This window comes from Polypterus senegalus, chromosome 17 (assembly GCF_016835505.1).
Source record: "Polypterus senegalus isolate Bchr_013 chromosome 17, ASM1683550v1, whole genome shotgun sequence".
Lineage (NCBI taxonomy): Eukaryota > Metazoa > Chordata > Cladistia > Polypteriformes > Polypteridae > Polypterus > Polypterus senegalus.
In genome coordinates this window covers 89,317,484-89,378,431 of record NC_053170.1, presented here as the reverse complement: position 1 = coordinate 89,378,431, position 60,948 = coordinate 89,317,484, and the positions used below count along the sequence as shown (strand labels likewise).

Here is a 60,948-nt window from a genome sequence, read left to right as displayed (position 1 = left end):
CCTGGGGAAGGTATTGCTCCTCTCCCGGTCCCTCCAGGCATCCCGTCCGCCACACAGGTTTAGAAAATTAATGGCTGGAGAACAACCATGTTCCAGTTTTCCGTGTCTATTTACTACAAATCAAGCTCATGGAGTTTGAAGCCCATCTAATCAGGTGGCTGTATTGTCACACTATCCCCACACAGTACTGCAGCATGCAGTCGCACAAAATAACACTCGCAAGGACTGTGGTGAAGCATATACATAAATACAGAACAAGTGCAAGACAGGTTAAAGAACCATACTATGAATAGATAATTTAATAAACAATAGGTAAGCGAATAGACAGAAATAATTTGAAGTATATAGTAATAAATAAATAATAACTAATAATAAACAACAGTAGTAATAAATGCAACAAATTTACACCATATAAATTAGCTGCAATGAGCAGAGCTGATCACTGGAAGCCAGCACAGAGTTCAGAGTCCAGATAGCCAAGGGGTAACAGCTGTTGCAAAACTGGTTCAAGTACTACAGTACCTTCTGCCAGATGGAAGTGGGACAAAGAAACCATGGTAGGTTATGGGAGCTGTGCTCCCACAATGCTATAGGCTTTGTGGATATAATGCTTTATAATGGCGGATCATGGAAGCATCAGGCACAAGGCAGGACACACTATGCCTCCCAGGACAAGACAAGGATTTTATCCACCCATACTCTGGAAGGACCTGCTTAATCCAATTATAGGGCCACAGCTTACCCCTGGCCATATAACGTGCAAGCTATGAACCAACTCTGAATGCCAGCGTACAAGAGTACCATCAAACACATCCAAGCTCAGTTATACAGGGTTAATTTATATTTTTTAAATCATCCTAACTTGTATGCTTTTGGGAAGCAGGAAGAAAATTGGAGTATGCAAAGGAAATCTCATGCAGACAGTTGAAGAATGTGCTCCATATACAGGAAGTGACTGGGTTAGGTTATGAACAGAGAAGTTCGGAGCTGTGGTGCAGCAGAAGTTAAAACTTAATAAACAACCTCTTTGTCTTTCAGAAAACAATACTTGTACTTATTTCTCCAAATAAAATAAAGCCTACAATGCTTGGTATTTCAAACAATAGACCAGGGGTGCCCAGCTCCAATTCAGGACAGCTAACGTGGTTGTAGGTTTTCCTTCCTTCCACTCTCTTCATCAGTGACCAATTTTCCTCTGTTAATTAATTGATTTTCACTTTTTGTTTTACCTGCCTTGTTTTTAGAAGACTTGTTCTCCTGTACTGCTTCTTTTTCTTTAAATGGCATACAAATGAAAATGAGCCAACATGACCAGCCTCAAACTCCAACCACTTTCTAATTAGACACCGATTCATGTTAACTAAACCAGTTAAAACATTCCAGAACCTTTTGCTGCTTTCATTCTGCCACACCAGACATTTCCAAAGCAGTTATTTTTTTTTTTTCTAAGAACACAGTCACAATGTTTTGTGAACCTGAGCAGATCAACATTACTGAGACCGTCACCTTTCTTAATTTTCAGATATTATATGAAAAATAATGGATAGCTGTTCACGCGTTGGCTCCTTTTGTATGTCATTATTGTTTGGCTGATAATTAAGGAATAAAGAAAAAGGTCTGAGTCATGAATAGCAGCTCAACTAAAATTTAGGCAAAAAGCTAATTAGCAGCAAAAATTGGTCACTAATTAAGAACATGGTTAGAATGATAATCTTCAGCCAACTGTTGCCCCCCAGGATCAGAGTTGGACACCACTGCAATACACTGAACACAAACAAAAAAGTCCAATTAACTAAGGTAGCAAACCAGCTGGAGCAAAAACCAGTAGCTATGAGGGTTTCTATTAAACAGTTCTGAAAACTATTGGAGTAAATGAATTAAAGAATGGAAGAAGAGGAGAGAAAGATTGCATAAAGAGGTGAGACATGCAGACAAAAAGGATGAAAGGAGCATAGCAAATCGGGCAACTCATGCGAACATAAAGAGTGAAAGCCGCAAAAAAAAAAAAAAAAAAAAATGGAGACCAAAATAAGATCAAGAACGAATGACTGCGACTGGGTTAGGTTATGCAAAAATAGATTATAAACAGGGACTCAAGTTAGACAACTTAAGAAAACCTGAAGGATTCCAATCAGAAATTACCAAAAGCAGAGAGAGAAAGTGAGTGGAGGATAGCTATAAAGAATCCAGGGCAGAGAGACGGCGATTAAAAAGGAGAAATAAGATCTAAAAAGAAAGGAGAAAAAGGACAAAGGAAAATTGGTTTTATGGACAGGGATTGCTGCATATAGAGAATTCTGAAAGATTGGAGTGAAGGTGCCAATTAGGATTAAGCAATTAGCGGCACACAGGCACAGGGATATGGTGACCCTGTAGAGGACCAGTCAAGAGCAGTCGACTGTTCTTTGTAACAACAGCTGTCAAGCTGAACTCCACCACCACCCCCAACAAAACAAACCCCATATCCTTTACCTTTAATTTCTTTACCGGCGTCCTTGATGTGTTATGAACCATAACACGTGTTGTTGCGCCCTTGTACTTATTAGGCTCCACTTTACTGACCATTTCAGATACTTTCCTTTTATGCAAGAATATAAGCACCAATTTCTAGTGAATTTAAATGGCTTAAACGCATATGTATAAGGTAATTCATTGATAAACAATGTCCATGACCAGTCGCCAAGAGGTCACTGGTGATGAATTAAAAGAATGCATATATGTTGCACAAAAGGGGGCTCGGAGATGGTCTTTGTTGCCTCCTGCTGGCAGTGAACACACACTGCAGGCAAGCAATCACAGACAATCAGAGTACTTGGTGTTTTCATTTCAGGGGACTGCTTGTTTTGTGATTCATCAGAGTATGAATTATTACCATAAAAAGGAAAATGGCCAAACTGTTACAAGTTAGCAGATTTAAAGAAGTACAAGCCAGAATTAAGTTCTTTTTTTTTCTTCCTCAAACCTGCACTTGCCTGTTTAGTGTTATAGTGATACAGCATTTAGCAATGCTGCTTTGCTGCTTCTGGGAACAGGTTTTCCTAAGTCTTTGTTTAAGTGTAGTTTGTCCATTCTTCCATCATGTAGGTTTTCTACACTGTGGGCAAAAATATAAATAATTTTATGTTATAAATATTTCATTCTTGTGGCATAAAGGCATAGTACTTTGCATTGCTATAGGTTCAGTCATTCTCGCTATGTTCAAGTACATTTCCTATGGGTATTCTGATTACCACCCACAACCTAAAAGATGTGCAGGATTCATTCACTGACAATTTCAAATTGCTCCCGAGTGAGTGAGGGTCTGTGCAGATTCTATTCTGCATTGTTCTGGCATCCCATCTATGTTCAACATCATGATGAAGCAATAGCAAAAAGCAAAACATTCAAAGTCGTCATTCATGGCTACCAGTCTTTTACTGGGCACACATACACACACCGAAACAGAATTGCTTTAGATTGGTAGTGAAAAACACACTGAACATATGGAATATACGCAAAACCAAATGCACATAAAAGAGAATGAAGAAAGAGGTTGAACATTTGGGTGATGCAGCTGCTTACTATAAATTAGTTTTTAAACCTAGATTGATGTATTAAAAAAAGGGCTTTATTTCAATATTTGGGTAAGACTGTGTATGGATTTGAAAAGAGAATATGGAATTAGATATGATTTGAGCATAAAAATTTTCACAGTGTTGTTAACTGGTCTAATAAGATATCAAATGTATTTTGATCTGGGTGATGGAAATGACAAAGACCATTACACGTGAATGTTTCTGTATTCTGTACTGTGTAAATAAAAATTCTGTATTACCAAATATACACATTTAAAAAAAAAAAAGGATATATAATTTGGGAAAAAGTTATTTTGCTGTACAATAAAATGAGATCAAATATGGAATTAATTTAATGCTGTTTATGATCAAAATGAAAAGGTCTGGAAATGTGAATGTTTTGTACTTTGAAATTAATAAATGAGATATTTACTGTATCATGCACATTGAATTACAGCAAGTTCAAGGTTTTATACCAGAAGTACAAGTTAACTGTACAAGAGGGTTCTCTCTGTTGTTTCATTATATATTTTAAAACTCCTTATTCCAAATCTCCCCATGCCTATCCCAGTAGCATTTGGCACAAGACAGGATACTACATTAAATTGTTTAATCATATTTTAAAGTAAAAAAATTATTAAAGATCAATTCTATTCATTTCTAGGTCAATCTCTACCACCGCCACACTGACTTCCTATGAAATACCTGATTGTATTCAACATTCTGTTACTAACTTGTAAAGGTGTTTGCTTGCTTTTTATGTTGCTGTCACATTATAGTCTTATGACACCGGAGACCATCTTATATTGGTCTCCTCAATGACCCCAAAACCTGTTTTTTTGCAACTTCTGTCAAATGCTCACTCAGCTTTGTGTTTGTGGAGCTCTGGAATATCAGGCTGTGTGCACGAGGATCCCTCAGTCTCAATATTCAAATCTAAACCGAAGACCCATCTGTTCTCGGAGGTTTTTTAATTGGTTTCCTCTCATTTTCACATTTCTACAGTCACTGCTATTCAATGCGATTGTATTGTCACCTTTCACTGTATGATATTAACTTTGTCTGCTAGCCTTAAGCTTTACCGAGTTTTTCAATTTTCCCACTTCTATTACTTTTTCAATTTTGTTTTATGGTTTTGTCTTATCTGTATTGCTTTTCATATTACCTCGTCTAGCACTATTATGTACTCTGTTGTGTTTTACACCAGAGCCATCCTGGATTTGTGCAGCTTATTCATTTTCGTGATATGTAAAATCTGACATGTATTCTTCCAAGTCCTCCAGGTGTCTACCTTTGGTACGTTTCTTGTATCTACTATACGTGTGTGATTATCCAGATTATGGGACTGTTCAATTAAATTTAGATGGCATTGTAATTGTTAGCCTTGTAAAACCTATGTATAAAATAAAGAATGAATGGCTGTAATACTTAGAATAATCTTACATATTATATAGAAATAAGTACTTATGCATTTATTTTAGTCAATATATACAAAAAAGAAAAAGGTATAGATTATTCCTAAGCTGAAAAGAGAGAAGGCAGGCAATATATTAATATTTGGCTATGTAGTCTGACAACTTGAAATCTCGTGAGGTTAATTTTATTTACAATAAGCGATTTAGTTTCTGTTTTTTGCCTGAACCATATTACAAAGTAATTCTAACCTTGCAAGCTTGTTTACTTCCTCAGTAACAAAAATAGAAGTAAAAATTTAAATTATAACCATACAATGTGCTAGGCAGCACAGAATAGAAAGGCAACCAACTACACATTAGTGTAAATAATCAGGCATTATGCATGAGATCTGGGAGGCTCTTTGTTAAAGACTTAAAGTCATTCAGTGTACCCTGGTTATTCATGGCACATGCCTCTTGGGAATAACAACTGTCTTTAAACCGGCTGGTCTGAGTTTTGATGCTTTTGAACCATCTGCCTAAACACAGAGGTGTGAACGGTTTGCATCTGGGGTGGTTTGAATTCTGCAAGATAGCCCAAGCATTAGTAAGGCACTATTTCAAAAATCGTTCAACATTCAGAAGCAATGATTTTCTATGTAGATGCCACAGATCCTGGGTAGTTATTTGGCCCATGTATTTTTGTTATTATAAGAGTTAATTAGGTTGCCATTAGTCAGCACACATTCTGTAGTGATGTTATTAAACTTTGGAGCATCTTAGTTTTCTCACATTTTCTAAAGGCGACCAGAATTAAAACACCTTTCTTCTGTATGTCCTCACTGCTGCGAGTCAAGCCTGCTCATCAGATAGCTGCAAACCAAGAAACCTGGCGCAGCTCAGTGTCTGCTTTTGTTCTATCAATTCTATCCAGGAGGGGTCTCTCTCTCTCCCAATGTCTTCAGAAGTAAACATTTTTTATCTTGGTAATGCTGAAGCACAAGCTGTTATGACTACTTTTTTTTTTTTTTAAGATTACCGTCCCAACCTCATTCTGTCCACTGCTCCTGATCAACAAGAGTTCAGCAAATCTAATCATGTGTTACTGCATCTGGCAGTACAGACATAAGTTAAAAAAAATAAAAAGCACTGTGCTAAGGGAGTGCCCTCCATGATTTCTGAGGCTTAAAATCAGCATAAGTGATGTTTGGGTGCTTAGGTTTACCACTTGTGATGTGCCCTATAAGAAATTCATTATTGAGTAGCTGATGAGAGCTGCACAGGCCCCAATTTCTTAAGTTACAAGGCTAGCTTTATAGAGAATTGGACTGAACGTCACTATGTAATCAATAAATGGGCTTACTATTTGCTTCTAATAGCACCACCTGTCAAGGTGTCTAAGTGCAATGTGTAAGGCAAGACAGACAACATTTTAAAGTGACTTACTAACACAAATTAGACTTAGATTACAGAGTACTACATACAAGAGAGCTGCTGATGTCAGGAAATACCAGCCTTTACAAACATTTCATAGCCACAGAGGTTGGACAATAATGATTTAAAAATTTAGTCTCCTGTCTATTTCTATGAAACACATGACTTGTGCCAAAACAACTCCTCTGTCCTGCTACTTTGCTAAAAGATCATCATGTTCATCTACACAAAATCCCCTTGTTCAGAGAAAGATTTGATAGAAAGCTCTTTTTGAGCTTCAAAGTAGATTTGAAATGTATTCAACTAATCTGGAAATTAGGAGGACATGGTGAATTTTTTACTGTAATTCCCTTTACAGATGGTTACAGTTTGTAGACCAACATTGTGCTGCCAATTTCTGCTTCAAACATTATTAAACTTTCTTTATAGAAACACAATATGTGTTCCTAAGATGTGAAACAAAGTATAGCCAAAGCATTACCATAGACCTTTAATATTTAGGCTTATGTTTCATTTATATGTGTAACTGTGTAGCAACAATATTTCAGAAAAAGAAAAAAAAAAAACATTCAGCTACTGTAATGCAATTGTTCACCATTTATAAAATTTCAGCACTGGAACGTTAGACAAAATCAAGGGTCAGTCACACAACACAAACACAATGAACTTGGAATAAGATCGGCATGAGTCAACAGGAACATCTTTTTTATATTGAGCAAATTCAACAGACATAATCAAATAGGAAAATCTTAGTACAGTACCAGAAGGCCTACACAAGAAATTCCAGTTAAATTCTTTGATACTAAGTTATTCCTTTTTCTTTCACACAAATACAGAGTGTTAGCTTATCTAATCATCCAAATAACATGGAATATGATACTTTAACTTCTGACAAAATGACCGGTGACCACATTGCAACAGAAATGTGTCCCTAGAAGAAAGGCCTATGAAAACAGAGAGATAAAGCGACTGAAACAAGGAAAACACACAAGACATGGAAAAATTATTCTACAATGAACTTGCAACCAGTTAGGAAGGAATTAAGGCATTATACTGCCCTCAGAGAAAGTAAAAATTAAAGTAATTGATGTAGGAAAATTATGTTAAGGGGTCGCAGGTTATGAAGAAGTTAAACTTTCCAAATTAATATTACTCATATGCACCTTACAATTGACTGATTCATCTCATTACTACATCACTTGCAGACAGATTATAGTTGTAGGAAGACCGAATATAAATGTTTCAAGTTATGGACAAAATAATCACTTTTAAAAAGCATTTTCTCAAAAACTAACCAACATTTTAATACAACTGGCAAAACAAACAAAAATTCCAGTCCAATTGCTTTAAATACTTCAAGACACATCATGTGGAGTATTTTAAGAAAAAAATCGAAGACTTTCGTCTCAAACAATGCAGCAAACAGATTAATTTTTACCTATGTAAAAACCGAGGAAAAATGATTCCCAAAATAAATATATCCTTAAAAAAACATGGTGAAGTCCTCACTCTTTTTGGGGTGCAATGCCTAGGAGAACTCACCTTTTGGAATGCCAGACACTAAAAGAAGGATCCAAATAATTCCAAATGGTCATTTCCGATGACTTCACAGAATCTGACATCAAAGAATGAGACAGACGAACACTGTGTCTGGTTACAAAGAATGACCTGTTTTAAAGAAAAGTTTTCCCTAGATGATGTGAAGTTAACATTAAGTCGAGATGGAAATTGTGGCCTAATGTTTTGTCCAAAGAAACACTTCCTAGCGCTTTAATATATTTTTTCACCAAGATGAGAAATCCATGTAATGGCTAACGTTTCATTTAGGGTTAGGGTTTTCATTTATTCTCTGAATTTATTAATCAAAACTGTCCGAAGATTTCTTTTAAATGAAAATGTTCTGAGAAAAAAAAAATATATTGTAAACATTTATGGCAATTAACTACATTAAAGATATAGCCGAAAGGTTTATGCTTTTCTGCTTTAAGGACGATTCTTATACAAAATATGAATGCCTTACATGATCACCTGCTATATTCTTCACAAGTAAATCCATCAGTGGGATTCACCAGGATTACCCAAGATGGATTTAGGGGGTACACATAAGTGAAAGCACTGAAGGACACAGTTTCTAGGCACTTCTACAGGATAACCAGCTCCATGCTCCTCAACTGCTGGTATGCAGACAGCAACTTTTCTGTGGCTTCTGAGGATATTTTCAAACCAAGGCAGAGATGATCCCGAACTTCCTGCACTTTCTTTGCAAGAACCTATTACAACAGAGTATTTGTCTTAAAAACCGAGAAGATTTGGCCTTAATAAATCAGGAAAATGAATTACTAACAAAAGTGTTAATTATAAAGGATTAATTAAAAACCGTCACAAACAGTCACTTCAACTTACACTGTAAAATGTTACAACTAAAATTCAAATGTTTGTTTGCTTACTATGTGTTAAACAAATTCATTTAACATATTGTAAATGTGTTCTAGCTGTAGGTATGTTTTTGTTGTAATAGACATTAAACTCTATTCTGCAATAAATAAAATTGTGATTTGTTTCAGCAGTTTAACTCACTTCAGATTGGTGCAGCAGGCCCCATAGGAATTGCATTTGTACAGCTGGTTGGGCTCCACCTCCAGAATCCTTGAGGTTCATAAGTAACTGAGACAAGAACAGACAAATATTTGCCAAGGTCAAGAAACAGATATTATAAATGTTTTGCATTTATCATAACAAAAAAAAACAAAACAAAAAAAAAAAAAAGCATACTACTGCTAATTGACTAAACATGAGCTGGAGACTAGTTTATTCTCGGAGGTCCTTTTTTTAATTAACATTCATTTTTCTTAATTATTACTGCTACTCTTTTTAACAAGATCAGGTTACAATTTAAAATTCCTGTTTTATCATAATTCATAAAGCTGGGCATTTTAATTTAAAATACAATAAAAATAATGGCTGCAAACTTGTATACGCTGCAGAATTGCCCAGTGTAAACTGCAGAAGTCAATGAGTGATGAGCTTTCGATCTGGATTTCCACAGCACTGACGGGGAGGTCAGCAGACAAGTCATTTAGCGAAATCTGAAACCCAAGCACAAGAAACACTACCATCACATTCTTCTATCAAACTTAAGAGTTTATGTTCAAGAAACATGTTCAGGTACTGTCAGTCCACAATGCAGTATTCTCCAAATTGTTTTACTATTTTATGAAAATTCAGATTTCAGGCAAAGAAAATTAACTCCTTACAACTAAGTTCAGCCAGCTTATCATGTGTGTGTGTGTCTCTCAGGTATATATTAGTGATTCCATGTTATTTTTCACAATTTATTTAACTGTGGCGTCTCCTATTATGGGTACACTTACGTATTGTTTTTATTGAATTTTTGTGATGTAAATTACAGTGCTTTCTTTTCCTGTTTATTTAACATTACAGATGGGTCTGCTTACATGTAAGGGACTACTGCTGTATGTGTTGTGTGCTAAACAGCCTCAATTAAAAACAATTAATGAAAAGAAAATGTTTTATCAGAGTTTGTTTTAATGACTAATATTATTGAACTGTGTGTGTGTGTGTGTATTTTGGCCTTATTTAAGCAAAACATGGATAATTTCTGGGGCAGGAAATGCAGTTTTGTGTTTCCCCATTTATTTTAATTATAATTACAGGTTTACATTCCAAATATTCACCTAATGAAAAAGGGTTTTTTTTTAGGAAAGGATTAGCTTTGCAAGTTGGTTGTTGTCTGTATAACGTTCTAAACCACTGACAGAATACAATACAAATATGATAAATCATAGCAGATGCTTTGGTTATAGATGATGCCTTGTTTTTTAGGTAATCCTGATAGGAGTGCATTAAGATAATCTAGTCAGCTAAAGACAAAAGCATGTATTAACCTTTCAGCATCTTACAGTGACATAAAAAACATTATGCAAATAAGATTTTATTTAAGTGAAAGAATGCAATATTAGTAATATGTCAGCTGGATTCTTTACTTCTGGCCATATTTGTAAAGCCTGATGATCCAATTTATTTCTTTTTGCTACCAATGATTTTATTTTCACCTTATTCAGTTTAAGGAAATTGCCACTCATCCATTCTGTGATACTAGTAAAACACTAATCAGAGGAACAAGAGCCTCAGTGTCATCTGCCATTGTGGAAAAATAAATCAAAAACAAAGTCTCAAAAAAAAGTCTAGAGATTATTAAAATAAATGTGCAAAAATTGTATATACATACATTTACTGTATGTATATACAAAAGGTTGTCTGAACTTGAAGTGAACACACCTCATACGTCCATTTACTGAAGAAGAGGAGAAGAACTGTAGTGCAACTGATCTATCATTTTCAACTGAGCAAACAGACTTCTTTGATCTTTCAAGCCACTTAACGACTGAAATACTAGTGTGCTTGGGAAACCATTAAACGGTCATATTCTGAAAATCTGAACATTCTAATCAAATTACATGAACACCTGTACCTGATACCTTAAACTCATTCTGTTGAGGATTAGGTAACCAGGAATCTTGTAAGTGCTGAAAATCCCTCAACATTAAATGAAATCTTTAACCAGGCAATCTCTAAAGCCATGAGATTGCTTTGTGATAAGCTGGACATTTAACTGCTTTACTTGGTTAATGCTTAGGCTTCACTGAACTCAACCATACATTATTATTTAATATGTTTTGTCTTTTTTCTCTTTCTTCATCGTGTAAAGCACTTTGAGCTACATCATTTGTATGAAAATGTGCTATAGAAATAAATATTATTGTTAAGAAAAATAGATTTCTATCTATGCCTTGTTGCCAACTGGCTGGACACGTGTTGTCAAAACAGAAAGGCACAGCAAACTAGAATACAAGTTTTAGTGTAAGTATATTGCAGCTCAGTTGTAGAATACAGCTTTTAGAACCACTGTTGTAACACTTGAATTAGAAAAGAGGATGGAATGCCTTAGTTTCAAAGCAAATGTTTTAAAAATAAACTCAAATGAGATACTTCAGACTAAGACACACAAGGCTAGTTGGTCTTTACAGTGACACAGACAAACATATTCTTGTTATAAGAATGTGCTGCACATACCTCTTTAGCATGAATCTTTATTGATTTGCCCGTTGGTGTAGTAGCAGTGACGACAGGGTGAGATGGTAAACTTAACAGGTCTGCCTCAGAGTTGGACGACAGCAGCCAAGCCACAGTAGATGCTGCAAAGGTGACCCCTAAGAGTACCATGGTTTTGGTAATTTAAAAAAATTAGACATCAACATGAATTCTTAACATTAAAACTACACTTAGTTTAAACTGCTTATAATTTAATTCTGTTTTCACATATTGAAAGATGTTTTTACCATTGCTATCCCTTACTACTATATAGCAAAAGTTCTTTGAAAAAGAGTAGAATGATCTATTTACAATATCAAGTTTATTAAATTACATATTCATTAAGTATATAGATCAGTTGAAATCTAAGTATCTAAGTATGCAGTATATATAAGTATATATACATACACAGAAACAAGAAGTGATCAAAATGTTTTGACCTTAAGCCTATTTTAAAACTAACCAAACAAATTTTACTTTTCAACACAGTTCTCAAAGATCATTAACACTTGTTATAACATTCACAGAGCTTTTCTACGCTGCGCAAAACAAAAAAAAACAAAACAGTTTATTTTTCTTGTACAAACACTCTTGTGTAACTAATTGAATGCCGTCATCATTGGCACAGTGCACCTCACAGAGGTGTCTCCTCGGTTTGTGAGACAAGTATTAGCTAAACAGGGCAGTCATGGAGAACAGAGAGCACGAGCCATCTCTTCAGATCAAGAGTTTTGTAGAGCAGCTCTTTCAACCTATTCAGTGCGAGTGGAGGCCCCATTGTGAAGCAGAACAATGATGCTCAAAGGCTATCTTCAGTGCCTTTTCCTGATCGATTGCTGGAAACAGCAAAGAAAATCAATGTACTGCTGATCAGGTAATGTGGGGGTTTTGAGCCAATTACTTCATAATGACAATAAACAGCATATGTGGCAATATTGGCATGGTGCTGGAAATCTTTAGTTTTCTTCAGTGTTGAACAATCACTATGCTTCCATTACTTCAGCTGGTGTTTAGACTCAAGTTTCATCCCCAGTTTTGAAACACTTCTTATATTTCTCCAAGTCTTCATTTGAGATTAAATGCACTGATGCTTTATTTCAAAGGTAAACATTCTGGACACTCGTGTACAGACAAACATTGCTCATACTTAATTATTGATGAAGAATGGATTCACTGGACCCATTACTATTCCTTATAGTGTTAGCGTTCTCACACTTTATTACTCTTTACATTAATATTTACTCTACAGTGTCAAAATGTTCTTCTGTCATTGATATTAAAAGTCAGTTAGGCCTTGGGTAAAAGAGACCTCCTGCCATGATAGAATTATGCAACTCCTAAGTGTGAAGAGTTGTCTAATGTTACAAGTTCAGTGATAACATTACTACTTGATTTTACAGATTCCATCATCAACTTGGAGTTGGTTCCGCAATAAAAGTGCATACTACAAAACTGCAAATCCAAGAAACTTGTATATCACAAACTTTGCTATACAGTAAGTAATCTTTGGCCCCTTTACAAAATGAACATTGCAAAATACCCCTATTGGGTCCAGAACATTTTGATGACACTTCGCGGGTGTACATACAGTGCATCCGGAAAGTATTGACAGCGCATCACTTTTTCCACATTTTGTTATGTTACAGCCTTATTCCAAAATGGATTAAATTCATTTTTTTCCTCAGAATTCTACACACAACACCCCATAATGACAACGTGAAAAAAGTTTACTTGAGGTTTTTGCAAATTTATTAAAAATCAAAAAACTGAGAAATCACATGTACATAAGTGTTCACAGCCTTTGCTTAGTCGATGCACCTTTGGCAGCAATTACATCCTCAAGTCTTTTTGAATATGATGCCACAAGCTTGGCACACCTATCCTTGGCCAGTTTCGCCCATTCCATTTTGCAGCACCTCTCAAGCTCCATCGGGTTGGATGGGAAGCGTCGGTGCACAGCCATTTTAAGATCTCTCCAGAGATGTTCAATCGGATTCAAGTCTGGGCTCTGGCTGGGCCACTTAAGGACATTCACAGAGTTGTCCTGAAACCACTCCTTTGATATCTTGGCTGTGTGCTTAGGGTCGTTGTCCTACTGAAAGATGAACCATCGCCCCAGTCTGAGGTCAAGAGCGCTCTGAGCAGGTTTTCATCCAGGATGTCTCTGTACATTGCTGCAGTCATCTTTCCCTTTATCCTGACTAGTCTCCCAGTTCCCGACGCTGAAAAACATCCCCACAGCATGATGCTGCCACCACCATGCTTCACTGTAGAGATGGTATTGACCTGGTGATGAGCGATGCCTGGTTTCCTCCAAACGTGATGCCTGGCATTCACACCAAAGAGTTCAATCTGTGTCTCATCAGACCAGAGAATTTTGATCTCATGGTCCGAGTCTCCTTCAGGTGACTTTTGGCAAACTCCAGGCAGGCTGCCATGTGCCTTTTACTAAGGAGTGGCTTCCGTCTGGCCACTCTACTATACAGGCCTGATTGGTGGATTGCTGCAGAGATGGTTGTCCTTCTGGAAGGTTCTCCTCTCTCCACAGTGGACCTCTGGAGCTCTGACAGAGTGACCATCAGGTTCTTGGTCACCTCCCTGACTAAGGCCCTTCTCCCCCGATCGCTCAGTTTAGATGGCCGGTCAGCTCTAGGAAGAGTCCTGGTGGTTTCGAATTTCTTCTGCTTACGGATGATGGAGACCACTGTGCTCATCGGGACCTTCGAAGCAGCAGAAATTTTTCTGTAACCTTCCCCAGATTTGTGCCTCGAGACAATCCTGTCTCGGAGGTCTACAGACAATTCATTTGACTTCATGCTTGGTTTGTGCTCTGACATGAACTGTCAACTGTGAGACCTTCTATAGACAGGTGTGTGCCTTTCCAAATCATCTCCAGTCAACTGAATTTACCACAGGTGGACTCCAATGAAGCTGCAGAAACATCTCAAGGATGATCAGGGGAAACAGGATGAACCTGAGCTCAATTTGGAGCTTCATGGCAAAGGCTGTGAATACTTATGTACATGTGCTTTCTCAATTTTTTTATTTTTAATAAATTTTCAAAAATTTCAAGTAAACTTTTTTCATGTCATTATGGGGTGTCGTGTGTAGAATGCTGAGGAAAAAAAATGAATTTAATCCATTTTGGAATAAGGCTGTAACATAACAAAATGTGGAAAAAGTGATGCGCTGTAAATACCTTCCGGATGCAATGTTTGTATGTATATATAAATGGTTGAAAACTGAGGCAGTGCTCTAGCTGGAGGCTAGTAGATTTACAATCAGACTAGTAACTTTGACAGTTTAGTACTCGGATGGGCTTCTAAAAAAAATCTATCTTTATAAAAACGTTTGTTAAAAGATCTGTGAAAAATCTCTGCACTATTACTAGTACTGTATAGACACTTTACACAATTACCCATGGAAGGGCTGATCAATAGCATATTATGGATGGAAAAAGGTCCAGAGCATCTAAAATGAGGTTTAAGGTTTGTGCTTATTTTATTTTTTTGCTTGCAGGTGTGCATGTCAGCACTTAAGTGATCTTCAATTAAATGCAATGCACACATTCAATGGTTGTGCCAAAATATAAAAAAAGCACACTTTCAAGTGATATATTCTTATACAGTAACACACACGTAGTAAAGCAAATGCACACTCAATATTTTTATCAGGCATTTAACATTTTAAGACAGCACTAAAACTTTGAAAGTGTGGTCTATTTCAATCAATTCTTTTTCTGAACCTACTTTTTCCAGTATTGGATTCTTGGAAGCCATTGCCAATCCCAGAAATTTCAGGTTTAAAAAAAAAAAAATCAGGAAGCACTGCTGGAGAAGACACCAGTTCATTACAGAGTACACACTCACACTGTAAACCAACGTATGAATACTCAATCCACATAACTACAATGACATTTTCAGAAGATATCAATATGAACAAGAGAACAGAACACAGGATGCATCATCCAGAAATGGAATGTGGGTTCATATACTTGTAGACAAAAAAACACTGTAAAATATCCATCCATCCATCCATTTTCTAACCCGCTGAATCCGAATAGGGTCACGGGGGCCTGCTGGAGCCAATCCCAGCCAACACAGGGCACAAGGCAGGAACCAATCCTGGGCAGGGTGCCAACCCACCGCAGGACACACACAAACGCACCCACACACCAAGCACACACTAGGGCCAATTTAGAATCGCCAATCCACCTAACCTGCATGTCTTTGGATTGTGGGAGGAAACCGGAGTAAAATATTCAGAAAAAAAAAACAATTGTAATATATAAACTTCTAAGATAGCACCACTGAATTTGCTTATGAAGCAGCTATTCAAAACCACATCTACACACAGTGTATAGCCAGTTGATCCCATAAAAAAAAAATCTGAGATACTACAAAACAAGTAAATACTTTTTCCACTTTTAAAACATATAAACTTCAAACTGTGTAAACCTACAAAACCTTTTCATAGATTTTTACTGGTGAACTACTTGGCTGTGAAGATCCCACATTGAGACGCTATTCCAATAACAGTGTCCGGACTACAGACCGTAACAAATGGTGAAAATAATTATTAATAAACTATTAGTAAACTGCTGTGCTTGATGCTTTAAATTGTTTAACTGACTTTTAAGTTGTACTTTTTTTTTTTTTACATTACAAAACACACCTGATATCAGAAGACACTATAATCATGAGGATGAGGAAAGTAGGAAAGCAAAACGGAGATAAGGACAACTACACTGCACGTTTATATAATAGTCCCTGGTAAAAGATTTCAATGAGAAAAAAGGAGTAATACTGTAAGAGATGACTTAACCCAGAAATCTGAAAATTGTGTGTGAAATGTGATCAGATTCAATTGGAATAACATTTTTAAGAATTAGACCAACATATACTGCACTCAGTGAAGAGTGTTATATAAAAAGCAAGTTTATATATACAGTATATTATATATACATACACATACACACATATACACACAGCCACAACACCCTGGTCTTTGGCTAGACAGCTGCCCCACTCTCACCACCTTTGTTATCATACCTATTCAGCTCTCTAACAAATTTTAGAATTTACCCAAATAGCTTGCAAAATTCAGTATGCAGGTAACAAGAAGTCCTGATTTTTACAACAAACCCAAACTTTTGTGCTAATGATTTGCTGCTTTATGTGCCTTCTTCACCGATCTGAATTTTACAAGTTAAGCCAGGCCTCAAAGGCAAGCTAAATGCAATTTCTTTATCTAATGTTTTGGCGTTTTTTTTTGTTTGTCCCAAAATCAAGGTTGAATGGTTTGGTTTTATATCCAAGCACATGAAAAAGAGCCATTTGTTAGGGGGCATGGGCTCCCTGAATAATGCATATATTTATAAGCTCGAGTCTCATGTGTAAATAATGAAAAAAGTAAAACAAAAAAACATTTGTATGCAAATTTCTACCCTAATGATGAAGTACAATTGTTTGTATGTGACTACCGTAGTTTAAGCAGACTGTGTTCGTCAGTTATTGCAACTTGGACCAAGGATCGGGTCACATTTTTATGAATTAAGGCAGAAATCCAGGTAATTCCAAAGGGTTCACAGAATTTTTCTAGCAAGTTAAAATGAAGAATGACAAATAAAATCAAAGGTAGTAAAAGAGACAAAACTCTGAAGCCAGACATACAGGTGAAAACCTTCCTGATAAGCTCAAATGCTACTGTGTTGACACAGGGACTCAAGCAAAAGTGATTGCAGGTGTTCATGACAATGCACAAAAACATTATGGCCACTAATTCACCAACCTCCGTGGCCCACCATCTGGCAGCATGTTTCACTTGTATACTGCAAGCTGCAGTCAGTGATGGATTTAACAGTATTTTAACCCTGGCAAGGGCATCCGAGGACAACAAAAAATATCAGTGCAAACAAAACAGTTGTTCTTGGCAGTCATCCCAAGAGTTAATAAGCTACAAATACAACTAACCCTTGAACAGGTTGATGTGTTCTTACTACTAAAAGAAAAGAAAGAAAAACACACACACACACACACACAAAAAGTAGTGCAAAAATACTTAGAGGCTGTTTGTGACATTTTCCTTAGATGTAGGAATAAATTCTTTTATGCATAAATAAAACAGTTTCTGAGAATTTTTTTCTGTAATTTTTTGTTTGTCATTAAACAGAAGGTCTCTGTAAATATTAACTGATACAAATCAAACATGGGAGGTCAAGTGTTAATTATGAAATAAATATTTGCAACCCTAATAAATATTATACCTACACAAACATATATACTGTATATACTTACAAAATCATATATTATTGTACCTAATATCTAAATAATGGAATTGAATACAGAAATTCCAATTTAGTACTCAAATGTATCTTTCTCCTAAATGCTAATCTATCTACTCTCTATATATGAAATTCTAAGCCTAAAAGTGCAAAGATTTTTATGTGACTTTTAATGTCACTTTTTTGTCACACTTTAAATCAGGCTTATTTTAAAACCTACATATATATATATATATGTCTGGTATCATTCTTTTCAGAATTTAATCGAACTTTAATTTGATGTTGTTAGATTTTCAGATTCTTGTTCCGTTTTTAAAATTATAAACTAAAAAATATCAAAAAGTCACGTCCCGCAAGACGAGACTTTATGCTAAAAGATTTAACGATGCCCGGGGCTGGAAATAAAAGACAAAGAGTAGGAGAGCTGCTGTACAGGCTTTTAAACGTTCAAAGCATTGTGTGGGATGCAGATCACACCGCACGGCAGCAGCAGTAAGCCAGCGGCCGATCGAGCAAAGTGTTTAAAAAAAAAAACTATTTGTTTCTCATTTTATCACCGTTTAAGGGGGGGTTTCGGAGGAGCAACCGTGCCCCCTTGGGGTGCATTCAGCACCCCTCTTCATAACGCCAGCAGCAGAGATGCATAGCGCAGGCCAGGGAGGTAACCCCCTAGTATAATTATACAAGGTTAGAAGTTTAAGTTAAAACTGCATTATGCATTCTTTAACTTCAATATTAAGTACACATTTAAGACGTATTAACAAATAAAAAAGTTCGGGCTGCCATTAACAGAATAGCTTACCTTGAAATTTTGACTAACAAAACGCCCTTGACTGTTGAATTAACATCAGTTAGAAGTTCTTTCAAGGAAATAGTCACATGTGTTATGACGATTCAGCTAATAATTTTATCAAATGTTTCAGCACAAATTCATAGTACTATATACACAAGGTATGTAAAGTGGCTTTTTTTCATACCATCTATGTACAGTGTTACAGCATACAGTGTCAGGAAATAACGTTCCCCAGCACACCAGTGTAACATATACACAAAAACAAGCCAAGTAAAATAAAAATATTGCGCTAAACTGTACTACACTATACTAATGACAAGTGAATAAATATTAGATAAATTAAAGAGAATACATTAAAATAGTAGTATGAAGACTTTGAAAAGTTAAGCTCAGGATCATTTGTTACAATTATGCTTTAAGAACCAACTGCACATCTACTCACCTGAGGTTGTTGATGTTAGCCCACATTTCAGCAGTTCAGTTGACACTTTGATAGATGCCACACAATTTCCATCTTCAAGGCTAAACCGAGTTTCACGTTTCAATGGAATTTGTTCACTGCAGTGGTGAATTACGTGGCTGGATGTATTCAGGAAAACATCAACCAAATCAGTTACTGGTTTAATCACAAGTTCTCTTGGTAAAGTTGCTAGATTAGCTAACCGAAGATAATCCAATATGTCCACCGTTTGTGTTTTTAGTGGCAGGCAGATACAGTTCTTAAAAGTCATTGATGATACAAATGAATTCTGGTCTTGCTGTCTGCCATTTTCCTGGTATCCTAAGATTCCTTGAAAGTTGTAAATAAGAGTACAATGGACCAGTGCATAAAGAAACAAGTCATTCAGAGAACTCAGAGGGACAGACACTTCCATGGTCTGAGCTGGCAACAGTTTAGCAATAGGGAATGTATATAAACGAGAAAAATGTTTACTATCTGAGCTCATAGAATATGACTGTGATTTAACTTCAACACAAAGCATCCAGCCCTCCTCCAGTATGTAGCTGCTTGAGTTTTCTAGAGCGCAGGTCAAATTTAAAGAGTCCTGTAAAAGCAAATGGTTCCATTTTGCAACAACATGGCAGTGGACTGTCTCTTTGCAATTTTCTTCTTTTCTCTCTTGACAGGACTGCAACATGCAACAAATATTAAAGACCCGGTTTAACCTTTTCAGAGAGTCATTTTTGGACTGGATTTTACTTTTCAATAATGAAGCCCTGATAAAAAAAATATATATATATAACAACAACAACATTTATATAGCACATTTTCATACAAAAAGTAGCTCAAAGTTCTCAAATATTTAAATTTAAGACATTCTGGGATATTTTTAATTTAGAACCACATTATTTCACTCCAGGCCAATTTCTTATCTGCTCTGCATGACCACCAAGTAAACACCGACCCATCTAAATTATTGCATATTTTACCAAAGCTGCAGTAATGGAATGAAAATATTGCACTTCATAACTATATTCTATGGACAGGGTTGCCCAAAGAACAAATCATTCAAAGCAGTCATACTGGTCTTAAATAAATCAGAGACATTTGTCTGGAACAGGAATACTGGAACCTGCTCTCAAGAGCATGACATGGCCAGTTCAGATATAGTCTGAAGAAGCCACTAACTCGGCTCACCATGAGAAAGATGAAAAACAGGTGTAATACAAGTTGGAGCACAAACAAGAGTGGGATGAATACACACATACTAGACCTTACTGATGGAAAATGACTCTTGCTATGAAGGAAGAACTAACAGGTAGTGAATGTTTGCTAGGAACATATACTGTAGTGGGATTGTATATCTCAGCAACATAGGTCAAATCAAACATCCCGAAATATTTTTAGGACCTATACACAGTTTAGGGACACAGAATCCAAATGGACCATGTTCAAAACCTCACTACTAGAAATTGCTGCAAGCAGCTGTGACCAAAACATCATGTTGGCAACCAAACACCAACGATAAGGGTAGTTGTTAGACATTCTATGCAATGCTGTCAGAAAGCAGCTACAATAATGGCTGAAGCGAAGCAAATGTAAGCCCATGTGTTAGGAGAGTTTGATTAAGCTATGGAAAATTACTTATGGATTAAATTACAATTTCTAGCATATTACTTAATGTCACAGGAATAGTAGATTTTCAATGTTACTGATGCTATTCTCAGAATGGGTAGGGAAACCTCTACCACAACTGGGTATATTGTCAAGCGATGAAAGGAGTACTTTAAGGAACTCCTAAACGTAGTGGCTATACCTCCCCATGGAGTCCCAGAAGTACTGGTTAGAGTTGGGTCCATCTTTGTGGATGAGGGTAATGTATTGATTAAAAGCCAGTAAGGCTAATTTGTGGACATTTCTCGTCCACCAGCATTTCAGGTGGATGAACTGCAACTGAAAAGAACAGGATACAAAGGTGTTTTGGTTAACTTGCCTCTTTGGTGATGTCTGGAATTTGGGAATGGGGCTTCAGAACTGGCAAAATGGAGTTGAGGCCTCCATTTAAAAAAAAGGGAGTGTTTGAATTTTTAAGAGATCACACTACTACGTCTTCCTGGTAACATTACCAGGGCACTAGAACAAAGTCTCCTTACAATAGATGAACCTCTGATCCAGCAAGAACAATGTGGGCTCTGTCCTGATCATGTAAAAGTGGACCATCACTTTGCTTTTGCACAGATTTGAGGTCTCATGTAAATCTTGTAATTCTCTCTACAAGTAGTTTGTGGATTTGGGAAAGAAAATTACTTATGACTATGTACCCTGTAGAATCTTGTAGGAGGTGCCACAAAACTACAAATGTTCCAGGGTTACTGCATGCCATATGGTCTCTGTATTTTCACAGCAAGATTTGTTTGCACATAGTTAGCATTAGTTCAATTTCATTCAGTGTGGGCACTGGACTCCACCAAGTATACATCTTGTCACCTTTCTTGTTCATTATTTTTATGGACTGGATATCAGGGTGCTGCTGATTACTTAGTTTGGGAATCCGAGAACTGTCTTTCTACTATTTACAAATGATGACACCCTCCTAGTCTAACCTGAATGCGATCTCCAATGGGCACTGGAACCATTAACAGCTCAGTGTGAAGAAGCAAAGGTGAGAATCAGCACCTCTATTCTTGAGCTGATGGTCCTGTCCCATTAAGAATGGTGTGTTCCCTTTAGTTAAAGTGATGGGCAGTGGTAGCAAGTGAAAGTTAAATGCCTTGTTCAGGAGTGAGACTCGATTATGAAGTTAACCATTAAATCTGTGCAACTGCAACAGTCTTGTGGACACTGTACCATGATGGTAAAGGAGGAGTAAGTCTACAGATGAAGCTTTCGATCTACCGGTCAGTCTATATCCCAAACCTCATCAGTGGTCATAAGCTATAGGACATTGACCAAAAGAATCAGATTGCAATATAAGGATTAGATCTCTTAGCTACCCTTGGAATGTCTGGGAATAACCCAAGTTGTGTCTGAAAAAGTTGCCAAAGATGAAGACTGACTAAACTTGTTGCTATTACAACCCTCATGATAATAAGTGCAGTGAAAATGATAATGACAACACTTCAAATATAAACAAACATTTTTAAATATTAGCTATATTTTGGAAATGCTGCTACCTCAGTTTCTTTTTCCGAACCGTTTAAAATATTTGATGTGCATGATGCTTCAATTACATGATTAATTGAATACTCTTCGAGAGAGCAGATTTCAAATAATGCTTCAGACCAAACTTTGACATATTCTTTACTCAACAGTACCACTTTCTTGGAAACAGGAGGATAACAAGGATTCTTAAAAAATAATTAAGAAAAAGAAAAAAAAAAATAGGAACTGCCTACCTGTCTGACACATTGCCTATCCCAGAAAGGAGGTCTTTTATTCGCTGTCCAGTCTGTGCTGTGCTAAGTCTAGAAGAATTTGTTTTACTTGGTCCCCTGGAAATTCTGATTTTCATCAGCTTTCCTGCCAGTGAAAAGGCAACCAGTTCAACCTCTCCTAGACAAAAATATAAAGGCAGACTAAGGTTATCTTTCGGTTATGAAATAATGTTTAAAAACAAAGTAACAAAGAAAACCTTTAGACACAAGGCTTGAATTTTCACTGTAAACATCTGTATAGTATTCTGACTGCTACACTACTGACACACCTGATGTGATCATATTAAGTTATGGATATGTAAAGTAAGGCAAATTAAATGTCTTTTTCATGAATGTAAATGTTCCTAACCTAATGGCCAGGCACTCTTGAGCAAGGGCAAGACAGAGTTTGTTGATTTTACACTTTCTATTCAGAGGCCTGTTGTCATACCACTGGAGTTTTATAAACAGTTGTTTTGTGATATAACAGTCGTTTTTATCAACATTATTCACTGCCACATCACATAATGCATCATACTGTTAAGCTGGTATCTAAATCAGTGACAAAAGAAACTAGGCTTTTGAATAACAGGCTCATCGTGTTTTACAGTTTTACACTTAATTAAAAAAAAAAGAATCAAACAAATAAAGAGAATCAAAAAACAGTACATGGAAGGCACTTTTCTTCATTTAGTTATTATCTTCACCTATAACCTACCTGTCTGCATTTCTGTTGGGCAGGACACCGCTATTATCTTACACACATTCAAGCTGTGCGGAGACTGGAAGAAAAGCACCAAATTGTTTTCAATAGCTGGGGCATCTGACACAGAACTGGTGCTCTCTTCAGATGTGTTAGACAGTGGTAGAGTCATGAGGTCTGATGGTGTACTGTAATAAATGTGAGTGGCACTGCTATGCACACTTATAACAGGGCCTAGAATATTTCGCTCAATAAAGTTAGGAAGGCTACCTTCACAATGATACTCAGTTTTTATCTGAATTATTTTGCCATAATGCCCAACTAACAAAAGTGTGCTGTTTCCTTTGTCGTTGGGAAGCATGGCCCCAATAAATCTGACTGGCTGGCCTAGGTGGTACAACATTCTGAATACTGAATTTCTACTTCTAAGATCATCTGTGCATGTCACAGACTGCCTAAGGGGAAGGTAGTACACCTGTCCATCCAGAAAGCCACACAGAATAACAGGGGAATCTAGCATGGTGGCATCTACTCCAAAGAGAAGGGTAAACAACTGTGGCTCCAATGAGAAATTTCGGATACCTCTGGATGGCATTTGCTTTTGTCCATGTGGGTAAACACAACAAAGGTATGGAGGCATTCTAACTTGTTTCTTATCGGAGCTTATGATCACATTCTCTAAAATGGGAACATCTAGCTCTTCAATCTTTTCATAAGACACCTGACCTAACTGTGGATTTCCAAAGATGCTAAGAGTCCTCACTCTGCATTTTTGACCAACTGTAATAATCAAGTTCTGAACCAGAATGAATGAGTGAATGGTGGGATCTTTAATTATACAAGCATCCAATGAAACTCTACAAGTATCAATTGATGCTCCACGTTGTTGACTTTCTGAAGAAAAGCTAGACAAAAAAAAAAGACAGAAAATATTATATTCAGACCCTTCTCCATTATAAGTCACCAGTTTCAGTCAAACTATTTGACTATACACTTAGGACATCAGTTCACTACTGCCATCCAATGACTACTTCTGCCATTCTTAAACTCTTGTCTATTGTTATAAAATAACTTACCAAACAATAGGCCACATTAAGTAAAGTTTTCCAGTTGGATTTATTTATTTACTTGTACTATGTTCTAATTTAGCAAACTTACAGAGCTGTACTGTAGTTTAAGAAATATCAGACAAGTCAATTCAATACATAATTTTTTTTTTTTTGTAATTTGACTTAGCTGGGTGTGGTTGTGCTGCTGCAGAACAGCTCTAGAGTCCTTGGTTCAAACAGCTATTAGGGCGCTCCCTTAGTGAAGACTGCGTATTCTCTTTGTGTCTACCTAGAGTTTTTATCATGTAGTGGAAGTTTTCCTTCCACATCCTAAAGACATGCTAGGTGTAGTTAAACAGTAAATCTAAAATAGACTATGTTTAACTAACTGTGGCTGTGTTAGGGGTCACTGCAATGGACTGGCACATAGCGCTGCAACGATTAGTCGACGTCGACTACAAAAAATCGTCGAGGCGTCAAACAGAACCTTCAAATTGGTTTTTGTAACTGCAATGCACTACATGAACGTCTGGGGCAGTATCGTCTGTTATTGTTTGTCAAGACTGCACACAGTCCTACCAATGAAGAACAACATCTGAGGAGAAGAAGAATGTTGAGGAAAATAAACATGGTTGCAATAGCGACTCAGATAGAGGAGGGGGAAGGAGATGGAAAAAAATTGAGTGCAAAAAGTGTGGGAGCACTTCACCGAAAAAGAAAAAAAAGTTGAATGCAGATTATGCAAAGCGGGGCTTTCTTTTCACGGCAACACCACCGCGGTGTACGTGCATCTGAAACACAAGCATCCTGGAGCTGTGATGCCACCGTCTCTTGAGAGGTAAGTTTTAGCAAGTAAAGTTAGTGTCACGTGTTAACGTTGATGTTTGTACTATAATGTGTATATCAAGGTTTTGACAATGATAGTTAACCCTTAAACCGACACATACTTGGGGGTTAATGCACCCCTGGACGCCAAATACTTTTTAGCTGCACTTTTTAAGCAAACGTCACAATTCACAAAGAAAATGTGAAATTTTAATGGAACACATTTTTTTCATGCAAAGAGCATCACAATTACTGCAATACTGATCATTTTACAAACTTCAAATAAACTGTAAAAACTATTAAAAAAAAAAAAAAAAAACTTCTGCAACAATCTATTATTATATTTTCAAGGTGCAACTGAAGCCATTGATGAAATTCAACTGCGCTTGAAATGGCTGCACGCAAACACACAAAGGTAAGTGCTGATGATTACAGGCTCATCTAGTATAGCGGCTGAATCCCAAGAGAAACTGCCCGGGGCCGGCAGTGCTCATGAGCTGGCTGCTCAACGAATGTCCGGCACTGACTGATCAGCTCCGGTGTGCTGCCAAATTGCTCTGTGAAGCAAATATATCCAGTTGCGGGGTTCAATGAATGTACATCACCGAATATACTCGCCTCCTGCGTGCTGGCAAAATGCACTGAGACACGACTACAGCAGGTTGCAGCATTCAACGAATATATACTGGTGAATATACTCGGCTCCGCCGTACTGGCAAATTGCACTGAGAAACAACTTTAGCCGGTTGTGGAGTTCAATGAATGTATATACTCGGCTAAGGCGTGCTTCCAAATTGCACTGGAAACCGACTCTAAGGGTTAAGTGAATAGAACTTCAGTTATGTTTGCTAACGTGTTTGGAGCTATAGTAAACAAGTGAATAGGAGTAGCCGAGTCGTCCTAGTTTTTTTTTTCTTCTTTTTTCATATAATATTTGAGCTCATATGAATAGTAAACCATCTCTAACTAATATTAGGTAACTTGTATTTTGGATTACATCAGTAATTAGCTTGTTATATATTTTAGTCCGTTATTTTTTTATTTTGGCATTATAGTACACGATGTGATAAACTACAACTTCTTTCTTCAGAGTGTGATGATTAAAACATCTTTGTCTGCAAAATCATTCTTGTCTACTCCTGCTACCTCTACTCCCTCCGAGTGTCTCTTCTCAGCAGCTGGGACCATTGTCTCAAAGAAGAGAGCCAGACTCACACCAAAGCATGTCGATATGCTCACGTTCCTGCACTGTAATCAGGAATATATGAAATGAATCTTTTATAAACTGTACATTATTGTTTTATTTTATTTGTTTTGAAGCTTTATTTAAACTTTTGGACCTTAAGACATACCAGTAGCCATTTTTAGTTAAGTTAAATGCACTTCTTTTGTTTAAAGACTATGTACACTTTAGTTTGTATTGTTTAATGTATTTCTTTTTTATTGTGATGTTCACACTAGTATAAAACATTTGATTATTTTCAAATTCATATGTTTCACTGATTGTTATTTTAATTTGATTATTATTAATTTTAATCGTGTTAATGCAGAGACATCAGGGTGACATTCACAGGTGGACAGACGTGCGCAGATGGACTGGAGGCCAGAACAGGATGTGCAACCACAGGTCGCAGGCATCAAAATAGTCAGGCATGAAATAATCGTGACTAATCAGAAAAAAATTGAATGATTAGTCGACTACCAAAATAATCATTAGTTGCAGCCCTACTAGCACAATATGCAGGGCAGGCTCCTGCCTTGTGCCCACTGCTCCTTATTAGATAAATTGGTGCAGAAATCAAAGGGATGGATGTATTCGGGTGTTGTGTTTTCCCCACAGCCTAACACTTTGTTTGCTCTTAAATCCCCATGGATTTATCTGGGTAACACAAACATAAAAGTCTGTTGACCATTACTGTGGAGCCTGTGTTTTTATTTATGGAACTGATTCAGAATATCCTAAGCATTTTTGGCCTCTCTTATTAGTATGGTAGTACTGAAAAATCAAATTTAAATCACCAAATACACTGGACTACTTACCGATCTTTAAGATGAAGAATTACTGAAAACAAACCATAATTTTCACAAAGAACAAACAGACAATGTTGTTTTGAATCTTCTTCCATCAGGCAAGCTTTTCCGGGGAACTGGTAAACTACCTACAAGGGAATATGCCTAGTCTTTAGAAGCACAAAAATTTAAAAGTGCAAACATTTAGGTGATGAAGGTTAGTACAAATTAGTAAAACAAAATAAATACAGTTGACACCTGTGCTATTAAAAAAAAAAAAAGAAAAATAAAATAGACAATAAATAGCGATATGCATATTTTATTTCATAGAAACACTACTGAACAACATTAAGCAAAGTGTGAAAGTCAAAATAAAATTTTATATGGGATTACAAGTCTTATGTATATATTTTGGTTACTGTTATACCCACTGCATCACCTATTTCATCTAAGATTTCTCTGGGTACTCCATTTATATCCCATATTCTAAACACATGCATGTTAAATTGATTTGTGACTCTAAATCGCCCCGTTAGGAGGGATTATGGAGTTTGCATAAGTGGTATGATGGACTGGCTTCCTGCAAAGGTTTCCTTCTGGCCTCTGTCTCCCTGTTAATGTACAAATGACTGCATAAATTTAGTTAACAAGATGGATTTATTTTATTACACTATTGCTGCTTGGGTACTTTATTATTAAGAGTTTGTAAAACAACTCAGATCAGTTATTATCTCTGAAATGTTAACTATTCAACACTTTAAATCGCAATCAAATGCCAGCTTTTTCTCAAAAATAATTAACAGATAAAAAGGTAAATGTATTACAGGACTTCACCAGTCTTGCAAAATAGAAGTTGTGAATAACTGCATGGCTATTTAATCTTTACTTGTTAGTTTGCTTTTCAACACAACTTTTATCTTCTGTTCAACTAGTACATCATATACATATAAATCAAAACATAATTGCAATGTAATAAATCTCACCACTATTTGCTTCTCGCATTTACTGTATACAGCCACAAACTCGGTACCATTACACAGGTAGATAAATGATTCATTCTGTATGACATGAACTGAAGCAAAAACATCTTCATACAAAGGACAATGAAACTTTGCCAGGTAGTCCACAATACATCTTCTGTTTGCCATTGTATATCAGGGTGGTGAACAATCATACATCAGGATACTAAAAAAAAATATAAATAAATCACAGTGTAAATAAACAGTACAAAATTTTATCATTATCTGAGGAGTTTGGGTTGGCATTGTCATGGATTTCTGTACCTTTGTAAGTGTATACAGTACCACTTTCATGTAATTGTAACGCTGATGTCTCCAGAATCTGAAAGCATATGACAACCACCATTATTTTGGTATGCATGTTGCCTAGGATTCATTCAGTATACTTTACAAATAAAAAAGTGATGCGTTTTTTAAAGGGGACTACTGCATAAAAGAATCTAAGTACTAAGAGGTGTGTATGTATATCCATTATCCAACCCGCTATAGCCTAACTACAGGGTCACGGGGGTCTGCTGGAGCCAATCCCAGCCAACACAGGGCGCTCGCACACGCGCACACACACACACACGGGACAATATAGAGTCACCAATGCACGCAACCAGCATGTCTTTACAGTACCCTGAAACTGACTGAGTTTGAAAGTGAAGTGGCTTGTAGAGTGCAAATAGTTTAGCCTAAATAGGAGAGTTGCTTTAATTAGAATGAATCAAAAGGATTTGTTTTACTTGCTGTGTTGCTTTACTTAATAATTAAGCATGTCTGAACTGATAAAAATAACCCATACAATTTAAATAATTCTCAAATTAAAAGCCAATAATTCATTTTAATGTGTTATCAAGCGGTGCTAATTTTCCTTGCTTCAGTACTGCAAAATTTGTACATTTTAACAAAAATATTTTATATCAACATGTTTCTGTGATTTTCTCATAAGAAAAAAAAATGCAAAAGCCCTTGGTATATCTGTTGACCATAAACAAAATGACTTTAACTGAAATACTATTGCAAATCCCTTATATGTTACATGCGATATGAAAATAAGCAATACATCATGTTTGCCTACTATAATAATAATAATAATAATAATAATTGGATGATTAATTTAACATACTGTATTAAGAAATATACAGTACATGCTTATTTTGAGGCAATGCTATTTATTCCATCTTAAATAACAATACCTCATTACCTTTTACCTACGTGTTGACACAATAAGCAACAGACATTGAAAATAAAGAGTCAGTATTCTTGTCTTTTTTCTGTTATGTTCTACAATTGGTACACTTGTACCACATTACAGAAAACAAAAATCTTGCTAAAAAAACAATAAATAAATAACCATTTCCCTCAGAAAACCACCTTCAGATTGTTTCGTTTCCAATGTTGCATAATTTCTCCTTCAATTGGCCAGTCTCTCCCCTCCCACAGCTTGCATAAGCATTTTCTTTCAACTTTTGAGGTATCAACTTCAAAAACAAAATGAGAGTATAGTCCCAGATTTCAGTCATGGACATCTCACCATTACTATCACCGAGTTAGCACCTCCATCCGCACAGTGTTTGCTAGGGCTCCTAAATAGGATTACTTTCCTGTTTTCTTCAAATTAATGACATTAGTAATATTGCCATACTTTGTATGACTGCATCTATTTCTTCCTCACATGCTTGCTACATTCAAAAGTTGTGCTTGTCTTCTGTATTTCACCCAAAGCCCCAATTTCTTTTTGTGTCCATTTATGGTAATCTGTATACTGGAAGGGGTTCCTCCCAAAACTTTAGCACATTCTACTAAAGCATCTCCAGCCACATCTTCTGCACTTCCTTCCACTTTAACTTCAGTTATCAGCTTGGTCCATCTTACATCTATCTTGAGTTATTTCACTTCAATTTTTTAATAGTCTAATGAGTGTTTTATTATGCAAACTTTATTTTAAAAAAAAAAAATTCTGAATCATGTTATACAAAACAAATTAAACAAACTAAATTTCAAATGCATTCCACAAAATGTCTTCTATAAATACCACTGTCAAATGCATTTTACACTGTACCTTCAATGCCTTTGAATTTTGGTCAGTTAAGACTAAATGTTAAGGTTTGTCATGTTAAAAATTATTCATGAGACAATACACATTTCATTAGTAACTCTGCATGTTAGACAGTTATTCTGGTCAAATCCTCCAGCTACACAGCATCACTTTACAACAAGCCTTAAATGAATGAAACCTATGGGCTGTTTACATCACTCATGGTACAGTTTGTTTCTATCAAGAATCTTCTAAAAAACTGAAATCTATTACACAAATCTTTAGTGAAATTAATGTCATAAATACACTTTGAACAAAAATAAACACAAAAACCTGCTGGGTTGAATAACCTGTCCGTTACAGGCACTTCAAGAGAACATGCCACTATAAATTACTACGCATTTTCAGCTTACTGCAGCCCTATACAGTACATAGATAACATATGGGTCTTATGCACTATATGGCCAAAAGTTTGGGGACACCTGACCAATAAACCTACATGTGGTTGTCCAAAACCATGGCCATTAAAATGGAACTGCCCCCCCCCATCCCACTGTGGCTGCAATAGCCCACACTCAACTGAGAAGACTTTCCACAATATTCTGCATTTGTGGGAATTTGTGCCCATTCACCCAAAACAGCATTTGCAAGGTTAGGTACTGATGACGGACAAGAAGATTTGGCTAGCAATCAGTGTTCCAACTTACCCCAAAGGTGTTTAATAGGTTTTAAGGTCAAGGCTCTGTGAAGGCAACTCGAGTTGCTCCATGTTCAGGGGCACAATAATGCTAGAACTGGAAAGGCTGTTCATGGTAGTGTACAATTGACTAAAATGTCTTTGTATGCTGTAGCATTAACAGTACCCTTCAATAATACCAAGGGCCAAACCCTGAAAAACAAACCCCAATTATTATTCCTCCTCCACTAAACCTTATAGTAGGCGCTATTCAGTTCAGAAGGGAGCATTCTCCAAACCTTGATGCATTTACCAGACTACCAGTTACAGGGTGCCATAGAGGATTGGCAACTTAGGTGCCATGTGGTTCTGCATTTGACATCCTCACTCTGCGAGTTTGTGTGGCCTACTCCTTTACGGCTTTGCTGTTATCGCTCCTCAACACCTTCACTTCACAATAAATTGCTCTTAACAGTTAACCAAGGCAGATCTAGCAGAGAAGAAATTTCACGAACTGGCAAAGGTGGCATCCTATGACAGTGCCATGTTTAAAGTCAATGAGCTCTTCTGGGTAACCCATTTTACTGTCGATGGAGATGGCATGGCTATACGCTTGACTTGATGCACCGGTTAACAATAGGTGCAGCTGAAATTGCTGAACTCAGTAACATGGATGGGTGTCCACATACTTTTGGCCATTTAGTGTATAAGAAGAAAGACGGTTGTTGCGTTGACGGGCTAAAGGAATTCTCAGTTACTACCTGGGACGTCTCACCTTGTTAAGTCGGTGTTCACATGAATTTCCGGTCAGGAAGTGAAATTAAATTGTCACATACACGTCATACATGCACAGCACAATATTTATTGAAATGCTTAGTTGCTAAACTATATGACTGAGCATGAAGTAGAATATAAAAAGAACAATAAACAATTATACATAACTTTATACATATCAATGAAAATCATAATCTTAAATGACTGCAACAGTATGCAATATAAAAAATTAATGTACAATAACTTAAAACGCTTAATATAAGCGAAGTAACTTCGTGTAGCTCTAGATACCGTCCTCATTCACAATGTGAATGGACTGTGGAAAGAAGCTCCTCTTTAGTGTCACTGAACTCTGAGCTGAAAGTTTAGGTCTAAAGATAAGGCTGTATTTTTCTGTGAAAATAAAATGCAAACTAAACACTTAAACGACGCGTTTCATGCTCTCACAACACAAAAAAGTCGTCTTTAACTAACGTAGTTATCCTTTTTATAGAACTTGTTTTATCTTCAAGAAAGAAAGAAAAAAGGGGAAAACATTGTGTCACTAAATTCAGATAGCAGTCTTTTCTACGAAATGTCTCAATAGGAATAAGCACTTTGTGGGCCGTCCATGTGAAATTTACAATTGGGAAAACTCGTACCCTACGTTTGTTCGATAGCACTTAAACGAAACCAAATTCAGTTTGCATCGTTTTCCTTTTCCTTAATATGCCTCCGTGAGGATGATGCATTTTACGCGACCTAAACTACAGACGACTCTAATTTACGCTCTAAACATAACATCACAACGCTGTCTTTTCAAATGAAAATAGCAACATAACACACACAATTTTTTTTTATGACGTCTCACACTCACCTTGTCTTGACTTCCTTTTCCGAAAAGGGAGGAAGAGCACGTGTTCCACTCGTAGTTGCCGCGCACAGGCAGCACGACCAACCGCGCATGAGCGTTACGACGAAGGGGAAGCTGCATACTTGAGGCACCAATCATCAATTTGCACTTCCCCTTTAAAGGCGGATCAAATTATTGATTGACAATTCACTCTGCGAATCAGCCACCTTCTCCAACACAGTTTTCTTCACTGTCATATACGCATTTGCAGGCTCTTTATACATGAAATTCACTGGGGTCAAAACACGGCAGGTGAATGGTAAATGTGTGCATTTTTTCGGCTTTTAGACTTATTACGTTATACAATATACTGAGTGCATTTCATTCTCTGATGCTTTGTAGCTACTAAAACTAACATCTCAGTAGGAAAATGTTTATCCACACTATAATAATATCAAAATATTTTCCACACCACAGTTCTACGTCTAAAAGTTTGGTGAGACGCTTGTTCGTTATTTTTAATAAGTAGTACTCTTAGAAATTAATAATGATCTCTTTTACTTGATGATATCATTCACTTTATTTCATATTTGCGAGTCCTTAACTGGCTGCCTTCCACCCTGAGTGTATTATTTTCTAATATGTTGTTTCCATATTTTGGTAAAGAGCATTAGGTATGAGGGGTGGTTTGATTATTATGGTGCTACTATGACAATAAACCAAACTAAATTGAACAGCAGATACTATCAGGTATACTCTGAATTGAGTAACTCCCATCTGAAGAAACAGGAGTTCAAGGTGAACATATATATATATATATATATACTATATATATATATATATATATACTACACACACACACACACACACATATATATATACTATATATATATATATATATATATATATATATATATATATATATATATATATACACACACACACACACATATATATATATCCATTCATTATCCAACCCACTATATAACAACTACAGGGTCACGGGGTCTGCCGGAGCCAATCCCAGCCAACACAGGTCGCAAGGCAGGAAACAAACCCCGGGCAGGGTGCCAGTCCACAGCAGATTTATATATATATATATATATATATATATATATATATATATATAGTGAGAAATCAAGTAAAATAACACCTTTTATTGTCTATCTAAAATGATTACAATATTCAACTTAGGTCTCTTCTTCAGGGAAGGTGTCATAGTCATTTTTCTTGACTTCTCACTACATTCATAATGGCTGACACGGTACAACACCCTAGTACTATACATATATACAGTATATATATATATATATATTTCTTTATTTATTTATTCTTTTTTAGTGCATTTAACACCACACATAACAAACCTCTGGAGAAGAAGCTCCTGTCAATCAGGGTTGTTGATAGTACCACGATGTACTGTACTGTGTACTACTTAACTGGTTGTTCATTGTTCTTGTTATATGTACATTTATGCCTTTCTTATCTGCTGCTATAAACTTGCAATTTCCTTGGAACTAAAGTATCTATCTATCTATGCAGAATGTAGCGAGAAGTCAGGCAAAATTACAAGATTACAATATGCAGGCATTCACGGCAATTCAGGCCCCTTCTTCAGGCAAAATGTAATCACAAGATGTAATCAAGATGTAATTGCATCTTGCCTGAAGAAGGGACCTGAATTGCCTCGAAAACTTGCATATTGTAATCTGTTCAGTTAGCCAATAAAAGGTGTCATTTTGCTTGATTTCTCACGCACTACATTCACAATGGCTAACACGGTACAGCACCCTAGTATCTATGCAGAATAAATTGTCCAAATGTTAGTCCAACTGTCAAACCCAAAATATATTTATTCTAGTCTGAACAGAACAGAAAAATGCCTATCAACAGAGAAGTATCAAGTTTCAGTGGTCGTCATTTAAGTAAGAGTGTCGCAGTAGTCAGTGCTGCTATTGCTTTTAGGATTCTGTCGTTCTATAACTGAGTGCCTGTGTAAAGTTTCCACATGTTCCTTGTGTCTCTGTGGGTTTTTGACCATGTACTCTTATGTTCCTCCCATAACCTCAAAGATGTGCATATTAATTGATGTTCTTAGCTTACTTAGTGTGAAGGTGAGTACAGAAATGTCCATGAGAGGATCCTGTTATGCCCTCATGTCCAGTCCAGTGTTGGTTCTTGCCTTGTGCCCAATGCTGCTGGAATAGATTCCAGCTCTGTTTAACACTGAGTTAGATTAAGCAGATTTGAGATTGGTGTATTTTTTATTTCTTTTAAGTGAGATTAATTTAAGTAACCAAAAACTTAAACTAATCAATCAGTTAATACAAAAGTGAATGAGGAAATAAAAAGTACCCAGAACAGTAAATCTTTATGCAATTTTTTAACTTTTAACTTGCACTGCGTTTTATTGCTGTTTAATTAATATTGTTTTTATCAGTATGCTGCTTCTGGAGTATGTGAATTTCCCATTGGGGATTAATAAAGTATCTATCTATCTATCTATCTATCTATCTATCTATCTATCTATCTATCTATCCTATCCTGCCTACTATTCTAAAATTAAAATCTATCTATCTATCTATCTATCTATCTATCTATCTATCTATCTATCTATCTATCTATCTATCTTATCCTGCCTACTATGCTAAAATTAAAATCTATCTATCTATCTATCTATCTATCTATCTATCTATCTATCTATCTATCTTATCCTGCCTACTATTCTAAAATTAAAATCTATCTATCTATCTATCTATCTATCTATCTATCTATCTATCTATCTATCTATCTAAATGGGTATAGGCAAAAAGTGTATTTGTGTCCCTGAGTGGAATTCTTTTGCATCTTCGACTGCACAAGATAGCTAAATAAGAGAAAGAGAATACACTTTCTGTTGCTTTTCCTGAGGGAGAAAGTAAACTTCTCAATGCAACTGATACAGTACACTGAACTAGGAAATGCGAGAACAATGCATGGCATAGGTCTATTATTAAACAATTATCATATCGAGTCATTAAAGATGCAGTGTGGAAAGCAGCCAAAACCTCACTGAAGAAGTGCAGTTCATTATTTTGCAAAAATTAAGCCCTGACCCCAGATGACAGAGAGAGGAGATGGAAGCTTTGGCTAGGTGTGGAAAATAGCCCACAGAGAAGGAAAATCGTCTTATTATGTTGGAGTGTGAACATTTGCCACTAGGCTGGAGAGTAACATAACTTCTTAAAATACCTGTTTTTGTTTTGTTCCTCAGTATTTAATTTCTTTATCCCTTTCAGATTTTAGACCTTTTACTCTTTTCCTACTTAAGTGTTTTTCTGGTCACTGGTCATTCTAAACTTTTTGAATTAGTGTGTCATTGTCATTTTTTATTTTTTATATCTGTATATTACCTTACTTCATCGTCATTAGTTTTAGTTAATGCAAGGGCTATGAGAAACATTATTAAATGCTTTGTTTTTATATGCTAACAAGCATAAAACTGATGTTTGCTGGTGTTGTTATTATTATTATCCACTTGATTTCAGTATTTTTTGTTATTGATTATTTTACTAAATAGCCATACCACCTGCATTTCAGAACAGGTAATCCAACTGAAGCTAAGCATGTTTGGGCCCAGCCAGTACTTGGATGGGAGACCATCTAGGAAAAGCTTGGGCTGTTGCCAAATAAGATGTTGGTGATGCTAGCAGGTGTCTGTGTGTGGATGGCAATGTCCCAGTTCGGGGACAAGGACACTTTGCTGCAAAAATTGGTGCTGACCTTCAGATGAGAAGTAAAATTGAGGTCTGACCCTCAGTAGTCATAAAGAATCACTGGGTGTCTTTCAAAGAGAGTAGGCCTGGTCATTCTGGCCCCCCAATTTCATCCCCTAACTATCTCCCTCACCCCTAAACCACCTAATTTCTAATGTGTGGCGAGCATACTGGTGCATACATGGCTGCTGTCTCATCATCCAAGTGGATGCTGCACATTGGTGGGAGTTAAAGTTGCTTCCCTATTATCTATTGTCACGGATGCCAGGCGTGACGACCCGGCCGGGACGCTTTGGAGGACCGGAAGTGGGTGTGTGCCCATCTGGGATCACGTTGGGGCCGCCTTCCTGGTTGCTTTGGGGGACACGGGTTCAGGGCATGGAAGCCCCACCCTGTAGGGGCCCGTGGTCACCGCCAGGAGGCGCCCCAATGACTTGTGACCCCAGGAATTCTGCCACACCAGGAAGTGCTGGGGGGAAGATTTAGAAGGGCACCCGGAGAGCTGCCGGGAGAACAGCCGGCACTTCCGCCACGCTGGGGCGTGGCCAATGAGGGAATGCCGGGAACCACCTGGGGCTCATCCGGGAGCGTATAAAAGGGGCCGTCTCCCTTCATTCGAGGCTGGAGTCAGGTGGAAGAAGGACAAGGCACGTGAGGAGTGTGGGGGCGGCCCGAAGAAAAGGCATTTGTGAGGCCAGGACTGAGTGTTGGGGTGTTTTGTGCACATTGGACTGGGTCTTAGTGACCATAAGTATTATATATATTTGTAAATAAACACGTGTGGTGGTTGAAGAACAACATGTCCGCCTGTCTGTGTCCGGGTCAAGTCCACACTATGTAAAGCACTTTGAGTATATAAAAAAGTGCTAAATAAATGCAATTAATTCAACTTTAATTTTTTTTTTAATGTTTCTGAATAGTATAGCCCTTCTCAAAAGAGTGGAAGGTCACATTTCATGTTTTCTTGCCATTGTAATATGTTTTTATACATACAGTATACTGTATTTTTGTGTATTTAATTTTTTTTTCACTGAGAGATTGTTTCTTTGTTTTTTCTTTTTATTTGTGATGGCAAATATTCATTTGACTACTGAGTAATCTAAAAACTGTAACCACACGGGGCCGCCAGAGAGCCCCAAACCACAGACACAGTAACACAGCACAAGTTTGTAGGATAAACTAAAGGATTTTTATTCTCCTCACAAGCACCTTTTCAAATTACCTCTTCAACCAGTGGCACAATCACAATGAAAACAAACAATTAAAGAATAAATCTTCCTCCTTTCGACCTCCGTTGAGTGTTGCCTGCTGCCTCCCGACTCTGACTTGATTCAAGGAAGGCAGTGGGCTTCCTTTTAAACCAGACCTGGGAACTGCTTCTGGTCTCCTGTACAGGTCGTCCAGAGCATTTCTGGGTTTTGTGGAAACCAGGGCAGCCCTCCCCTGCCTGCTCCCTCTGGTGGTCCCCAAAGACCTTGACAGGGCTGCACTTCCGGACTCCTACTCCCATGCCACCCTGCGGTGTCCTGATTGGGATTAGGGACACTGTTACCTGTCACGTGAGGGAATGATCTGTCCCTAGTAAGCTAATTTGCCTGTTTCTTCCATTATGGCCTCCTGGCTGGACATTAATCTCTCCTTTATCTCAGACAGGATGCCAGTCCTTCCTTTCTAGCACATACACCATACTGAGCAACAAGAAGGAGTGAGATGCAGATACCCTTTGTTGTAGGCACTGTATTTTGAGCCAGCTGATGAGAAGAGGAGTGGCTGCAAAAGCTACTTTGTATGAAAATGACATCATATTGTCCAATACAGTATACAAAAAAAATTTGATTTTTGGGTAAAGAAACAAGATCCTAGTTCAAAAGGACAAACTTGTAAATGATTTGGTTTGGAAAGTGAAAGGAGAGAATGAACATTATTTGTAGATTAGTTTTGAAAATTGTGCATATCCAGGTTTTAGGTATGAGGTGTTTCAGTATTTAAGATAAAAATCTCTTCCATTTGCCTATTTTTTGGGATTTTTTTTTCTTTATCATTGTCACTGATATCTATTATATAGTGCCTTTCAGATCTATCTATCTATCTATCTATCTATCTATCTATCTATCTATCTATCTATCTATCTATCTATCATAGAGTGCCTTTCAGATCTGTTTATCTATTATATAGTGCTTTGCACACACATCTATCTATGTGATAGATTCTGCTATATATACTTTAATATTCATAAATTTAAAGAACCAAAAAAAAATGGTTTCTTATTTTTTTTGTAAAGATGTCAAGCAGTATATTAGTTTAACAGCAATATATATTGGTTATAAAGGTTTAAAAACACTTTGAGACTTTGTTTAAGAACATTTGTGTAACGTCTATTCCTGGCTCGGTACGGCAGTTCGTTGTACTGTATTATTATTTTTTCTGTTTCTTGACGTGCCTAAATAAAGACGGGACTTCAATACCCATAATATTTTGCGAAAGCTTCCACCGGAAGTGACGTTTTAACCGTCCAAATTTAAACGAGAGACGAAGCGACATAGTCTATTTGTAAAAGCTGTCCGGTGAACGTTGTTCGTTTGGGTATTTTTCTTCTTTTTTGCAAGAAACACTGAAAAGAGACGTATAAAAATGATTACTCCAGAAGAATGTGACCTATACGTTTACGAAAAGCGTTTGCAGACTTATTCTGGTTGGCCGTTTACAGGTGGTTGTGTTTGCACTCCTGAAAATGTAAGTTAAGTCGAAGGCCTGCGCTATTCGCTTGATATTTTAAATAAGCCAAATGCTTTAGTTTAAAAATGTTGGAGTGGACATTCTTATTTTTATTATAAAGATGCAGTAGTCTGAAACGTTTATAATGGACGTATTCTGTACTTTTAAGAGTTAGCGGCCTTTTCTCTTTTTCGTGTAGCACCTTTAGCTCCACTTTATGAATGTTGTAAGGACCTTTGATATCTCTACATTTATTCAAGGGCGCTTAAAATAAAATCCATTATGATGCTGTTGAATTAAAAATTAAGACTCGACTGTTATATTGCGCATGATTTGCGGGATTGCTTTTTTATTGCAAGGAAAAAAGTATTGCGATCAACGATTTTAAAATATGTAGGACTGTCTTCCTTCAGAGAATCAATATGTAATCAAATATGTGTTACTTTGTCTAACTTTTTTTTTTTTTTTTTGGGACCAAATTTTTTTCCGCATTAGATGGCGAAGGCAGGGTTTATCCATTGTCCCACAGAGAACAGCCCAGACGTTGTTCAGTGTTTTTTCTGCTATAAGGAGTTGGAAGGATGGGAACCAGAAGATGATCCTTTGTAAGTTTCATATTACAGTATATTTAGAACCTCCGTGTGGAGGTAAATTGTGTTCATTTCACTGTCACGGTTTTTGCTGTATATAGCAAGCAAACATTCAAAGCAACAAAGTATGTGCAATACCTGGCAATTCAGGTACATGAAAGTTTAGATTCACACAAAGTTAAAAAAACAAAATGTACTCTGAGCGATGTCAGCGGAAGAAACAGTTTGTTACATTGGTCAGTAAGCACTGTTTTACAGTCTGTCTTTACTTACACCAGTAGCAAACCGTTGAGAAATTAAAACAATTACAGTTGCACATGCCATTTATTTTTGCTCATTTATCATAACTTTGTTAAATACATTTCAAGCCTTGTAATACATTTGAATGATAAGTGGAAGTGCTTGTTACATTATTGGTAGGATTGTCACTGCAAGTACAGGGTAAGAGACATAACCTTATTCCTTTTACACAGTATATATACTAAGTGGTAAACTGAAAAGAAAATTCTTGGCAAAAGCTAAATTTTAGAACAGTTATGTGAATGCCCCCCGTTTTTTACAGTACATACTTATAGTATGTACAGTAAATCAGTTTAACTTTTCTGAAACCATTATAACACTAATTTGATTAAAAATTTATTATTGAAGTGATTCATTTCAAAGAAAATGTTTTAACAAACTGGATTGCACATATAAATGAGTACAGCAGTATTACAATTAGATTCGTAAGTAATCGACTTACAGTATATAAATCCATCAACCAATATACACTTTTTCTTTACAAGCACAATCTTGTAGGTGAAGCCGTACCAGCAGCTTAACTAGTTGAAATAACTGTGCTCTACTAGTTTGCTGGCTTGTCAGTTTGAAGATCTTTCACCTAGCCTTTAGCACTCGGTTTATAATGTTTAAACTTGCACATAAAATATGCCCCGAGTACAAAAACAATGTAGTTCACAATGTAAATGTATATGAGTGGTGTTGGGTGCTTGGCTGGCATATGGTACAGATCCATATTGTTTCTTAAACTGAACTTGTTTAAATAACATTATTTTGATTTCTGAATAAATTACCTTTGTCACTTGCTTTTGTAAAGTAGTTGTGTTTTTTTTTTTTTTTTTTTTTTTTCAGCATGACACTATTATTGGCATTCCTTGTTGTAAACAATCCCGTTAAATTCTCAAAAAATGTCATTGACACCTCACAATGCAGTGAGTTACTTATTACTTATTATTAACAAGTGAGTTAATAAATAATAATGAGTTACTTATTATTTATTACCTATAGGCCAACACATTAAATGTAAACAGAAATGCTGTTCCTGCAATGCTGTGCACATGACTTGATCTGCCTCTCCCCTTCATTCACTGGTGAAGAAACCTGTCTTTACTGGACTTCGTTCAGCACTGTATACCATTTGTCACCTATTGACCAATTGAGTTTAAGGTGCTGCGGGCATAGAATTACCAGTAGTTTTTTGCAGATAATGGGGTACATTGAACAGTCATGGAGGTTTTTAATGTTATTTACTCTTTATTGGTATTTCAGGCAAGAACATAAGCGTCATTCGCCAAATTGTACTTTCATCGGTTTAAAAAAGAATGTGGAGGATATGACACTAGTAGAACTTTTAAAACTTCAGAAAGATCGACAGAAGTTTTTGCTTGTAAGTAGTTCTATGTACACTGTAAAATTAACAGGTATTTTATATACAAATATTTGTTTTAATAGTGAATCTTGGCTGATATCTCCTGCCTCATCTTTTGTGTGCGTGTGTCTGTATTGTTTTGTATCTATATATGTTGGCCGTTAGTATCCTGTTGGCAAGTTTCAGATTCTGTTGCCCTTTGTAAGTAAAGCTAACTCACTGAAAAAGAATGCATACAGTGGAGCGTACAACCCTAATACAGGTCTGGAGTTGCATTCAGCGTGTTCTCTGCGTGTCTTGGTCTTTTTTTTTTTTATTTTTTTTTTTAATATGATTTGGCTCACCCTGTTTGGTTTTTCTCCTCTCCCCCAGCTAAAACATTTTATTTGCGGCAGAAGCCATTCTGATTAAGTTTTTATTCTCCTAGTTTGGTCTCTCTTAGCCTTTTATTTTAAGAATAACTAGTGTTTGCACAGTTGACACCATCACAGCCTGTGTTTAAGAAACATTACTGATGACTCAGAGTACAAGTAAATGTGGCCTAAATACTAATTATTAGGATGTAGTCCTCCTTTGGGTTGTCTGCTATCCCCTCTGCACATTCTGCTGTCTTGTCTGATCACATCTTGGTAATCTAGATCTATATGGATGTTACCAGCTTGTTGCTTGCTGTTTTATGCCACTTATTATTCATCTTTCTCTTGCCTGCCTCACTTTCCAGTGTGTTGTTTCAAGCTTATTCATTTTTCACTAACCAGATTTTACAGGTTTATTTGTTCAAATTTGGCACCACTCTTGTGCAGACTTGGGATGTCATGGCTGGATTGCTATATATGACAGCTACATCAGAATTCTTATTCTTCCAAGTTTCAGCCTTATGATGAACAAATTGCAAGTTGTGGCAGTCTTTGGTCAGCCTACTTGTGGTTGAATATGGATCTTGCACTTGAGTAATGCTATCAGTTTTGGACATCTGTGGATAGTAAGTAAAGGAATCATTGCGCAAAGTCCAAAATCGCCATATAAGGCAACACGGAGGCTGTACTTGGCAAAGTTAAAAGAAGTGGCAGTGTACAGACTTTGGGTTGCATTTCCAAATGCATGAAATCCTAGGAATTTGCAATCCCCATTGCTTTTAAAATTTCTTACTTGACCCACGTACTTTCTAATATGAATGTAATAAATAAGGGAATGCATCAGATTGTTGGAATTCTTAGTATCCAGGCCCTTTTGTAACTGTACATAAGCACACCAGCTACCACACCATTGACTTCTTTCAATAGACGTGGCAACAAAGTACGAAGTTGAACATTTTAGCTTCAGCCATCAAATAATCACTTTATCTTTTGACTTTCATGTAGCGTAGTGAAGCTTGTATCTTGCTTTCACAGCTGAATGTCTCCATTTCAAATGAAAGGCAACTGCACAATTTGTTGGATTTGTATTGAATCAAAAAACAGAGTGATGGAACACAAAAGGTTTCTCCTCTGTCTCCTGAAAACTCAAGTGAGATCAGTAATCACTGAAGGTGTGGTGTAGTACTACCCCACCTTATTTATGCTCCAAGTAAGAGCTTAACTGACATGGAAAGCTGCACTGGCAAGTGTGGGGTTACTGGAGTCAATGTTGCCTTTTTATACAAGAGCTTACCTAAGTACTCTGTTGAAAATGATTGTTTTAGAGGAGTTGTAAGTTATAATCAAACACATTTTGAAATCTGTGTTTTTCAATGAGGATTTTTAGTTTAGCTGTAGATTGTAGTGGTGGGTGACAAGGTGGCTTCCATGCTTCTGCTTGGTCCAACAGTTGCTGTCACTCAACTAAGTATAAAATAAAGTAAGACATTATTAAATTGTGTATTAACGTCTGAAAGAATGTAGTACTTTATACAATAATTCCTTCAAGTGAGTAGCTTTATTCAGAGTTTTTTGTCTTTTTTTCCCCTCCTCAATTCTTTAAAATTCACTCATTTTTATAGTGCATTTCTCACTTTGTACAGAAATCACAGTATACACAAACATAAAATTATTTGCATTTTTTTGTATTTCAGAAAAAGTCTACTGATGAGAACATGGAAAAGTTTCGCCAAGCAGCCCAAAAAACACGGTCGGAGTTGGTTAAAATAATTACCAAGGCTAACTAGCTCTTTTGGAGTTTAATACATTTTTGTGTCCTCTCTTTCTGTGTGTATGTGTATATATTTTGAAAGTGAATTGTTTTTAATAGCATTGACCGGAAAGTTTTATACAGTTGCCTAAAATGCAGTTCTCTTTTGTCGTCTTTCCTGTAAATGGTTTTTGTTAAATTGTAAATAAAGATTCACATTATATCCAAAGATTATTATAATTGTTTTGAAATCCATTGGTAGTGCAGTGACAAATTAACTTCATGGTACTTAATTGTGTCTCCATTAAGCTCAATTAGCAAGTTCATTTAATTGGTAGTTGGGGGAGAAAATAGAATGTGTTTTGAGCAGCATTTCCAAAAAACATTTTTTCTTTTGAAGCAACAATTCATTCCTCAATTATTAAGCAAGCCAAGAAGTGGAAGGCTTAAGGTGCAGAAAGTGTTGTCATTGTGCAATTTTCATTGACTTTTTGATAGAGCCAATGGTTTAAAGCTGGGCTGAAGAACTTTTATTTGGGGTGTTTTGGGCATAAAATGTTATATTTAGAAAAGAAGATAAATAAATACCTTTTGATTCATTGCAGCTGGAACAGACAAGTCTGTCTTTTGGAGTGTCCAATGCAACTTTTTTTTTATTAAAAAAGAAGAAAAAAAACAGTCCTGCTTTGATCCAGAATAAAGGCCTCGGGTGGAAGCGTGAGTCAGTCATAGTGCACACTGTGTTTCTTCAGTTTGACTGTTTGTGGTACTTAAAATATGTATCTAGCCTAGTTTATTACTATGACTACAGGGGTTGCATACTAAAGCTGACATTTTATTAACATATTCACTTCACCATATCAATACAAAAATAACAAACCCGCCCAGATAGTATTGGATGGCTGTAAAGTACTTCATATTTGTAACAAATTAATAGATAATTTTAAAGTCCATTAAGAATGTACTGTATAAAAGAATCTGTACTGTAGGTTGTATCTCAACTCACTCCTCCTATTCATATGTGAATTAGTTTCATGAATATAATTGGTTTATAAATGGGTCTGGACCACTCTGTTTAACTTTAGGCCTATTTCCAAGCTACCTTTTTTTTGTCCAAACTCTTGGAAGAAGTAATCTATACACTACTGAAGTCCTTTCTGGACGAACATGCAATTCTGGAAGTGTTCCAGTCTGGGTTTAAAACTCGCCGCAGCGCCGAGTCCTCCTGTTAATGGTTTTTAATGATATTCTTTTAACAGTGGACTCTCTGAAGTTTGTGTCAGCATTGATGATTTTACTTCCACCTCTGTTGCCCTCCCCTGGGAGGTACCACAGGGCTCCATCCTGGGACCTCGTCTTTTCTCCTTGTACCTGCTGCCACTCGGTGCTGTTTTCTGGAAACACTGTATTTCCTTTCATCTTCATGCAGACTATCAGGTTTATTTCCCTCTGAAGTGCCAAGGTCTGTCCAGCCCCTGCTTGATTGCCTTATTGACATAAGGAGTTTGATGGCATTAAACTTTCTACATTTTAATGAGAACAAGACAGAAATCATGCTATTTAGACCCAATGGCACCAGCGGGACCCTCTGCATCGACATTTCCACTGTGGCTAAATCTGAGAAATTCATGATCGCAAACTTAGGTGTGAAAATGGATTCCACTTTAAAACTTGATAGCCATGTGAACACAGTTGTAAAATCTTGCTTTTTCCAGTTGAGGCGGCGTGAGAAATCAAGCTTGTTTTGTCTAATTGCAAACGATGATACATGCTTTTATAACATCTCGTCTAGATTACTGCAGTGCGCTTCTTTTTGGAATTAGCCAGGCCTCCATTGCTTGCCTACAGCCTTGGGCAAAATGCTGCTGCTCGGTTTTTAACTGGCACAAGAAAGCATGAGCGTGTTACCCCAATTTTTGGCTTCCCTTCACTGGCTTCCAGTTTTGTTTTCAAATCCATTTTAAGATCCTTGTATTTTTTAAAATCCTTTAATGGTTGTGCCCTATTTTATTTGTCGGATCTGCTGCACCCTTATGTACAGTCTCGCTCTCTAAGGTCAGCAGACCAGATTCTTTTACGTGTTCCTACACTTGGCCTAAATACTATCTATCTAGCTATGTGTTCTTTAACTCTCTTACTATAGGACTAGTTTCCAGCATTCAAACTCCTAGATATATAGTTTATTTCAGTATTTTCAAAGTTTCTTCTATAATTACAGCCTTCTTGAATGTATGTGCCATGTTTTGTATTTTTGTAATATGTGATTTGCTATGTTATACTGAAGTCACAGCAGTTTTGCTATAACAATCCAAATTTTAAGGGAGTATAAGGTAAGTTCACTAAACTGTCAATGCAAATATGCAACATCAGGGTGTCTAATTGCATCTCGTAACTTGTGGGTCAATACTATTATAGAATGAGATAGGCCTGATCGTGTTTGACCTTTGCAATTTATCAAGTCAAAGGAGAAAGACCTGAGGATGGGCAGGGTGTAGTGGGTTGTTTGTAATCTTTACTTTTTGCCCTCAGTTGAGTGACTGCACAGTGGGCAGGTGGTTGGCCATAATTTTAGAAGAGGCACACACCAGCTGTATCCTTCTGTCAAAACATGATCATACAAGCCTTCAGTACTGGGCCTGTGAGTTTTTACTCTCCCTCTATTACAAAAAAATCTTGAGACAAAATTATTGCCGAAAGATCTTTTTTCCAGTTGGCAGAGGGGGTTCTCGCCCTCCTTTCAACCATTTCTGGTTAACTGCTCACATCCACAGTCCTCTCACCTCTCATTCATGTGAATGCTTTTGTCAGACACAGTTCCTGTGCTCTCAGCTCTTATAAATTTTTTACGTTTTCCTCACTTTAAGTTCCCAATAGAAGAAGACTTGTGCCCAAATATTACTAAAAGAGAATTTCATCCCGATGGGTTATCAACAGAAGAAATGAGTACACGAGCAATCCTAGCACAGAGAAACTAAGTTAAACAAATTAACGTGAAAAATTGTCGGATCAGTTACACTGAAAATTAATTAAATGCTTATCAATATTATGCTGAAAGAGTTGGTGGTGATGGTGCTGAAGATGAAAATATTAGCTTACAATGTCCGTAGTATATCTCCAACCATTAACACCATCCGGTCTTTCCACCACATGGATTACTGTTGAAAGAGGGATGTATCGTAATGTTTCATAATTTATGTATGAGTGATGGGATATGCAATAGGACTACATTTCGTTGTATTCAAAATTAGTTGAACAATTCTAACATGTCACCTGTTAAAATTTTACAAGAAAGGTAATGTAGTACTTCTTCCACGGATAACATCAGATCCCAAAGGAGAACTTGATATGCCATTCGTATTAAAATGTTTACAGTTTCCCGTTAATAGCTTTTGCTACAGGGACAAACATTCGAAAAAGTCTGTTTATTAGAGAGAGAAACAATATTCACTCACTGTCACGATGTAAATCCAAACACGGAATCAAAATTAATGCGATATTGGTGAAAAGTTAATTCCAAATATTGTTTTTACTGGTGTTACAGTGAAAATGTAAGTTTAAAAAGTATTTGCATGTTAATTTCAAAGCCAAACAGAACAAAAATGTATAACACAACGAATATCTCTAATGCAACATGAATTTTCTTTCAATTTATTTCATTTTTTTTTTACACTTTTTTTTTTTTTTAACTATGGTTAATTACTTGCTGTAATGTAAAATAGTTTTTATGCATATGTAATAATTCCCATGAAAATAACAATCTGTTTAAATTGTACATTCGCTTCCCCATACACTAGCGGCAGAGCCGTAAGTGGCTAGAGCGTAGCGTCTGTACAAAGGTTGGCGAGCAGTGGGCAGAGCCCTCTACTTTTTTAAATTTCATTCGCACTACAGAATGTCTCAGAATGGACAGATAAAATATCTGGATCATAAAGTGTTGAAAAGGTTTCCCAGGACTTTCTGTCTAGAACAGCTTTATCTATTTTACGTTTTTTGTATGGTCAAGTTTGTCTGTACTCGGTACGAGGAAATAAATAAAAAATACGGATTGCGCTATCCTGCTGGTAGGAACCAATCCTGAAAAGTGGGACCAGTCCGTTTCACTGCTAATTAAGTTGATCTTTTTAAATATGATGTCATTTCATGAAACGTTGGCATGAAATATATAGTAATTTAACATTATTCTTTACATTATGCCCAGTGACAACCAAGGGAACCTATTTTTCTATATTAAAAATGACCTCGGCCTATTTAATATAAGCCAGTATTTGATTATAGACCACATTCTCTTTACAGAATGAAATGTGACAGAGCCAATTAAAGCAAAGCAACATAACATTCTGTTATGACCTTTAAGTCCACTACTCTTACGTCATTTACACATACAACTCTAGCTCAAAGGATTTATATATTCAGAATCAGGCCTGCATTTTTTACAGTTAAGCCTGCTTAGTTATGAGAAAAAGGAGGAAGGAATCTCGAAATGCAAGCAATATGGCCACAATGGCATTCTATTAAATGAAAACCCAAGTCAAATTCTGATTAAATATTTTGTATGTAAAAAGGCAAAGGCATGTGCAGTGACGTAAAACTGGTTTGCTGGCTGTGCTAATCAAAGGATAAGAAAATCCTTGCTTTCGACTGAACTATATAGCATTTAATTAATAGTGTTGGATTATTTGTTTTGTAAGCTGCAAAGCCGTGCCTTTTTCCAGTAAGTGTATTTGACTTTTTTAAAAATAGTTTTTCGTGTTGCCAGCAAAGGTTACTGGTGCAGTCAAAAGCCGAAAATGCTCAGATACTAATAAGAGCTTCTTTTTGCATGTTAAGGATTGCTTTACAAGTTGGCAGTGGACTGGAACATACTATTAAGTTGAGCTTTTTTACCTTCCTTAATATTTCACCCTTATCCAACACATTCTTTGTTTTTTCTCATTGTTGCAAGCCTCTTTCTGCTCTGTTTTTTTTTTTCCTTCCCCCTTTCAGTTGTTAATGTCCATTATAATTGTAACATACCACACAAGGATTTGTGGCCGATCATGCTGGCTCTGGTGTCTCATGAGTCAATTAGGGGAAAGGGATGGCTCTCGGGACAGCAATGAACATTAACCTAATTGGTGTTAACGTGTCACATGTTACTCTGAATTCTATATAGAAATCCATTAACTGTTGTGTAAACTGTTCTGATGTCAAATTCATAGTTGAACCCAAATTACGCTCAGGGTGGTATTCTGCTGCCATCCTGTAGATGATACAACCCTCGTGCTGCAAAAAGTCAATTTTTCAATGCATTCTGCCACTCTATGGCAAGTCATCAATATGCATGAGTAGGGCGAAGCCTTCAATTAAAGCGCACAGTGGTATCTAAACAAACAGTCGTAAAGCCTATTTTAGAACAAATTTCAACTGAACCATTAGTTGAATGAAGCGATAGTGATGACAATGTGAATTGGTTATCAAACGTTGATATGGTTGCATACAGCACTGTATGACTGAACCACTGTGATATGCCTGATTTGTATAAATCTGTAGAGTGGTGGGGGGAAAATAGGAAAATGATAGCGATCAAGTGGATGGACAAGAAAGACATATGCTTCCAAAACACTGTTCACTATGCAGCAACTGTTTATGTTGTTGGGAAATCTACAAGTCACAAAGCCGATTGAGCAGTTTGACTTTGATGACACAATTGATAGAGAAAGGGCATAGGAGACATCCTGAAAGAGTTGTCTTCAAAGACAGGAAGTATAAAAGCAAACGGGAGGCGAGAAGCAGGCTTTCTGTAAATGCAGTCACTTGAGGGGTGTCTGTTTTCTTCCATGTTTGTCTAAATGCGTAGTTTAAGTTCAGAATGGCCGGATAATTTATCACCTAACAGTAAAAGGAATTCGTGGCAGCAACAGATGAAATACCATGTAGGATCAATGCTTTTAGGCAGAGCTGTTCATCACCAGAATAACTGGCCAGGCACCTGTGTGTAAAATCATGAGGTCCAGAACCCCATGGTGCTTTTGGACATAAAGAACTGCTCATCTGAGAGAAGAGAGAGATGGATGTCAAAGAAGCTGTTGATGGATCAGACCAACTGCTACTGCTACCCGGTACGATATTTGACTTTAATATTTTCATTTCTTTTTGTAAGTTTTCTGATTTTAAAAGATACATTTTTATTTAGGAATTTGCTATCCATTTCTTTTTTTTTTTTTTGATTATAGTTCCTTCTGATGTTCTATTCTTAATAAATATGACTTTGCTGTTAAATATTTTTGCATATCTTGAGTGATACAAGTATAAAAATGTAAATACAGAGCACACGGTGTGAGGAGACTGCTACTTTCTTTCCCACAGTGTTAGAAGGCTGAAGGAGTTGCAAAAGAGGACAGCTTAGAGAAAGTAACACACTATTAGTTGGTAAGTGGAATTAACCAAGGTGTGTCAATTTTTATGTGTAACTCATGCCAATGCTAACAACCCCCTATTGTGGAGTCCTGAAGAGTGACTGGCAGTGCACTTGGGACTGACATGAGTAGTTTTATATGTGTCTAACTGCCTGAATGTATAAAGCTTAGGATGTGAGAGCGGACCAATCTAGAAACTAACTTGGAGAGTTCCACTAACCCCACATTAATAACCTTGGCACTGCCATTTGAGTATTTATAGTGCATATTGGGATGTGAAAAGAAAACCTCAATACTAAAGGAGACAAAGGCAGAATGTGGAATTGAACACCTCCGTGAGGTAGGAGTGTGAATCACCTTTCAGACCAATTCAGAAATACTCCTTTAAAAAAATAAATAAATAAGACAGATCTCCTCTAAAAATAAAGAAATTTAGTCAGAGAAAGGCAGACATCACAGGAATAAGTAAAAGCCAGGTTAATACAGAATAGGAAAACGAAAACCCTTCCTCAATAAATAATATATTACTAGGCTGACCTGCCTTAAGGCAACCGACTTTTAAGTCGATCACTTCTTAAGGCAATTCAATATGTAGATCAATTTGATATTTTATACAAACTCATTAATTTGGTTATATTGCATTTGAGCGGTATTACTTTAATACTCGTAGTTTGTTTATTTTTGTGATGAAATTTAAACTTTTTTTTTCTATATTGAGGTCGCTCTTTTGAACCCCCCTGATATTTACTACGCGGGGAGGCATTTGTACTCGATCAACATTAATTATTTCCAGAGGCATAATTTTGTCTGTTTTTCCTGCACATCACGCACAAAAGCAAGGGAAAGATGGGAGCACCAGAACTCTGCTCACGTCCTGTTGCTTAGTACCACAAGCTGCAAATAGTAAGTCTGTGATAAGCGAAATACCGCTACGCTTTACACTCACTAGACGGAAGGACAATCCCGACCGCTTTTATATAGTAAGAAAGAAGAAGATATCGCACAGTCTGGAGTAGAAAATCATCTTTTACCTGGAAAAACGAAACTACAAATCCCATCGTGCATTGCAAAATGGACGGGGCGTGTGAAACTCCGCACCTGCGTAGCACTCACGGGACGGAAGGACAATCCCGACCGCTTTTATATAGAAGGATGTGATTTCAGGGACAACCTGATTTATGTGCAGCAAAATAAATACATTGAAAAAGGAAATCAAAAGGAGCACAGAATTAATGAATGAGTATTATTAAAAAGTAAGACTAGAAGATCGCACTACGGGAAAGTTAAAAAGAGCAAAAAGTGTTATGCAACAGAGATGTCTACATAGGAATCTCATCTGGGCTTTTAATTCGTAAAGGTCTTGCTACAGTTGTTCCAATGGAATTTTACCAGGTAAGCATGAGAGTAAATCGAACTTTTGAACAATGGTGCAATCTTACTGCAGAGGGTGCATGTTCGTTTGACCTTCGATTCAATTAGACTAACTACAGATGGGTCCGCTTTATGTGTTTAATCTACCCTTAAGCCATTGCGAACATGTATTGTGTGAGCTTCTATCCATTGCAGTTACCGTGTTATTTTCAAACTGCCTTTACTTTTTGATTTATCCTCATATTAAATTATGTACCCAACCCGTTAAAGGAGTCAAATATTTGAGAAGAAGCCTTAATAACACTTAGGAATTATTTGAATGAGATACTGGGGCAGCCTGTTTAGTAATTAATCGGGCATGCTTGATGTATTGATTGGTCTCTTGTTGTTTGCAACCTTTAAGTTCTAAGGTAACAAACGTGGTCCTTGAAAATCTAATTCTAGATGCAAAGATAGCAGACAAAACACTTGTAGGTCATTTGCCTGTAAATACTAATCTGAGGCTGGGACACGTAGTTTAGTTAGGAAGAGATCATCCAGAACTTAATAGAGTGAAATGCTGTTGTCTTGCTGTATAAAAGCCGCCTTGAGTGGACAGACAGATGTGAAAGGCACTACAGTATATAATAGGTAGGCAGTGATCTAGTGTCGTGTCACTGCATCATCGTTGCCTAACAGTGGCTGTACAGATGGGACAGTGCCGTCCAATGCCTTCTGTCTCAACTAGCACTTAACAGACTAGATGCTAACATGCCAGTCCTGTGATGTTGTCATACCTGCATATTCTCAGTCTTGCACACCCTCGGAACCCTTCCACAACACCTGTCACCACACTGCAATCAATATTATCACGTGGTCATGGCATCACATGCCAGAAGTACCTCAGCTAACAAGTATTAATATAATTAGCTGTTCACTTTCCATTCTAGTCAGCTGGTTGACTTGCTCAGTGGTCATCCGATTTATCCGTTAGATTCCTGGTAACTTTCTGATGCATTTGTTTGTTAAAGTCTGGATGCGTCTCTCTTCTTCTTTTTCTTCAGTGTTCAGGCCTCACATCCACATGTTGCTACCAGCCTGAAAAAGGCTTTCATCAGTTTACATGACCTTTTCAACTTAACCATCACTGCCATCCCCATGGCTAGCTTAGAGTTCACCTCACCCGCACAGTCCACATCATTTGTTACTCTACTCCCCAAATATACACAAGTGTCCACCTGCTCCAACTTTCCTCCATCCAGTGTGATCCCACAATGCTGTATTACAGCAGTATTACTTTAGTATTACTGAGCCCTTAGTAATTACTTGCATTGTTGTTATACTCGTCAGCAGGTCATACTCCTTTGCAGCCCTCTCAACCTCTAGTTCAGAAGAACTTCTAGCTCTTCTGGTGGTGTGACCAATAAAGGAAACATAATGTGCCTAGGATTACTGATAAGTCTTATCAATTCTGAATCATTCAGAGTATCCTTGCTGTGCTTTCTGTATCATCTGTGGAGTGTTGGAAAGGTGCTATATAAATAAAATGCATTATTATCGTTCATTGAGCTAGGATGTTGAACAAACACAGGTTACATCTTTGCCTGTCTCCTCCTTTAATGCAGAATCATGCTGACATGTTGAAGACTGCCGCACGCTGTCTTCTGTAAGATTTTGCAGCAGTTGACCCAAGTGTGGCTTGAAACTCATCTGGAGCATAGCTAGCTAGAGCTACTCATGCTGGACCATGTCAAATGCCTTTGTGGGCTTAATGAATCAGAAATACCGGAACTGGATCCTTTCACTTGCTTTCTTTAGGATGATTGGAGATTTGCAATCTGATTACACGTGCCTCTTCTTGGCCCAAATCCAGCTTGTTCTTGGGCAATCTGTCCCTTCAGCCTTGGATTGCATTTCTCCAGGAGCACTCAAAAAAAAAAAAAGGATCTTGTTACCGTGATAGACAAGAGTAATAATCGTATAATTGTGGTTTAGTGAGCAGTGGAAAACAGTCATTTAGTGAGATAAGACATCCTTCACATTCTTCTATATAAACGTTTTCACTTATTGGTAACACTTTAGGCACTGCAAAACTGCATCTCTGACTCATTTCCTCTTATGTGACAAGACCTTAACAAAGGCTTCTTTTGTTGTTCGTATCACTTATAATACAGCAGTAGATCAGTTATTTATCTCTGTGCTGTGTTGCATATCGACATGATGGTAAATGTTGTTAAAGTGTAGGACTCACAGGTCTTGTACTAAAAGTGTAATATCAAGAGAAATGTGTCTTAGTGTTTTGTCTTGTTAGAGTAATATTTTACCTTACTTTCCCCTTTTGTATTATTATGTATCCTTTGTCAGAATGCCTCAAATCTCTGACTTCCCACTGTTTATAAGGTACTGTACCATATAACATCTCCCCACCTTAGCCTCTTTATCTATAACCTCAGGCAGTTAGGTGTAGTAAAAGACAAGGAAGAGTTAAGTTACAATTTAAACAATGTATTAGTGATAATATTCATAAATAATAATATGGAAAATACATTTAAATATTGGCAACCATACAACCTGATAAATGGTGACGTGTAGTTTCAGGTGGCACACAGACCTTTTAGTTAAAATGTCTCTAGTTAAGGCCTCATTTTGTGGTCTGCTTTCTTCAGAACAGGCCACACGCCTGTCTCAATATGGTTGCTGAGCTGTGCCCTTCATTGTGTTGTCTTTTTTAGTTGATGGTGTAAGATGGTCTTTCATCAGTTTGGTAAGAGAGAGAGAGTGAGGTAAAGCAAGCCAATTTATAGGTTTTCTGTCCAACCCCTACAGCCAATAGGGCATCATAGTACTTGAAAGCTTTTGATACAAGACAGTTCCAAATGGCCATACTTCAGACCAATGGGGGGACAGAATACCCTCACACCTGCCCTCTAAACCATGTGTTAAGGTAAAGCTTGGCAGTTAGGCAGCCTGGCTTTCCTGTGGGGCTTGACTGAGAGACTTCAGCAGAGGAACACTTGCCAGGCTGGTTTAAGGCACTTCACCCAACCCTGTCGTAAAATTACAAAGAGACTCGGTCCTAAAGGGGGGGTAAACATGAATGCTTCTCACTATTGTAACACTAATATTACATTGCCTAAGCTACAAATAAAGGCATACAAAATATTTATCAACTTGTATGCAAAATTTCACATCACAACACTTGGTTAAGCCACTTTAGACCACTCCAAAGTGAAGTTTTGTTGTTAGGTCGCATTGCAGAGATGAATAAGCACTTTACTGATGCTTTGCAAGTGTTATCGAGACCTAAAAAAAATGTATGTTTGGGTCTTGTACACAATAGTGAGTAATAGATGCTTTTTTTGTGTACCCAAACTAAAGTGTTACAGACTTCTTTAGTAAAATGAACATTTGAATATATTTGATGCCAGATACTTTTTTATTGCTGTATGACTTTGTGTAAACTAATAATGCGTTTTGAGTATATAAGTATTTGTATTTTTCCATTACTGCTTTCTATTTATAAACTGGCGTAAGCTCTCTAAGCCTACCCTCTCAGTAGAGTGCTATATAAGAGCAAATTTAATTGTGCAAATAGCTGTTCCCTGTTTGTTCTTCCTAGTGAAGAATAAAGAAGCCATTAAAAATCTTCTTTCTGAGTTTCTTAAAAGAAGAAAAACAAAATATGAACATGGAAAAACTGCTGACTGAGTGCCAAGAAATGCAATCTAAGTTAAACAAAATTTCTTTTCTTAACAGGAGCTGATGTGAAATTGTTTTGTAGGGAAAACAGCTTGAAGCCACTACAGTAGTCCAAGGTCAGATCTGTTTACCCTGGCCAAGTGTAAAAAAAAAAAAAAAAATAATAATAATTTTTAACCAGAGGAGGTAATTTCTTATTTAAATTCATGGCTCTTCAAACATCATTGGTAAAAAGCTGACAGATGGTGAACTTGCCCTTTGTGTGGTAACTTGATATTCCCTTTATTCATGTAGGAACCACTTGAGTTAATAGCTGAACCTATTTGCTGCACTTTCTGCAGTTTAATTTTGCCACACAAGCCTGCGTGTTTGTGTAGCTACATACTTGATATTAATAATTAGTATTGTCAATTAAGTATAGCGTCCCAAGAACTGAAAAGGAGGTCACTACTCAATGCTGTTAACTGTAAGCAGTGTCAAGACAGAGGTCTGAACTCTGAAGGCCATATTTTGCATTGGTTGGCTTAATTCAAAGTGTGCACAGCTGCGTAGAAATGTGGATGTACTCTTGTATATTTCAATTTATACATAACAATGGTATACATGGCGAATGTTTAAAAATTTATGTCTTTTATTTGATCTAGTCAAATGTCTTAACAAGTAAATCTTCACTGTCTATCCAACAAGATTCGCTAAGTGCATAAGATACACTGTGAATACATTCAATTTAAAAATGGCAGAGAAAATGAGTTTTACATTTTTTCAGTACAAAATACCCCATTATGGTTTATTTGTTGAATTTTTCTGTCTATAAATTTCCTTACCCCCCCCTTTTTCAACCCTTTCCTGAACTGTCCCAGCAACACTAGGTTCATGGCCGTAGAAGGTTCTTAACCCATCAGCGGAACCCACAGGTAGGTATCTGCTCCTCTGGGTAAGGAGGAACAGCATGAGCACTGCCAGAGCCTACAAAATGACCTCCAACAGTCCACGGGTGTGAATGTCTATGACCAAACAATCAGAAACCGACTTCATGAAGGTGGCGTGAGGGCCCGACGTCCTCCAGTGGGCCCTGTGCTCACTGCCCGCCTAGCACCGTGGAGCTCGATTGGCATTTGCCATCGAATATCAGAATTGTCAGGTCCATCACTGGCACCCTGTGCTTTTCATAGATGAGAGCAGGTTGACCCTGAGCACTTATGACAGAGGTGAAAGGGTCTGGAGAAGCCATAGAGAATGTTATGCTGCCTGTAACATTTGTTCAGCATGACCGGTTTGGTGGGGGTTCAGTGGTGGTCTGGGGAGGCATATCCTTGGAGGACCGCACAGACCTCTACAGGCTAGACAACGGCACCTTGACTGCCATTAGGTATCAGGATGAAATCCTTGGACCCATTGTCAGACCCTATGCTGGTGCAGTGGCTCCTGGGTTACTCCTGGTGCACAACAATGCCCGGCCTCATGTGGCGAGAGTATGCAGGCAGTTCCTGGAGGATGAGGGAATTGATACCATTGACTGGCCCCCACGCTCACTCGCCTGGCCTCAATCCAATAGAACACCTCTGGGTGGGACATTATATTTCGCTCCATCCGATGCCACCAGGTTGCACCTCAGACTGTCCAGGTGCTCAGTGATGCCCTGGTCCAGATCTGGGAGGAGATCCCCCAGGAGACCATCCGTTGTCTCATTAGAAGCATGCAAAGTCGCCTCCTTGCCTAAACGACATTGTCAGGCATGAATATAAGCACGTGAGGGCCATACAAACTACTGAGTACAATTTGGAGTTGTTGCAATGAAATTTCGGCAAGATGGACAAGCCAGCCTGCCTGCCGCATCATTTGTTCACTTTGATTTTCGGGGTGCCTTTAAATTCAGTCCTCTGTAGGTTGATCACTTTTATTTCCATCAAATGACGTGGCATCCTTTCGTTCCTAACACATTACCATATCAGTAGAGATAGCCAGCAGGATTTTTTTTTTTCCCCCCATTGAGATCTGATGTGTCTTCTAAGTGTTCCTTTAATTTTTTTGAGCAGTTTATATACTAGCCATATCTTTTGAGTCTAAATTGTTTAGACAGCTAAAGAAAATATCTTCCTGTCAAAGACAATACTTTTTTATTTTTTTTATTTAACAGGTTAAGTCAAGTGAAAAAGAACCTTCGCGTTCATTTGAGCAGATCTACTCAGTCTGTCTGCAGGTAATACAAATGTACCGTACGGAATGAGTTCAGAATCCTGTGGGGCTCTCGTTTTTCTTTCATGTTTGTTCTGTCGCAGTGAAATTTAGTTTAGTTAAGGTTACCTTTGAACTTTCTTAAGAATTATTTGGTAGGCTTTCAGGCAGCTCTTTATTTTATTTTTCATTTTTCAAATTATTGCTCCAAGAAGGTTTTTAAAATTTAATATTCCATTTCAGAAGACCTTGCACTTATTTCCTCTAAGAAGCAAAATGAATCGGTAATAAAGGTGTTTTTTTTTTTTTAGGCAGAGTCTGTTGAATTGAATCTAAAATTGAAGTTTATGCCTTTCTGGAGTTGTATATAATGTAGCTTATTTAATAGTTTATACAGTTTTGTGAGCACATTTCTCATATTCTTAATTTATTTTCTGAAATAAAGAAATCTAACAGTAACCGTGTAATAATTTAAAACCATATGAATCATAATTTTATTACATTAAAATGGTCAGTGCTAGCTTTAAGTTGTCTTAGCATGCCAACCCAAACCTAAGAATCATAACAGCATGACAAGGCTGCTGGCCGGTAGCATTGGCTTTAGTTTTCTACAAGAAAGACAAAATAAGTGAAATCTGTATAAAAATGGGCGGCACAGTGGCGCAGTGGTTGCGCTGCTGCCTCGCAATAAGGAGACCGGGGTTCGCATCCCGGGTCCTCCCGGCATGGAGTTTGCATGTTCTCCCCGTGTCTGTGTGGGTTTCCTCTCACAGTCCAAAGACATGCAGGTTAGGTGCATTGGCAATCCTAAATTGCCCCTAGTGTGTGCTTGGTGTGTGGGTGTGTGCGCCCTTTGGTGGGCTGGTGCCCTGCCCGGGGATTTGTTCCTGCCCTGTGTTGGCTGCGATTGGCTCCAGCTGACCCCCGATATAGCGGGTTAGATAATGAATGACTGAATGTATAAAGACAAATAGGAAAGGAGCCTCACGTATGTTAACACGTATCATGATTCTAGATCTTTGGTGTTTTACAGCTGCACACCCTACACAGTAGCAACTGTTTTTTGCATACCGGAAAGTGCAAATTAGACTACTGATTCAAGTTCATGAATGGTTGTTAATGTGATAAGGTAAGGAGCAATTAACATCATTGGTGGCTTATAACGTACGCTGAAATTATGTTAAAATCAGTCCTACATTTGCCTGAATCAGCCTGGGAACATTTCCTGCATCCTATGTCCTGCGAACCTATATTGATAACCCTAAGATGGATATTAGTATATTTCATTAAAATTTAAATGCTAAAGGGCAGGAGTCTATAGACACCAGTGTTCAGTTTCAGTCCAGAGGCATTGTACAGGGCTGATTAATAACTGTTACATTCTACTATTGGTCATGGGGTTACACAAGTAGGGTACACACATGAGACAGAGGACAACAAAACTATACAGTAACACAGTATCTAAAAATCTGCAGTGGTCTCCTCTCGACTTTCTCTTTTACTCAGATATGGGGATGGATATTTGAGGAGTAAACTGCACAACAATGATTATATTTTTTTTATATTATGTGTTTTAAAGAACCATTAACAACAAATCGAATCAAATTAATAATATATTGAACAATTATTAAAATTAGTATATTGAACAATTATTATAAAAGTAAAGTTGAATAAATCGGACTCCGAAGCTGCATGAATAAAAGGTAAAGTACCACTTCCGGTTAATGGAAATAGCTCAAATGTTGATAGAAATCTACGTTTTGTACCTAATATATGTATGCAAAATTTAGTTGACCTAAGTGAAAGTGTACACACAGACATTATTCCAAAAATGGTATTTTGGGACTCCGGGAGGTCTAAAATGTCAAGATTCATCAATCTCAACATCAAATCTTTGGACAATGATCGAGTGTGTACACACCAAAGACACCAAGGGGGACCCACTGCCCCCGCGCTGATTTTGTGTCCACACATGGATATCACCAAGGGCAATGCTCTATGAAACGATTGACTGTCCATGACACGAAATGAAGAGTGGGCCCATCTGCACTGCATGATCAGTAATAATCAATATGGAATGCACTTCAATGAAAATTACACTGCAAGAAATCACTTGGTGAAAGATTTCACAATGCAATAAATCAATTCCACTGTACAGGTACTATAATATGAACGATACATTCGGTCAAATTAAGTAACATAAATTAATAAAAAATCTGCATAGATAGATTTGTACAGGAGTGGCTCAATGCTTCCATGTACATCAACCATTACAGGTCTTACACTCTTGGTTCTTTAATTGCACATTACTGGGTTATGTTTGTAGGGCAGTGTTTCCCAACCTCGGTCTTGGGGGGCACACTGTGGCTGCAGGTTTTTGTTCCCACCAGCTTCTGTTTTTAATTGGACTCCTGGTCTAATTAAGTGATGTGTTATTTCCCAAGTTCTGTGTTTTGAGAACAATATAGAAATTAGAAAACTAAGTTTGGTAAAAAAAAAAAAAAAAGTGTGTGTGTGTATATATATGTATGTGTGTGTGTGTGTGTGTGTATATGTATGTATGTATGTATATATATATATATATATATATATATACACACACACACACACAGTGGGTACAGAAAGTATTCAGACCCCCTTCAATTTTTCACTCTTTGTTTTATTGCAGCCATTTGCTAAAATCATTTAAATTATTTTTTCCCTCATTAATGTACACACAGCACCCCATATTGACAGACAAAAAATAATTTTTGAAATTGTTGCAGATTTAAAAAAACAAAAAAAAACTGAAATATCACCTGGTCCTAAGTATTCAGACCCTTTGCTCAGTATTTAGTAGAAGCACCCTTTTGAGCTCATACAGCCATGAGTCTTCTTGCGAAAGATGCAACAAGTTTTTCACACCTGGATTTGGGGATCCTCTGCCATTCCTCCTTGCAGATCCTCTCCAGTTCTGTCAGGTTGGATGGTAAACGTTGGTGGACAGCCATTTTAGGTCTCTCCAGAGATGCTCAATTGGGTTTAAGTCAGGGCTCTGGCTGGGCCATTCAAGAGCAGTCACAGAGTTGTTGTGAAGCCACTCCTTCGTTATTTTAGCTGTGTGCTTAGGGTCATTGTCTTGTCTTTCCCTCGATTTTTATATATATATATATATATATATATATATATATATATATAAAATGTACCAAGCAGTTATATGGGAATAATGTTTTTTCTTTTTAACAATATTTTCATCTTGATTTTCATTCTATTCTTCCAGGTGTTCTAATTGTTTAATCCATTATTTACTAATAAGTGGGTCTGATGCTAAAGTAGTTGCAGCCTTTGATTATTCCGTGTTGTTTGCCTGGGTGTCTGCTCCGCTCATTTTTAATTGTCATTAATAAGATACAACGAAGGGGGAAAACTGCACAGAGAAAGGGCAAAATATAATGAAATCAACAAAAGAGAGTTAAGCGTTTAAATCTATAGCAATAGCAGAAATATTTCTAAATGTCTTATAAATGTAAAAATCATGCTGCTGTGGTTTTTCTGAATGTAGATTAAAAGAAAAAATAATACCAGATAATTAAATAAGATCAGCGTGTTATCAGGTGTTGTCACGGATGAGGAATCTGGTTGGAACAAAAACCTGCAGTCACAGGTGGACCACAGGACAAAGGCTGGGAAACACTGTTGTAGGCCCATTGCTTGACAGAATGTTTTAAATTGGCAAGGGTTATTTTGGCCTTTGAAAAGCTGGACAAAACAGAAATCTTCAGTGTGTCGTACAGAGTTATCCATCTCTGATCCCAGAGGGCTACAGTGGCTGCAGGTTTTTATTCTAACCCTCTTCTTAATTTTTTAACAGTTTTTGCTGCTAATCAACTTCTTATCGCCTTCATTTTAGTTGACTTGCTTTTTAAGTCTCGGACCCTTTAATTGTTTCTTTTTTCCTTGATTAGCGGCCAAACATTAATGAGATACAAAACGAGCCAACATGTTACCAGCTAATGAGTATCCATCATACAATAGCGTAACATAAAAAACAGTGAAGGTCTCAGTAATGTTGATCTGCTCAGGTCCACAAAACATCTTGACGGTGTTCTTAGAAAAAAGAAAATCTGCAGTTTTGGAAATGTCTGCAGTGGCAGAATGGGAGCCGCAATAAGCCATGGAATTAAACAATAGGTTTAATTA

The 60,948-nt window shown here is 37.0% G+C and overlaps 2 protein-coding genes across 5 annotated transcripts; one reads left to right on the top strand and one right to left on the bottom strand.

The window, feature by feature from the left end:
• Positions 1-6,961: 6,961 nt before the first annotated feature.
• Positions 6,962-32,459, bottom strand: faap100 (FA core complex associated protein 100). 4 transcript variants are annotated; one of them, XM_039740102.1, is made up of 11 exons: positions 32,361-32,453; positions 28,296-28,353; positions 27,996-28,197; positions 27,043-27,161; positions 23,144-24,033; positions 22,408-22,564; positions 19,013-19,788; positions 11,477-11,613; positions 9,352-9,468; positions 8,960-9,046; positions 6,963-8,652 (listed from the first exon to the last, which is right to left on the bottom strand). In XM_039740102.1, the coding sequence occupies exons 3-11, from the start codon at positions 28,158-28,160 to the stop codon at positions 8,524-8,526; spliced, it is 2,577 nt and encodes an 858-aa protein (XP_039596036.1). In that variant the 5' UTR covers positions 28,161-28,197; positions 28,296-28,353; positions 32,361-32,453; the 3' UTR covers positions 6,963-8,523. The 4 variants fall into 4 exon arrangements, with proteins under 4 accessions (XP_039596038.1, XP_039596036.1, XP_039596035.1 ...); XM_039740101.1 differs by lacking the exon at positions 28,296-28,353 and having other exon boundaries at positions 32,361-32,459; XM_039740103.1 differs by lacking the exons at positions 28,296-28,353; positions 32,361-32,453 and adding an exon at positions 31,506-31,568.
• A 6,143-nt stretch (positions 32,460-38,602) lies between these two features.
• Positions 38,603-43,381, top strand: birc5a (baculoviral IAP repeat containing 5a). Its single transcript, XM_039740507.1, has 4 exons — positions 38,603-38,824; positions 39,302-39,411; positions 40,945-41,062; positions 43,095-43,381. Exons 1-4 carry the CDS (start codon positions 38,723-38,725, stop codon positions 43,185-43,187), a joined length of 423 nt encoding a protein of 140 aa, XP_039596441.1. The 5' UTR covers positions 38,603-38,722; the 3' UTR covers positions 43,188-43,381.
• Positions 43,382-60,948: the final 17,567 nt, after the last annotated feature.

Coding starts and splice junctions, on each gene's coding strand:
- faap100 (XM_039740101.1), bottom strand. CDS start 28,160: ATGGCAAACAGAAGATGTATTGTGGACTACCTGGCAAAGTTTCATTGT. Junction 24,034..27,042: donor ATTCTTCATCTTAAAGATCG/GTAAGTAGTCCA, acceptor TTTTTTGTCTAG/CTTTTCTTCAGAAAGTCAAC. Junction 8,653..8,959: donor GCCTGCTGCACCAATCTGAA/GTGAGTTAAACT, acceptor CTGTTGTAATAG/GTTCTTGCAAAGAAAGTGCA.
- birc5a (XM_039740507.1), top strand. CDS start 38,723: ATGATTACTCCAGAAGAATGTGACCTATACGTTTACGAAAAGCGTTTG. Junction 39,412..40,944: donor GAACCAGAAGATGATCCTTT/GTAAGTTTCATA, acceptor TTGGTATTTCAG/GCAAGAACATAAGCGTCATT. Junction 41,063..43,094: donor ATCGACAGAAGTTTTTGCTT/GTAAGTAGTTCT, acceptor TTTGTATTTCAG/AAAAAGTCTACTGATGAGAA.